A 72089-nucleotide genomic window follows, 5' to 3' on the forward strand; every position below is an offset into this window, starting at 1 on the left:
TTATTAATATTTAAAGAAGAAGGAAAAGTGATGGTGATTTGGACTGGGATAAGATAGTATATATCTTATTTGATGTGTACTATTTGCTTTGATTTATACCAAGACATCTTTGATATAATATTCAAGCATCTTTATTATTAATAGGAATAGATAATCTATCATTTAGATACTTGGTTTAAAGAGTACTAAATATTCAGATATTTAGTAGCACGTAAATCAAATACTGTATAAAAATATTTTAATTAACTTGCCATCCTGATATTTTAGCATTATACTAACACAACATCTGGAAAGTTTTTAATGTTTTAATGTGAATTAAAGGTATATGCACCTAATCTCTTATTGTTCTACTAATCTGTAGTATGCATAAATTTGAAACAATAGTGTGAGGTGTGTGCCTGTGGGGGTGTGTGTGAGAGAGAGAGAGAATGTATTATGTCTTTTGAAATATAGATCAGGAAAGAAATCATGAATTCAAAATAAACTTCCTAGAATAATTGCATGCAGTGGTTTGTCCACACAATTATGTTAAATTTTGACTCATTCCTTTTTTTGTCCTATGTATAAATCAGAGCAAATAATTACAGTGTATTCCTTCATAAGCGGGATCATGCTTTATAAGATATTTAAATAACTGAGCATTATAAATATAGTCAACTTGTTGGGGGCAAAAAAAAATTGAAGATGTGTTAATATTTTATTTTCAAACACCACTATACAAATCTATGGCTAAATGCAAGATTTCAGAGCTTGTGAAATCTCATAGTAACTCCTTTTATTTCAGCCTAGATCTGTATTTTATACAATGCAGTATTAGAAACCTATAAGGCCATTCATATAAGGCACCAAAGAAAAAAAAGAAAAGAAAAGAAAGAAACGTAAGGGTGATAATGGGAATAAAAGATATATAAAAATCTATCTAAGTCTTCCATTTTGAAGACTGATAATTGATGAAAACATGTACATTTGATGAATAGCAAGTGACTTTTAAGACTATAGGACTATATAAGGGTGTGACTAATTTTTTCTGTGTTACATAGACTGTGTTTACATGAATCTAGCTCAACCACCTGTGCTAAGTATTCAAATTGCTAGATTGATCTTTGTTTAAAAAAACTGAATTGATCCATTCTTTTGCCTTTGCATAAATACACAATATTCTGTGGATTCATTCATTCCATAAACATATATTTATTGTGCATGTATTATGGGCTACACGTTATGCTAAACATTGAATATTCACTGTAGAAGAAAAAAAGATATAATCACTGTATTTACATAGCTTCATTTCATTCTAATATGGACAAAAGAAATAATAACATTGTTCATTTAGAAGAGATAATAGTGGGCATCCAACTCTCCAACTCTTTTATTTTGCACACTGGAAAACAAAGACCACCTCCCCCCAGTAAAGTGTCTTGACAGCAGTTACACTTACGGTTAGCTGTCAGTTCAGACATAGAATGGAATTTCCTAATGTTTTCTCTAGTGATGTTGCCCCTATACTTGGCTATTTCTACTTAATCAATGCCAATCAAGAATGTTCTTCTCATTAAGAATCTTGAGAATAATTCCTCCCACATACTCAGATAATGAAAACTCATAACTCTTTTTGCTTCCTTATTTCTCTCCTATTGTTTAGTTTTATCACCTGCTAAATACTGTAAGGACATTTTGTACCATTTTCTTCTCCCCAGTTCTGCTTCTACCCACTGACTTCAACACTCATTGTTAACTTATTCCTTCTAACTGACTCCTCACTTTTTACCCCTCCTCCTTAAACTTACTGCCTTTTGATCAAATTTGTGCCTCAAGTGGGCCAGAATCACCTTTAGGAAAAAGTCTACTTCAGCCTTTAGTTACTTATGTGGAATTTAACATGTTACAGTAGACATCCTCTGAGATAAATTATTTCATTTGAAATGCCATCAACTGATATAAACACTTTTCAGGCATCTTTGTATAAGCCACTAACTTTAAGAAGCTATAATGTCATCACCTTTTAAAATCATTTGTTAAAATATTGACTAAATGTACTCATTTTCTCCTTTCATAAGACAATAGTCTTATGAAAATGCTCAACTGGATTGCTCCTCTGAAAAACAAATTCAGGTTGATCCTTTTTTTCCTTTATCCTCTGCTTCTTATCATATAGATTTTGGAGGGTTCGGAGCATAGTAAAATACAAAGAGCTCTTAGTAATTAAACAAGAAAAAAAAAAGGAAGGAATGAAGGAAGGGTGGGAGGGAGAGAAGGAGTTGGGGAAGGCAGGTAGGCAGGCCCGCCAAAAGAGACTTATTGTAGGAATCAAAGTTGTGGCTCTTGTTACAATACGAGACGTTTTGATTTGTGGTTTGATGGACTAGCTGTGTGAACTTTATCTTTACAAAAGGAAAAAGCCGGTTTGCATAAGCAAAGGCATCACATTTCAGTTATGGTCCCTTTGGAGATTCAAAAGTTCTCAAGTTCTCCCTCCTCCAAATACAAACATAAGCTCAGTCAGGTTTCTCGTCAGCACGGGAGAAGTTAAAGAACACGTGACTCCGGTAGACAAAACAAGAAGATATACAGACTCACTGGAAATGTCTAGATTTTGAAAAGTACCTGATGTGGGGAAAAATTAAAAGAGACAGGAATGGAAAATTCCTTTGCTGGCTTCCTGTTCTCCTTCCTGCTAAGGTGGGATTAGTTACCAGCTGTCAAAAGAAATATCACTTTTAATTCCTATTTTTTGGGGAAGGAAAGCATTAGAAAAATATCCTGGAAGGGAGAGAGGCAACAAGGATCTTCATTTTTACAATTCATTCCTGAGGTATGAAAGAGTGCAAGAAGGTCATAAGTTGGGAAAGAAGGGATTATGCCCTGTATAAAAAGTGAAAAAGAATTGAGAAAGTGATGCAGGGAGATTAATTTCCCTCAATTATTTCCCAGTGAAATAATCAATGTGGTAATGAAGTCAGTTAGAGGCTTGGGGCTTGAAGTAGTTACCTGAAATCCTTTGAATAGACAAAGGGCAGAGTTAATCAAAACAAAATAGTTTTTAAAACAAGAGCACCTTTTGAAATTATATCAGCCACATTTGATACAATTCCCATTCCCATAGAAAGCATGCTTCCTTGGGGAAGGTGACGACTTCTCAACTTATACACACTTCTTGTAGAGGAATAGGATTTACCTAATGTTTGGGGATGCCCTTCAAATGTTGGGTCAAATATGGTGCATGCATGATAGTTCAAACAGCCCTCTCAAGGCATGGTTTCAGTTAATCCCTGCAGAGTGCAAATCATATCAGTAAATGCAGGGATGATTGGAGAGTACTAGGAAGGCAATACACATGCTCCAAAGATTTGCTTGGCTCCCATCTCCTGGATGTTGGAAATTCAATGGTTAGAAATGCATTCCTTTGTATGAAGACCAGAGCTCCTTGACAAAGCTTAGAAAGCAAGATTCAAAATTGTAAATATAATTGAATCTCAATTTTATCTTAAAGCAATAGGGGAAAAGGCTAAAAATAATTTTGCCAAAGGAAATTGAGGTTTGTGATTAATTTTTATTGACATATCTGTACTCTTACTCATGTTGTCTACAATAAATGTATAACATTAAAATCCAAGAGAGATTTTTAAAGGTATTTTTCCCATTTTCCTCCATGAAAGATACTTCAATTTTTAACTATTAGTGTGATTCAATATAATGCTCTTTCACAGGATACAGCCAATTTCATCAATTGTATTTAAATAACTCTTAAAATATTGCGCATCACCTCATGACAATGGTGAGCTGGATTCCTCCTCGAGGAAGAAAATTCAAGTTGGCTCCTTTTTTCTGTATTTTCTCTCTGCCTCTTATCCTATGTATTCTGGAAGTCTTGGAACACAGTGAAACACACAGAGCTCTTCACGTGGGAAAAAGACCCTCTGAAGGAAAATTTTGAGAGCTGGGTCGTGAAGAGAGAGGACAACCTAGGTACAACCTAGTAATTATGATGTTGGTTGGGGTGTCTGGGCAGCAAAAGGACCTTGGGGTTCAGGAGAGATGGGAGATGAACAAGGATAGGTACATTCATTAAGACAGTAAACTTCAGAAAAGGATCAGAAAAGTATTTTTTAAAGTTTTATTCCCAAACTATGGTATCCTTGCTTAATTAAGAAAAAGCATTCATTCTTTTGTACCTGCTGTGTTCTAACTTTCTTCTAGACACTTTGGTGGACTCAAAGATAAGTCAGATCTTTGAGAGAGTCAGTCAGTTCCTATTTACTAGTATTTAAATTTTGGCAAAGGAAATACGATGTGCAACAAAAAGCTAAAATATATAGATTGAAGGAATAGTGCCTTTAAAAATTTTGCTCTTTTTTATTATTATTTTAAAATAAAGCTATTAATTGATGCTTCCAGAAGGCAAGAGAGTAAAAGAACATTGAAGGAAAGATAGGATTTGAAGTTACAGAAATGCATTTGACTTGAACTTACCCATGAGAGGGAAATCATTGATCAGAAAAGAGGAACATTGCCTTTGGAGAATAGGGACTTACATGGTTTAGCTAGATTGGGAGTTGACAAATGTTTTTCTGTAAAAAGCCAGATACTAAATATTTTAGGCTTTGAGGCCACAGTCTCTGTTGAGGCCTGGAAGGCAACTGAACTTTGCTGCTGTAGCACGAAAACAGTCACTGACAACATGTAAATGGAGTGTGGCCATGTTCCAATAAACTTATTTATGGACACTGAAATGTGAATTTCATGTAATTTTCACATGTCACAACATATTACTCTTCTTTTAACTTGTACCCTTGCTATTTAAAAATGTAAAAAGCATCCTTAGCTCGCAGTCCTTACAAAAACTGGAAGCAGGCCACCACCTGCCAATGCCAAAGCTAGAGTAGTAATACTTCAATTCAACACAATATGTAGCCCCTTTGTACAATATAACCTCCTCCTTAGGCCACAGCTAAAATCATGGAACAGCCATAAAGTACAAATTATTGAAAGAGAGAATTATTTATCTCTTAAAAGCTTTTATAGTCAAGAAACGAATTCTTTCATCATCTTGTAAGTTGACATATCTTAAATGTGCCCCTTCAATTTCCCTCAGTTTCTCTCTCGAGTTTCAGGATCAGAGTTCACAAAAGCTGAACTTCAGTAAGTTACTTTTCAGTTAAGGTAGATTGATGAGGCATAGACATGCAACAGAATAGCCAATCCAGATATCATTTCTATTTGGCTTTAGAAAGTGTTTTTCTACTTAGATGTGAGTATGGGTGTGTCTGATGTTCTGGGAATTTACTTCAAACAAAGGAATGAAGCCATGCTGTGATGATCTGACTCAGTGGGAGTTGGGAAGCCATCCAATTTCTCCATCTTGCCTCCTGTCTTGCTGTTCTCCAGGGTCTTTTTTACACTATGTTTAGATGCCTCATCTTCCCAGATCAATCCACTCACTCATCCAAACAAAGCTACCTTTCCTGAAATTGTGCTTGCAGAACAGAGGGAGTCCCGTGGCTTCCCAAGCTCTTTTTAAAGTCCTTTGAGATGGAACACTAACAAAGGGAGCTCTGCTTTCAAGCAAGATGGTAATTAAGCAGGGTAAGTGATAACACTCAGTAAACAATCAAGCCATAAACCACAGTGAATGTTGCTGCGATTGGTATGGAAATGTAGGCATTAACATAGTCTTCAAATTTCTTTGCAGAAAAGGCAACCTCTGTACCCACTGCTTCCCTGACATTTATGGGTGAATAAAAAGATATGTCCCTTAGAGGGTTCAGACTTTTCTACAGATATCCTGAAGCAGGTTGCAAAACAGATGCTCCCACTGGAATGTCAAAACCTTAAGGATGGTTAACAGTTTAGAATCCCTAATTTTCTCTATCTGAGGGAGGTGTTGTCATTGTTGTTGTTTATCATCCTTATTTTACAGCTGAAGACACTGGGATGCAGAAAGGTTAAGCAGCTTCCCAAAGTCATGCAGCTAGTAAGCGACAGTGTCAACATTGAAATCCAATCTAATGTCCTCAATTATTCATGCTTTCAAAACTGGAAACAAAAACCAAACAACCCCCAAACAGCAACTATCATCAGAACCTAGAAAAGGCCCCTTCAATTTGGAGGGTTAACCAAGCCTAATGTGGTCTCCTAGACCCCCTGGCTACCAGTGCCCCATGGAGCAAAGGAAAACACTAATCCCTTGCCCCCATAATAGCTCCTATTGAGCTCTCCTGGATACAACCCTCCAGGTTCTGAAGAGCTTAGGGTTGTTATTTCTTTAGTTTCTCATGGCTGCCTTTCACATTTTTTGGACCTTTCTCTTGGCTCTAGCATTTTTAAATTTTCCTCTTCCCTTATCACTCAATTTCCTGCCTTCCGGTGAGCCAGCTTGACCACATGACCACCTGAACACTTTATTTAACCCACTAGGACCTATTGCTGGGCAAAGAAAATATCAGACTGTACATTCGAGACCTAGAACGCAGCCTGCATTTTATTTACCTTCTCAGTCTGGAGCTCTGATTCCTGGGGTTGGGGAAGGAGGACTCTCCTAGTGACAATCTCTGTCTTCCACTTGATGAGGGCTCATCAGCTGTGCATGCCAGCTTTTTGGAACTGTGCTGCACAGGATGAATAAGGGCATGTTGAATAAAGAAATGAATGGATGCTTAGCTATTGCTGGTTGCCCGTCAGTTTTCATTGGCATGCAATCCCAACCCTCACCTGCTATGATGTAGACAAAGAGTTCTGGTGAAAAGTTCAGACAAAGTCTGAAAGCTGGCATGAGAATTTTCATAGGTTTAGCTCTCGACAACCCTGTTTGTAAATATTTGAGTCACTTACTGGCATTGTTGAACATATTTCCGGCCCAGGAAATCTTCTACCTTTGTATCCCTGACCAAATGAAAACTTAGTCAGGTTATACTTGAATGACCTTCACACTGTACCTCCTCCAGGGCTACAGAAGTGGTGAAGTAATCACTGTCTCAGCTGACCGGCTATGGCTTGCTTTGTGAGATGCCAAGGGCTACCTATGTAGATTCCCAGGGTGGAACTGTAGGAACAAACCAATGTCAATGGTTAACTCAGGTTCTTGGTATCTGAACCTGTTCTTTCCTTTATTATTAACTAAAGAACATTCTTACCATTGCCCAGCTGAGAGCACCCAGCTCACAGATTCCCTATGGAGAGAGTGAATAAAGGTAAGCCTTGCTCTATTTTCGCTATTATACAAAGTCTTTCAGCCTATGTTTTGCTCTTACGGTCTCTTTGTTTGCAGAGCAGCAGTGCTCCATGTCTAGCAATGTAAATGTCAGTGTTGAATTAAATGCAATTAAGATAATTTAATTTCCTATCCAAGTGCTTTAAGTAGGAGTCAAACTGCGTCATTCATATTCCTTAACTTCTTTTGAAGCTTTGGTCAAAAGTGGTCTCACATTGGTGTTGACAGAATCTATTAAACAGCCCTTACCCACTATTATATATGTAGGTATCTAAAAGTGACTTCATCATTTTCATACCATATGGAGTATTCTGCAATTTTTTTCAAAACCAGATTATTGCATTCTGTATGCATTTGTGAACGTACAACTGTGAGGTCTGGAAAAGATACATCTTATACCCCCCCTAAAAAAACTTGAAGAAAAATAGGTTAACTTTTTCTTAGAGTTGAATGTAATGATACAAGAGGAAATAAAACATCCATTTTACTAAATTTATTTTAACATAAATTGGAAGTAAAGCATTTAATCCTGTTGTGTTCACCTTAATCCCTCTAAATCCCTTTTTTATTGCCTATTAAAATCTTAGAACTTTTGTTCTTGAGTATTTATTCAGAGAAGTGTAGACTTGTAAGATTTTGCTCTCTGGATGCTATGAATTCTCTAACATAGAAAATTGAACTGTTTTCCTTGTTGGTAGATTTAGGTGGTAAAGATGAACGTTTCCATAAACTAGATGAATTTGGATCATGTTCATTATACTCTTAGACAGTTCTATGGGCTGAAAGGTCTTTAGAAAAATAGGAGGGAAGTATTTCTGAGGAATAGTACCCACAGCTAGGCAAGAGCCGGAACCTTAAGAAGAAAAGAATATATTAATGTATCTTTGTCCTTTTATTATGAGAAATATAGATCAGGCATTCCCTATGTCAGACTTTAACCAATAAAGTAACATGAAGTACCTAAACCACAGCTATTTTGTAGAACACTTTTAAGGAATTCCTGAAATTAAGCCAAAAAGAAGTTTAAAAGTGAACAGGGTCCAGAGTTCAATACAAATCAGAAGAGAGCGAGACGGAGAGGACTTGGGTGACTGATAGATGTAGTCTTGCTTAAGTTTATTTTTAGAATATGGGAATTGTGATCGATCCAAGACATTAGTGTCATACAAAACAGGGCATGACATTTGAAACTGGAAGAAGAGACTGGCAAAGGAAGGGCACTCAATACATTATGTTAAGGCATTTTTCTAAGTAAGAATTTTGCCTTGAGAGAGAACAAGAGTTTTCAGGGAAATTGAAAAACCCATGTTTCTGCCATTATGTTGGTTAGTGGTGAGTACAAGTTATGATGTAGATATAAATTAGTTGTAAATTAGGAATTGGCGAAAGTATACCTTGGAGCAAAATGATAGATATATAAAGGGCATTAAAAGCAAATATTTGGCACGAAAAAAGTCCATGTGTTTTCTTTGTTAAATTTGTAAAACCCGCCACTTGAACAAACTGTTCTGCTTTTGTCCCGTATGAAATTTATACTCATGTATTTTATGTTACTTTCTAGTTCTAGGAAAAATGACCGCAAATCTAACAATAGAAATAGTGAGTGGAAGTTTTCATTATTTCAGGCATCACATGGACTATAAATATTTCTAGGTGGGGAGAGAAAATAAATAGTTAAGTGCTCACTGTGTTCTGGATGCTTAAATACTATATTCATTGGATCTTCACAGCAACCGTGGTAAAGGAGCTATTATATTCATTTTAAAGATGAAGCTTAGATTTTCCACTTTCTGTCTGGGGAATCCTGGAAAAGTTGCATAACTTCTCTGAGTCTAAGATTCAAAGTCAGGCTTGTCTGAATTCCATTTGCTTCCTGCTACAACACAATGCCCTCCCTTTTCTAATACATGGATGCTGAGAGGTCTTACGCTTGATACAAAGGACAAAGAAGAGCTCCACGAAGATCTTCCATATGATCTTTTGTGCATGGGCGTGGCTGGGAATACAGGTGGGCCACCAATATCCCCTCCCTATAAACCTGTTAGTGACTTTTTCTCCAAGGACATCAGTTTCATTAAACTGGGTGCCAGTGACTTAGGCTCAAGAATCCACTCTGATTCATTTTATTATGCTAAGGTCACTACTGGCACTGTTCTTTTCTGAGCATATACAATTGTGTCATTGATAAATGACAAACAGTCATTGATAAAACCATTTCTTCCAGAATGGAGGAAATGTTACTTGTTTTTCCCACTATTACCATTTTTTTGAATAATGAGAAAGACATGTTAATGTTGTAGGAGGGCAATATCTACATTTTGTTTGTGGAAAAAAAAAAAAAACCTCTAGAATTCTGATTTTTTTTTTTTTTTTTTACCACCATCGTTTCAAATCTTTGAGCACTGTAAGACAATGAAATTGAGAGAATGGGTTATCTGGTCAGTTCCCTGATTTCGCTGGTACCGTACTTAGCAAGAGATATTTTTCACTATTTATGGATTGAGCCTCTCAGCAAATATTTATTAAATGACCAAAATATTTCTACAGTCTGAGGTTTGGATGGGAGATTGTTTATTTATGATGAAAACACTTTCTGAGGAACTTAAGACTAGTGGAGGAGGAAAAACAGATTGTCAAAGAGTAATTTAATTTTTCATGAATTCAACAAATATTTGTTGATTGCCTATTCTGTGCCAGGTATTGATTAGACATTACGGACATATCAATGAAAAGAAAAAAAAAATCCTGCTTTCAGGAATCTTACATCTTGGCAGAAGTTGAGAGAGGCTGTCAATAAGTAAAATAAACTGTATGTCACACAGTGATAAGTGGAGGAAAACAAAATCGGAGAAGGGATTGTGGGGTGACAGAGAGGGAGGGTATCATATTAGTTACTTATTGCCTTGTAACCAATTACCCCCAAATTAGTGGCTTAGAACAATAATAATTTGCTATATATCGTTTGGCAGGGAGCAAAAATTCAGGCTTCCTTGGGTGCTCTAGTTCAGGGTCTCTTACATGCTGCAGCTAAAGTGCCCATGGGGACTATAAGCCTCTCCAGCCTCACCTGGGGAAGGGTTCTCACAACATCTGGATTTTGGCAGGATTTGGTTCCGTCATGGACAGTGGGATGAAAGGACTCAGTTCTCCACTAGGTGTTGGCTAGAGACCTCCCTCAGGTCCTTGCCACTTGGGTCCCTCCATAGCTGGTTTTCATAGCAGCAAGCAAGCAAGTAAGCACAGCAGGGTCCAGAGTCCTTTTCTAACGTAGTCTTAAAAGTGCTCTCTGCTCACTGGCCATATTCTGTTAATTAGAAATGAGTCACTTGGTTCAGTTCACACTCAAGGGGAGGGGATTAAGAACATGAGTACCAGGAGATGGGGATTATTAGGAACCATCTTCAAAGCTGCCTACCAGAGGTTTACATTTATAAATAGCATTGTCAAAGAAGGCTTCACTTGGGAGTGATATTTGATCAATACCTGGATGTGGTGAGGGAGTGAGCGATGTGGATGTCTTGGAGAAGAGCAGTAGGGTAGATGGGATAGACCTGAGGCGGGAGTGTGTCTGACATGTTCAAGAAATAGGATGGAGGCCAGGAGGGCTGAAGCAAAGTTGCAAGAGTGAGAGCGTGATGGTACCTGAGGTCACCTGGATGTGCCATCATATTTTTTTCCAAGACAGAGAGAATTCTGCAAGCTACACATGTCAGAAGTTTTGGGGGATATTAAGAAAGACCAGGAGAAGTGAGATTTAAATAGGTAGAGAGACAGTGAGGAAGCATATCGTGGATGACAGGCAGGTGATGCGAGTGAACAGAATTCAGATGTGAGAATGAGAAGTATTAGCATACGCATGAGAGTAAGTGAAGACAGGGCTCCTCTAGGTTGCCCAGTGGAGTGAGTGATAAGGTATCTGAACGCCAAGATGGTGCTGAGGCTAATGGCCTGCTTGCCATCAAGAGAATTGTAAGGGACACACAAAGCCCATCAACACAGAGACCAAGACCTCTCTGGCTTATCCCAGATGTTGCAAACAGACCAGCAGCTACAAAGTAAAAGTAGATTTCTTCAGCAATAAACAGAATTAGAAAGCTTTTTCCACATGCCTCTCTTCTGATTAGGATGTGCTCTTTTATTTTAGCAAATCCATTCTTCAGCTGTGACATCTCCAAATGGTCCCTTTGTTGGAGACCATGGTGATAAGGGTTCATCTCCTGAGATATCTACTGAAGTTAAAATAAACTCAAATGGGTGGTTTTTGGTTCAAGTTTCTAGGCCTAAGAGCCTAGCTTCTGGGGAAAAAAATGGCTTGTCTATACTCCAAAATATATTGCATGAAGGATTCCTATGCAAGAACAGCTCCATCTTGCTTTCTTACCTGGTCAGCCTCTGCAGATTTGGAGGACAATTCTTTTTATCATCATTCTTTAGGTCATATGTACCCTGGGCTTTGTCATTATTTCACTCTGCTAAACATAAGGGGTGGATGACTTTATTTTTTTTATAGCTGCTTTTAAATGAAAAAGATGAGATCTAATATTTTCCCTCTTTTTGCTCCAGGGTTTTTCACTCTAAAATCAAGGATTCAGATGTGAAACATATATGTCATTTTAATAGAGGCTTTTCACTATTAAATGCAACTTTTCCAGTTACTTTGGCTCCACATTCACCCCTTCCGAAAACTAGATCTGAAACTTCCACAGGTATAAAGGAAAATTAAGAAAAGTCAATGATCTAGGTAAAAAAAAAAATAAATAAAAAAAAATCCCCAAATTAGATTTACCTAATATCACCTCAATTCCTAATTTTATTTTACTTATATAAGTATGGTTTTAAAGACTTCAAATGGTTGCATGGCTTTAGATTATATTTCATAAGATTTTTTCTTTCAACTGAAAAACATATATTCAGTTATTTTTCTTTTTCAAAAGAAAAAAGTATGGCCTAGCAAACATGACAAAAAATACTTCATTTTAGCAAATTTTAATTTTTCATTATATTCTATTTTAAAGCAGAACAATGTGTTCATGCAGTCAATAATCATTTGTTGAGTACCATTGTACTTAGAAGGTCTGAGGACAAAGATAGCAAAGACCTGGTCCCTGCCCCGAGTCTGGCAGAAAAAGACAGATCTGTAAATAATTAAGAGCAATGCAATGATCCAGTATCATGATAGCATAAAGTATGATTAGCATACCAACCAATTGGACTTTTTTCCAGGAAGGGGATGAAGGCCAGGTTTGTGGCATGTTGGTGTTGTTCTGGGTGTGTTTGTGGAAGTAAAAACTTCTAGACACGGAAATATTGTTTTTACTCTGACCTCTATCACAAGATTTTCTGCTGCCAGAAGTTTACTCTGACAATTCTCTTATGATTGTTTTTTTTCTCCCCTATAGTTAGATTATTAGTCAGGGATCTCCAGAGAAACATAAGAAATAGGATATAGAAGGAGACAGAGAGGTGGTGGGGAGAGAGGGAGAAAGAGAGAAAGAAAGGGAGGGAGGGAGAGATTTTAAGGAACTGTTTTAAATGATTATGGGAGCTGGCTGAAATCTGTAAGGAAGGCTGAAAATTCTAGTAAGAGTTGATGTTGCAGTGTTCAGTTCAAATCTGCTGAGTAGACCAGCAGACAGGAAACTCAGCCAGAATTTCTATGTCACAGCCTTGAAGCATAACTCCATACCGAGGAAACTTTGGTTTTTGCTCTTAAGACCTTCAACTGATTGGAGGAGGCTCCTCCAAATATGGTGGGTAATCTGCTTTACTCAAAGTCTACCGAGTATAAATGTTCATCACATCTACCATATATCTTCATGGCATTATCCAGACTGCTGTTTGATCAAACAGTGGGGCACCATAGCCTAGCTCAGGTGCCACATAAAATTAACCATCATAGAAACATAGGCCATTTTCACCCTGCTTATATTTTTCCATCTAGTCATTAGACATTATAAGTTTCAAGCTTCCATTTCTGTAAAAGAAATTAAGAACCATATTTCAGTAATTATACAAATTTTAAGTTCCATAAGATGGATCTGCCTAAAAATACCATCATTTGCATATGGAGTCATCCACTAGTTTAACATGGCATTAAGATGGATCTGCCTAAAAATACCATCATTTGCATATGGAGTCATCCACTAGTTTAACATGGCATTATCAGTGTTACAGCTTTTTAATAATGCAACTTGTGCAAAGAGAAAATTATTTCTTTTAATTGAAGAACAAGTTATTTTAAAGATACCCACAGTTCAGCCTTCTAGTGGCATTGTCTTCTCTTCCATTAAACTCACTATATACATCATATATTTTGGCTATCATATACTTTCTCCTATATTTTCATGTAGTTTATTTTTCACATGTATAAGTTCTACCTTTGACTAGAGAAGTGACAGGATCAACATGGTGCACCTTTTAGATGCACTTGTTTACTGCAATGATTTAAATGGGGAACAAAGAAAAGTAATTTAACTGATAAGCAGTTTAAATAAATATATTTTTAATGCATGTATGAATATATGTACAGCAAAATTTAAAACTAAAATTCATTTTAAAGAGAAAATCATAAGGCTGTGGAATATTTTAAGCTTGGGTGCAGCCCTTTGTGTTATACTCTCAGATCCCCAGGATTTGGGGTAGGGATAAGGGTAATGTACTCATTTCTCTTCTGCCTTATGAGGTTCTTTTTAATGGAAAATTTTGAGAAGCACTAGTGAAAGGAATTTTGGAGGCAAAATTCTTTGGTTTGGTTACTACTTGATTAGTTAGTTGGCTCTGCCCCAGAAACATATCTACTCACCCACAAACTTGGCCAGTCTTTTCACAACTATGTGCTCTTCTCATCTCGTGTGAAACTGATCCAAACAATGGGTAATTCAGGACATTCTGTCTCTACTTTGGGAAAATAATCCAAAGCAAGCTCACAAAACAAGGCACCTGGCTTAATGGCTGGACCACAGAAACTGTTCAGTAGATCTCTGACTGAAGGATCTCCTGTATGTAAAAGAGCATTTTGGGGATGCTGGAAAGCTGAACAAGAGCTTAATGGCTCTCACCAGTTAGCATCTACAAGACACACTTTGTGGCTCCTGATGAATTAATTAGGTTATTGGCTGACCTTTTAGTGCTCTTGGCTTTTTTTTTTTTTTTTTTTTTTGAGGCAGAGTCTTGCTCTGTTGTCCAGGCTAGAGTGCCATGGCCTCATAATCACTCACAGCAACCTCAAACTCCTGGGCTCAAGCAATCCTCCTGCCTCAGCCTCCCGAGTAGCTGCGACTACAGGCATGTGCCTTTTTCTATTTTTAGTTGCCCAGCTAATTTCTTTCTATTTTTAGTAGAGATGGGGTCTTGCTCTTGCTGAGGCTGGTCTTGAACTCCTGACCTCAAGGGATCCTTCTGCCTTGGCTTCCCAGAGTACTAGGATTACAGGCATGTGCCATAGTGACTGGCCAATGCTCTTGTAATATATTATTGAGTTTACTGAGAAGGTAAATCCCTCCTGGAGTTGCAACTAAAATTTTGGAAGGTGCCAGGATATTAGAGACTATGAGCTATACACCAGGGTTGCCACCTCAAGAAGCCTGCTTCTTTTGTAACTTGCCTTTTCTTGGGGCCAGAATTGAGCCAACTTGTGAGTGGTTAGTCCTCACACCCAAGGTGAATGTGGTGTGGCCAATCTGAACAAATTATCTAAGACTTATTAGTTACACATATTCATATTTAGCCTTTATGGGAATAGGAGGCAGTTTCATTTCCTCATGACTAAAATTTTATTTAACTGTGTTAGATAACAATATTGAGCTGAAGATAAGATTATGCCATTTGCGCTTGGAATTTAAAAGCTAAAGAAACATTCTTTCTGTCTGAAGCCACGCAGGCATCTTTTATTTTTTGACTTGTTAATAATGGCCATTCTGACACAGGTAAGGGAATATCTCATTGTGGTTTTAATGTGCATTTCCTTGATGATTAGTGATGTTGAGTAGTTCTTCACATGCTTGTTGGCCACTTGTATATCTTCTTTTGAAAAACTTCTGATCGTGCTTTTTGTCCACTTTTTAATATGGCTATTTGTTTTTTTCTTGCTGAATTGTTTGAATTCTTTGTAGATTCTGGATATTAGCCTTTTATTGTATGTATAGGCTTGCAAATGTGTTCTCTCATTCTGTAGGTTGTCTAGTTACTCTTGATTATTTCCTTTGCTGCACAGAAGCTTTTTCATGTAATCAAGTTTATTTATTTCTTCTTCTTGTTGCTGAATTTGCCTTTGGGGTCTTAGTCCTAAATTCTTTTCCTAGGCCAATGTCTAGAAGAGTACACTGTTTGTGAGACTGTAAATTAGTACAACCTCTATGGACAACAGTGTGGAGATTCCTCAAATAAATAAAAGTAGACTTGCCATTTGACCCAGCAACCCCACTGCTGTATCTACCCAAAGGAAAAGAAATCATTTTATCAAAAAGACACCTGCACTCGAATGTTTTTTGCAGCACAATTCACAATTACAAAGATGTGGAATCAACCTAAATGCCCACCAATTCATGGGTGGATTAAGAAAATCTGGTGTGTGTGTGATATATATATACACACACACTCACATACACATACCATAGAGTACTACTTAGACATGAAAAGGAATGAAATAATGTCTTTTGCAGTAACTTACATGGAACTGGAGACCATTATCCTAAGTGAAGTATCTCAGGAATGGAAAAACAAACACCACATGTACTCCTTAATAACTGGGAGCTAACTGATGGGCACACACAGGCACAAAGAGATGTAAAGGTCATTGGAAATCAAGAAGGGAGAAGGGGTATGGGATAAAAACTTATCTATTACGTACAATGAACACTATTCAGGTGATGAGCACACTAAAGGTCCTGACTTAAGCATTATAAAAGGTAGCCATGTAACAAAAACATTTGTACCTTCCTAACATTTTGAAATAAAAAAAAGAAAGCTAAAGAAACATTCAGAGAAACAAAACTGAACAAAGCAAATCACAAACAAGCAGACCTAAACAAAACAAAACCAAACAGAAGCAAAATATACTGTGATTTACACTCACAGGAATCAACTACCGTAGAAATCAGAGCAAGGTTTTCATGCATTATATTGCTGTAGGCAGAATATTTTTCATGTGCTTCTGCACAACTGTGTTAGCTCATCCCTGTTTTTGCTGGTGTAAACAGGGGGCACCGTTTTCCCAGTTGTATGTGGAATTTGCTTTTGATGTGTGGGAGCAGCTTGTGCAATAGAAGCAGAGGGGTATGGTATTAGCTGAACTAGCTGGTAAGAAGAGAAGACATCCAAAATTGTGTCCCTGAGACGTTAGTTGTTCAGAGTTACCATGCCTTGTGTGTGTATGTGAAAAAGTGTATGTATGACTCATGCACAAAGTAATACCATGATAAGTGCTATATCATTAGTATAGTATTGTGGACCTGGTTATTTTAAACATCAAAATAATAGCATTAAGTAGCCATGTTGCCATTCAGTAGACAGAATGTTGTTTTCTTTTACATTTTGGTTTCATGAATTGAACAAATGGCATCTCCTTTCTTCTAAGTAGATGTACAGTGACACATCCTATTGGACACCAGGCCTATAAAGATTAATCTATCAATTCCTTGCCATAGGAAAGTCAAAGCCTAGCAAAGGAGGACACTAAAAGAAAAATCGACTGTGCCTGGAAAATCAAGGGACACTTTACAATGGAAGTAATACAGTACTTGTGTTTTAGCTTCAAGGAAGAAGAGTTGTCTGCCTGATTATAAAGAACTTCACAGGTGTGGGATAATGTGAGAAGTTCAGTATTCAGAGTGTAGGGTTCTTGGTGTTAGGATAAAAGCAGAGTGGTAAAAAAAAAAATGGAATACAGCAGTGGGTATGACCTAGGTAATATCTTACATGGGAGAATGTTTTTAGTGTCCACTTCTCTGCCCCCAAAGCACTTGAGACTACAGTTCTAAGACAGAACTATTTCCCATTACTTGGGACTGATGCTGGGAAAGGAGGATAATTTAATGGGAAATGAGAACAGAGAAGAGATAGAAGCTAATTAGTAATGTTTCCCTACTTATAGAAGACCCTTTGGTTCAGATGCAAGATGGGTTTTTCCAAGAAATAAAACCATCTCTAATGCAAAGAACATGATAACTGCTTATTAGGGCTCTTTTTCTTCTGAGTTTGCCCATTCCCTGTGCTATGTTATCCTAAACTACATTTATGTTAACTTGGTGCCACTCTGTTTATGGAGCAGGTGGTCAGAACATATTTTCACTCATGGATGGTGTGCTTAGGGTAGTATTAGGAATTTACCTACAAAGACTCAATCCCTCTGTATAATGGGAGATGAGTAAGATAGACTAACAGAGGCATTGTGGATCAGTGAAAGAACTCTAGGCTCATGGTCAGAAAACTTGTCTTTTAATCATTATATATCCACTATTATTTGACAGTAAGTAATTCTCCCTCATTAGTTTCCTCATCAATAAAATGAAAACATTTTCCTTATTCATTTATACATTTCCTCAACAAATAGTTAATAGGCTTGACTAGTCATGGTTTGATTAGAGAAGGAGAACTAATAGGAGAATACACACGCACGTGCACGCACACACAGTCATGCACCACATAATGACAACGGATTTCATATATGCCAGTGGTCCCATAAGATTAGAATACCACATTTTTACTATATCTTTTCTATGTTTAGATATATTTAGATATACAAATACTAATCATCATGTTACAGTTGTTTGCATTACTCAGTATATTAATAGTAGCATGCCATACAAGTTTGTAGCCTAGGCATTTAGTAGGCCGTACCACATAGGTTTATGTAAGTGCACTCTATGGTGTGTACTTACAAATCACAGAGTGTACTTCAGAACAAAAACAAAGGATTGCAATATAGTCCCTGCCATCAAATAGCTCACAGAATGGTAGGAGACAGTCTTAATTTGCCTGGCTGTGTGGTATAATACAACTGATTTGCCTCTTTTACCAACAAAAAGTGAGATTAACGCACACAAACAAGCTTTGGAAATGTTAACATTTTAATGTATTTTTAGAGTCTCATTTTGGCTATCTGATGTTAGATTACCTCTATTTTTAAAAGCAAAACACTGGGAAATCAATTCATTCTAGATATATTGATAAATTTGTCTTATTCATTCGGTATAGTGGTGGTGCTGAACGGATAGCAACCAAGTCCCTGTACTAACCCAGATTCTTCTGTTCATGTAATTATGACTACTTTTCTAATCCACCAACCACTATTCTGTAGACAATGTTTGTCCAGAATTCACATCTTATCCCTCTTTCAAGCTGAGAAAAATAACAGACATACATTAAGAAATAGTAGCAAAATTTCTTGACCATTAATAATAATAATAATAAACAGCAAGACAGAAAATAGACCCTCAAAATGTTATGCTTTATGCCAAACCTCTATGGTGAAAACTATTTGCTTATCAGCACCATCTATAGATTTTTTTTCTATTTCTTTATTAGATTATGTTTGGTTAACTTTTTTTATTTTACCCTAATCTTTCACCTCAGTTTCTCTTCCCATAGTGCTATCTAGTTGGATAGATTTTGTGTATTTCAAAGACCCCCACATTTTCTCAGCATCGTGAAGATAATGTCACAATGGTAGGTGATTTTGTCGTTTCATTGAAGGGTTTATTTCCACATCCTAAGTGTTCTGTCACCAACATCATGAAAAGAAAATATTTCTGACACTTTCATGAACAATATGAGACTACATGGAGATATTTATGACACACTGAACTACCAGTAACAAAGGAACATATACCATTTCACAGCAGAAATTATATTTTCAATTTATTTTTATTTCACAAACACAGGGTGCTAAACACATGCTATGTACCATTCTAAGTGTTTAAAAAATATTAATCCTTCTATCCTCATGACAAACTTCATTTTTATAGAGAAGGAAAGGGGCACAGAGAGGTCATGTGGTGTTTCAAAGGTCACACAGCTAATAAGTAATTTAGCTGGATTTGGACCAGGCAGTCTTACTCTATAGTACAGGCATGTGTTTTTATCACTAGTGTATGCCCTTTAAAGAACCTCTATTCCCCATAAATTTATATCTGTGTGATTATTAGGGATGATGAATTTCATTAACACATAATTTGCATTATATACTCACCAGTCAAGAAGCCTCTGTACATAACTTGAAGTGAAATCCTGAGAAATGCTCAAATAGTGAGATAAAAAAAATAGAATCAAATCCTACCATCTCCACCCTGCTCTGCTTCTGATTATTGATTTTATTGACATTTTCTGTTTTGCACACCAGCCACTAATTATTCTTTCTCTATCAAGGCATTTAAAGAATAAAAACAAGCAAATGAGAAAGAGAGATGATTATATATTGGGCAGAACCCTAGATATTCCAGCACAAGAATTTGTCATTTTCATCAAAAGCAATAAACACAAATAACTTTAACAGCACAAGTCAATAAGATGTCACTTCACTGAGCAAGTATAATACCAAATCTAAGGAAAGTAGTACTTTGTGGATGGGAGAAATGCAATCATTCTTTAACGGTTCTAATGACATATGGAAGTTTGTTGGCTTTAAAACCAAATATTATACCATGACATCATTTATTTGAAGGGGGAAATATAGATAAAAGTAGAACACAATGGGCCTTGAGAGGTTTCTTATTTTACAATAAAAAGTCACTCCTTAATTAATCTAGGATAATATGAATTTTATAAGAATATTGATTTATTAGTTAAAAAATATTGCTCTTGATGTAGAAATATTTACAATGAGAATTTTTATGAGAAAATAGAAGCCATCTTAATTTTTACTTCTTAGTTAATGAAGACTAACAGTGATATGAAGTCACCTGCTAAAATATTGTTCGCTATGTCTTGCATAGCAAATTCTGTATTTTATTGGTTCAGAACATATATTACTAATGAAGTGAAATTTATGTTTCCAGAGATAGCAAAAGATAAAAGCCAGCAATCAGCATAAGAAAATTGTATTTTTAGAAGTAAAATATTTTCAGAGTTCTATGAATAAAACTAAACTGCCTAAGGAAAAAAGCTGTTAGCATTAATTTTTTACTGTTCAAAAAATAATTACATGAAAATGATTTATTTTAGTAATCGTTTTTCAAGATTCATCAAAAGAATGCCTCTTGAAGAAGGAAATAGGATGTTTACTTTTTAAGTTAAAAAATACTATTGGTAAAAATTTGGAAGTTTTCCTACCCTAAAACCTATTAGTGCATTCATCTTAAAGATGACTAAGCTTCTGAAGAGCCTAATAAACTTCTTTGTTGCGTTTGGCATTCCCTTTTACATAGTCTCAGCTAAAGATCAGATCATTCCCTGGCATACTTTGTTTTTTCTTGTTTTCTTCATCTTTACCCCTTTTCTGATTGGATTCCAAATGAGAATAACAAATACCATTCGTGGTAGCACTTTGGAGTTAGACAGTTCTTTTAGGTCAATTGTCACATTTTATCTTCAAAACAACTCTGTGCGAGTAATGAGAGGAAGTGGTAGTAAAATTCTTATTCTAGTGATGGAAATATTAAGGACCAGGCAAATTAAGTGGGGATGCTAGTATATGACACAGGCAAACTCAAACTCCAAGGTTTCAACTCTGGCATTCGTTCCTCTTTCATCTGCATCCAGCTACTACAGTGCTTTCTTTCCTCTTCTCCCTCTGTAGCAGAGAAATCTTAAGGGTTAACGGATGCCTTCTCAGCGTGACAAAAGCATGCATTTTAGAATCAGACCTTGTGTTTAATCTTACCTGTGCCAGTTATGAGCTATATGTTTTAAGCTAGTGGTTCTCAAAGTGGTCCACAGCTAACAGCATCAGCTCCACCTGGGATCTTGTAAGAAACGCAAATTCTCAGGCTCCACCTCTGACTCAGTGCATCAGCAACTTTGAGGATGGTGTCCAGCACATCTGTTTCTGACAAACCCTCCAGGTGATGATGGTACACATGAAAAGTTTGGGAAGCAGTGGTCTAGGACAAGTCACTGTAGAACTTACAGTTGCTCTGTACAGTGGTGAATGACAGCTGTGATACAGGCTCTTGGAGGGACTTGGACAGTGAATGTGAAGCAGCTGACACACAGCATGCGCTTGAGAATGGCATCATTCCCAGTGGATTGAAGCTTATTACAAAATTAATTCCAAATCATTCATTAAATTTTGTCCTCTGTGGAAAAGAAGTGAGGTGCTCACCTTTCTTAGGCACAGTGCTATTTCTAAGCCTGAAAGAGACAGCTCATTCTAACTTACGGATAACTTATGGATACACTTTGGCTATACTCAAACCAGTCAGTGGCTGCCATTGAAAAGAATTCAAATGCAGCCAAATGACTGTTTTTCTATCTAGAAACTTTAGAAAAAAGGAGGGGGCATGACTTATTTCTTTGCCTCCATCGTTTTATTTGCTGTTTGTTTATATGATTCTGGTTGTTGTATCACAATAGCTTTGCCCAATGGCCAATTTTAGTCGTATAGTTTGAATTACATAAATTTTTATATGGAATATGGCTCAGTAATTGACAAGTCCTTAGTTTAATAAGTCTATAAATTCAATTAAAAAACTCATGAAAACAATGTTTTTAGTTTTGTTTACACTAAAACACATGGAAGTTTTTTTTTTCTCTCTCTCTCTTTTTTTCTTTTCTCATTTTGTCACCAGCTGCTTTGGTTTCACATTGCTCTATGGAGTATAGAGGTATAAACACGCAAGTCAAGGCAATTTCTCCTTCTGATTGCCTTTTCTGTCTTCTTTCCTGGACCTACAAAAGGCTTCAGTTCGGAGAAGAGCTGTTATGTACCTACTGTGTGCTGGGTGCTATGCAGCATGCATAGGGCCATTATATCCCCATTTAGTTGGCTCTTTTTAGGGGGACTGTTCTACAAACAGCCACATCAGTTGGCCACCCAAATTTTTGGTTTTAGACTGAATTAGGAGTATTATATAATTTGCTCATGAGTTTTAATTACCAGGAAAGAGAGAAGCTGTAAACCTGCTTTTATTTAACTCTCAGCATGCCCAGGTTCTTGAAGTTGGAAAAGAAACACCACTCAAAGCATTTTTTTTGTTTGTTTGTTTATATTTTATTTTCAACTAAAAGTGGGGGATTTCTGACTTGGGAGAGAGAGCGAGAAAGAACATCATACCTTTAGTTAATAAAGTGTAAAACTACAGGGTTTCCATAGTGATGGTAGTCTATAACCCAAGGGCACATGATTAAATAAGGTTTAAGGGCACATGATTAAATAAGGTTAACTGACTAGGAGGGAGGGAATGTATTTAGCTATAAACTAGACTTACAACTAAGTGTAACATTTTTTCAAAAGGTTACCACATCTCTGTTTATCCAATTTATATGTAGATTAAAAGATTAAAAGCTAGTTACTCTAGTATTTACAGAAAACACACCGCTCTGACTAACTATGTTTAGAATCTCCATTTATATCACACTCAAGATAAAGGCGGAATGTGATCCTGCTAACACTTCATAGCCCTTCAAGACAGTCATTGCTGTAACTGCTGGTAACTGCTTCCAGCAACCTGCGTCTCCTAGCCCTAAATTATGCACTGGTGCTTTAAAGGAGGAGACCTTGACGGGGAACTGATAGCATCCACTTCTGCCCAGCCTCAGCTGTCTCACTGCACCTCAAGAACACTGTTAAATCATTTGCCCAAGCATTTATTTTTCTAGGCTCCACCTTGGATTTAATCACTTACTGATCTTCCTGCCAAAGTCTTTGTGCTGGTGCAACAGGGCAACTCGGGTCCAGGCAGAACCTGCTGTTTCTTGCTTCTGTCCAAAGGGTCAGTGATTTTATAATTGAATGGGGTAATTGTTCTGGGTTTTTTGTTTTTACCTTTAAAGAAAATTCTAAGGGCTTGAAAACTCTAAGATAAGGAGAAAAGTCGACCTAAAAACAATGCCATCTCACAAACCTTTAGCCAGTGGAAAACAGATCATCTTTGTTACGCTTTGGCTGGATAATATTGCACACATTATTTGGGTAATCGAGGTCAGTGGAGATACTTGGACTTTATTTTCCCAGGTACTTTTGTTTTCTAGCCTAAATTATGGACCTCAGTCAGGTACATAGCCCTCTTACAGAGTGAGTTGCAGATTCATCGGGTGCATTTAGTATGTTCATATGATAGACATTTAAAAGTTCAAGGCTATCATTTTGAATTCTCAGGCTCTGTAGTTCTCTTTAGTATTTTATGCCATGTATACCTGGGTGATCATGAATGTATTAAATACTGCATAATTTTGCTAAACCCGTTAGACAGATCACCTGAAAAGTGAAAGTGTCATCCATTTTTTTTTTTTTTAGCTCAATTGCCAGAACTGTAACCAAAACATTGCTCAGAAATATTCTTCAGGAAATGTGTGGCTATTAAAGATTCAACATCCTTAGCCTGGCAGGTAAGAGCTTTGCCATTTGAGGCCCAACTTTATATTTTGGTCTTCTCTCCTTCTCCTCTCTTCCAGGACTCCAGCTTCCCTACTTTACAAAAATGCCTTATTTTTTCTCCCATCTGGAGAATGTAAGTCCTCTCCCACTTGACTCTTACCCATCGAAGCATGTCTTTCAAAGTGATAGCCACACTCACCTTTGACATGACACCCTTCCAGTGGAATGAAACTGACAAAGAGTATGTCCTTCTTGGACCTGATTCCTATGTCCCTTTCCTCTCCTCCTCACGTGAGCATCACCTGTGATCATTTGCCACTCATTTGACTGTTCACTGACATAAAAATGAAGTAAAAAAATGCCATTTAAGTGATAAGATAATTTCCTGTTTGTTATATCTTGTCTTCTAAATAGCTTACTAACTTCCTGTGGACTAGGATCATGTCTTATAAATCATAAATGTACTAACATCTTATTACCCTCCTTGAATATAATAGGCAGGGTAATAGCATTCATTTTGGGGGTGGCAAAGAATAAAAAATTAGGCTTAGGAATGATGTATAGTAAGATTTTCTTCTTGATAGGATTTGCCGCAAACAAATTGAAGATATGCAGTATTTATTTTAGACCCCTACCCTGTCCCCACTACACACAGACACACACACATAGACACACACTTGCTTCTGATGTACCTATTTCATCTGTTCTACTGGTTGCAAGATGTGGTTCCCTGCTTTTGCCCTAGATAGACCTTCAGTTTCCTGCTATTACCTGGGCAGGGCTTTATTAGAGGAGCTGCTTTGCCTGATTTTAGCCCATACCCCCCAATCATCTTGATACTCTAATCCATTGAGAGTCACCTCATGCTGACTGACCCTCCTATTTCATATTCACACTAAATTTGGGCATTTAGGGTACATTAGTCCATATACAATAGAATGTTAACATGTCTAGTAGTATGACATCCTGGGTGAGAGTTGTAGTTTAGGATGGACAGGAGCGGTGGTTACTTGCATTGTTTAAGCTGAGCTTCATTTATAGGCTGGGAAAACGAATGTTACACAATACCAGAAAGTTTAAAATTTGTTCTGCACTAGAAATAAGAGAATCCTAAAGTATCTGTCTAAAAGCACATTGGGATGAACCACAGAAAGCTCTCTCTCTTTATTTATCTATTTATTTTTTATTGTTTTATGAGTCTTTGTTTCTATACAGGATTGAAATAACTTGGAGAATATACTTCAAATGTTTGCTTGCTGCTTTTGGCCTGTATATTTAGACTTATGGAACAGACCACATAGGCAGATTTACTCCCCTCCCTCAAGAAGATATACATCCAGTGATCTGCAGATACCATGTACAGTTAAAGAGCAGCATTTTAAGATTTCTATTACCTCGTGATAATGGGATATGTTGCAACCTAAGAGTAAGCTTAATATCTAGAATGGCATTTCTGGAAAACCAACTCAGCATGAGTTATATCATCGGGCAGCTGGTTTTACAACTGGAAATAATTGAAATACTTACTAGACCATTGTGTTTGCCAAGATTCTCTAGAGAAACAGGACGAATAAGGTAGATAAATAGATAGATAGACAGCTATTGATAAAACAAAAGGAGATTTATTATGGGAATTGGTTCATATAATTACAGAGGCTAAGAAGTCCCACAATATGCTACCTGGTAGCTGGAGAACCAGGAAAGTTGGAGGTATAATTCAGTCCAATTCTAAAGCTCTAAGAACCAGGAGAGCCAATGGTATAACTTTTAGTTTAAGTGGAAAGGCCGGAGAACCTGGACCTCTGATGTCTGAGGGCAAGAGAACATGGATGTCCCATCTCCAGAACAAAAAATGAGTTTTCCCTTTCTCCACCTTTCCTTCAGTGGATTGGATGATGCCCCAACACTGGTGAGGGAAATCTCTTTTACTCAGTCCACTAATCTCACTGCTAATATTTTTTCCAGAAACACCCTCACAGATGCACCCAGAAATAATGTTTTACTGGCTATCTGGGCAACCCTTGGCCCAGTTAGGCTGACACATCAAATTAACCATCACATCCATTAATTTTCAAAGGTTAAAAGTTGGTAAAAGATTCCTCAGAGAGGAATAAACAGAAGAAAACCTAAAAGATATAAAATAACCTTTCAAATGTAAGTATGGATGCTATACCATATTAGTTGACTAAGGCTGCTGTAACAAGGTACCACAAACTGGGTGGTTTAAAACAAAAGAAATTTATCCCCTTAGAGTTCAAGAGGCTAGAATTCTCTTCTCTAGGGGAGAATAGTCCCTTGCCACTTTTTTTTTTTTTTTTTTTTTTGAGACAGAGTGTCACTTTGTTGCCCTGGGTAGAGTGAGTGCCATGGCGTCAGCCTAGCTCACAGCAACCTCAAACTCCTGGGCTTAAGCGATCCTACTGCCTCAGCCTCCCGAGTAGCTGGGACTACAGGCATGCGCCACCATGCCCGGCTAATTTTTTCTATATATATTTTAGTTGGCCAGCTAATTTGTTTCTATTTTTAGTAGAGACGGGGTCTCGCTCTTGCTCAGGCTGGTCTCGAACTCCTGACCTTAAGCAATCCACCCCCCCTCGGCCTCCCAGAGTGCTAGGATTCCAGGCGTGAGCCACCGCGCCCGGCCCCTTGCCACTTTTAGCTTCTGCTAGCCCCCAGCATTCCTTGGCTTGTGGCTGCATAACTCCGATCTCTGCCTCTATCTTTGTATGGACTTCTTCTCTGTGTGTGTCTGTGTCTAGATTTCCCTTTCCTATAAGCACATCAGTCATATTGAATTGGGACCCACTCTCAATGACTTCTGCTTAACTTGATTACATCTGCAAAGACCCTTTTACCAAATAAGGTCACATTCAGAGGTATGACAAATTAGGACTTTAAAAATTTTTTGGAGGGGACACAATTCAACCCATAATAGATGGTGATGCCAAAGAAATCAGCGACTCCATGCTTTCCCTAGAGTAGAGGAACACAGTGAAATTAAGGATGACTTTGCTTTCATTTTCTCACTAGTAATTCCATGTATTATGGACTTTTAGTTTATATTGGCCATTATGGGATGATAAGATAATACTGTATGGGAGCACTTATTTTTCTACTTATTATTTGAATTTCTCATCTCTTTGAAGAGGCATGGCTGACTGTTCTTTTGTAATCTGTAATTTTGTAATTCTTCTGTAACAATTTGAATTTGATTAGATCAATAAGCAGGCAATCTTAGTACGGATAGTAAACAAAATGGAAAAACACATTTCATAAAGAGGAAGTGAAAAATTTAAAAAAATGGGCCAATAAAGGGCAAAAAATTAACCATAGATTGGGGAAAGGTGAAATATAGGAAGCACTTTCATGAATAGTTATCCCATAAACATGGGGAAAACTGGGATTTGAGTACTAATGCAACAGCTCATGACTCAGATTTTCTTCCATAACTTCTCTTGAGTCCCAAACAGTCTTGTGTTCTGAAGCTTCCTCTATATTTTCCAGACTTCCTAGCCTAAAGAGAAATAACAATACTAACATTTGCATTTACTTAAGGCTTTGGAAAAAGTCAAAGTGAAAATAAAAGTAACCTTCAAGAAGTGTCTGCATGGAATAACTGACTCAACTATTTTGGCCAAGAGTATCTTTTGGTCCTTATTTTCATGGCAGCAAGAGCAATATTTTTAAGCAGTAGAGGGTGGGGCAGGTTGGAAAGGTGGGAATCTCAACTAAATCATTCTATGAGAGAAAACATCTACATGCTGAAAAGAAGTTGATTAGTCAGCGTTAGAATTGAAAATTTGAGAAGTGATGGCACTTGAACTGCTAACAGTTAGTAAAATTATATATTGTATATATAGATATCATCCAGATTTAAAGGATGGGCTTGCCAAATATCTCAATTATTATCTGTCCATTATACTTACTTATTAGTTAATGTGGTGAAAATGGTAAAATTCATTTACTTGATTTTTTTGATTCATTTACTTGATTAATACAAATTTGAAAAGGTAGATTTGACAAGGCTGAAATTTATCCTACCACTATCCCCCATAGGTTTAAAACAATTTTGGGCTGTTACATAGAGTCACACTTGAAGGTAAATGCAAAGTAGGCAAGCCATGTTTCCAAGACCATGATGCATCTTACTTGCCTGTAGTTAACCAGTCCTGAGAAATGGCAGGAATTGTTTTTCTCCAGATCCTATATTGCAAGGCCATAAAATTTGTCCACAGAAAACCCTCATCACTGAGCATTTGTTGCAATAGTTTTCATTAAGATTAGAAAGATTGAATTACAATTAAATCAATCAAGCTCTAATGTATTGGCTAATAAATAATTAGATTTCTAAGAGAGGGAAGCTGCCCTGGGTGGTGGTGGTGGTTGGGGGGGTGTTAAAAAAAGATCAGATGTATTTTTTTGACTCATCTTATTATGGAAGCTTCTGAATAATTTTTTATTTTATTCACAAATAATTCAACTAATAAGTATTGGTGTGGAGGCTATCGGTTCAAAAAGCATATCTGTGTAAATTTGTTGTCCCACATTTTTCATTTACCACCATAGTGTGTTGTTTATCTTGAGAGGCTGAATATACAAGTGAATAACGGCCAGTCCATATATGACAAAACAACTGTGACAATAATCTCTGCAGCCACCATGACTTTTGTAGCATTTAGTCCAAAATAGTCAGAACTTGGTCAACGACTGCCAGCTTCCCTAATGTTTGTTCTCACTTCCCACTCAGAACCAACCAGACAAACAAAATATGCTTCCTCAACTGATCACATAGGATGCTCTGCTTCTACTTAGCCTGCCCTCAGTTTCCCTAGGCCAACAGCTTTTGATCAGGGCACACCTAAAGCTGTCTTTCTGTTCCACTGTAAAGCTTTCCCACTGCCTGTCTTTGAGTCTCTGCCAAACAAAAGTGGTGGTACCTGACTCCCTCGCTAGAGCAAGCTCTGCATAAATAACCTCTGCTTGTTCTGGTTTGGATGGTTTTTGTTTATTTCCACAGTCTTTATTATGATCTCTATACAGAATCCTTTTAGTAGCAAGATTATCCATTCCCAAAAATCATTTAGGGCCCCTGGATATCAAATGTGGAGCCATTAATTTTGAAAGCCAGAAAAATTTTTGGGACTGGTTCAGATTTGGGTCAAGATTCCTCTGACCTAACTCAGATCTGTGATGATTTGGCATTTGTATTACACAGTCCTTTTTCCAGTTCATCTCAGCAAAACTCTCACTGCTTGTGCATGTCTTGTTTGACTAGTTGCTTCTTTGTAAAACTACTCAGAGGTAATATGACAATTACCTGTGGATAGTTCAAATTGGCTCTATGTCTTTGAAAAGGTCTATTTTGCCTTCACTGACTGTGAAGTATGTGATCTCGGATATTATATAGTCTCAGTTCAAATTCTGCCAATAACTTTTATTCATTGGGTGAATTTAATAGAGTATATTAACATAATTAAATCTCAATTTTTTATTTAGAAATTACTATAGTGACAATAGCACCTATCTTACAGGGTTAAGAATTAAGAGAGATAATTTCTGTAAAATAGTTACCAAAGTCCTAATATGTAATATTTATTCAATAGTAATAGCGATTATTATTATTACATCAAAATATGTATTTATATTTCCAAATTAACAATCTTTTGTACATTTGATGTGACAACATAGCACTCAGAGCCAAGATTTGGAAAGTTCTGGTAACTCGATGATTTTTTGGATGTTGTTAGGCATTGGATAAGCAATGCTAAAAGAAAATAGATGCATTAAGTGACACAGAGAATTAAGGAACTGTCTTCATAATTCAGGTGATAGCAACCTTCTACTATACTAAAAATCAAGCCTCTCAAAACTAACATGGTTTGGTATTAGGCAATTTCACCTCAGTATTCTCAATGGCTTCTCCTTATAGAGAAGCTTAAAGCTAGTAATTTGATCAAGGTTTTCAGATACAAATTTTACTTTTTAAGAGTATAAACAAATATACATTGAAAATATGATACTCCAGAGGCACAGATGTATATGTACATGATGTAGCCAACCAAAAAGGTAACATGCCCTAACATAGTATATATTCTCCATTCTCTTTTAAACTCTGTTACAATCAAAGAAACCTCCTGACATGGAGAAATGCTCATTTTGCAGACATGACGTGGGCAAGTTTGATTTCTGAATAAAACAAAGGAAAAATTCCCGGACATTTTATGTGCATTTTTGTTAATGCAATCACAGATACAAAGTTAGCCATCCAGTCCCAAGCGAGACATGACCTCACTGGAGGGGAGTGGGTGTTCCTTGACTAAATTACGGAGTTCCACATAAAGGACGTGTTGATTGCACCGCCTGTGTACTCCCATCTCCTTGCTGATGTCAGGGATTTATTCCAGGAAGTCTTTAGCAAATATTTTTGGAACAAATATTTTGTGGGAATTTCACTGTTTTTGTCACAAAGGTTATTTAGTGGTCCAACTGGAAACCAAGAATGGAATGAGTTACCTTATTAAAATTCTTAAATCAAGAAATGTTTATTTTATTTGGTGAGTTTCAGTAGAAATTAGAGGAGCAGTTCATGATGGGGAGTTGAAGGGGATCTGTCAGGAGTGCCAAGAATACTTTTTCAAATTATGCATATTCTAATAGTTGCTTGAGGAAATATTACTAAGAACAAGCCTTCAATGTAGCCCCATATAACATATTTTCAACTTTCCTATGGTGACAATTTCAAATATTTTCCATTCTCTTTAAATCCCTATTTCTATCTCCTTTACCCATGACCCCTTTCTATTTGACAGGAAAATAATATCACAAACTTGTAGACTTGAAGTCAAGACCTATAGACTTGATTGCATCTGTGCCCATGCATTCCTTGGGATCACCCTTGACTTTTTCCTGGCCCTCTACTCTGCCATTTCATCTCCTTTTACTTCTCCCCTTGCTCCCTAATTGATTTCTGATTTTTGTGGATTCTGACTTCCATGTATCTCTTGAATCCATTCCCTTTGCTTTACTCCCCTAGATTATGCAATATCCTCCTTACTGACCTTCCTATCTCTTGTCTGGCCAATCTATTCTCACCACCAGAGCCATAATCTTAAATATGAACCTTACATACTTTATTTTTATGCTAATTAGATTGTATTCATCTCCTGATCTCTTTAATGCTCCCCTAGAATTACCCAAATTCTTTAATGTGATCTGCCAGATGCTGTTCATCACTCCAGCTCTATCTCCTATTTCTTCACATCTTAGATCCCATGATGAAGCATTTTCATTTTTCCTGCTAGCTCCTATTCAGTGCTAACACAGTTTGTCTCAATCAGTTTCATTCAGCATGAATAGAGTCAGGGTGTAAATTGCACCCTTGGGGAAATGTGACTCAACAAGTAACTACTGCAGAATAGATTCACTGAAGAACAAAAACAAACATATTCATGGCTTTTCAGAAATTAGGAGCCAACCAAGAGTGGAAAATGCTAAAACATAAAAAGAAGTTTATTCATAACTAGAGTTTTAAGTTGAGTATTTATAGAGTTTCTTTAATTCATAATAGGGACTTAAATTCTTACCGAATTATATGAAAATATTCTTAAACTTTAAGACAGATCACTTCTGCAGTATCACTTTTAACAAGACAGAAGTTTAAATTCACTTTCTCTTCTCTTCCATTAAACATTTTTTAAATTATGGCTTAGTGGTATATGATAACTGCTTAGAGTATATATGATATAATGAGAATGTACACTGATATATGGACTTTGCCCAATTTTATTTCCAGCACTGACATCGAAGACCATTTTTTTTCTGACCCAAATATTAGAAGCTAGAGGCTTTATATATGATTTTGTATACTTTATGTGTGACTTATATACTTCACTCACTCATAGTAGCTTTGAAGTTGAATTTTGAGTGTAATTGAACCTTTGAAGGGGAATTTTGAGTGGAATCTGGACTGATTCAGGACTGGTCAAACAACACCTCAAAAATTATGAATTAAAATGCATTACATTTTAAAAGGGCCATTCAGAGAACAGCTAGGACATTGAGCAAATTCTAAGATGTGACTTATAATTCAGTGCAGTGCTAAAGCCAGCTCCTACCAGCTCACAAAAGCCAGTTGTGCACACCGCTTACCAACTCCATGTTATGAGACCTCACGTCAGTAACCTGAAATTAGCCATGATTGGAGTATTTACACCACAGACATTGGAAGCTATACAAGTCAGAGTCAGTCCTTTTGTTTCCCCCAGAAAGGCAGTTGTTAACATTTTCCAGCACACCACTGCTTATAAACAAGTTGACCATATGTCCCAGCACTCTTGGTTGTCCTGGTATCCCATGACTTTAGCATTTCTCCCCACCCTTTTCACTATCAAAAATAACAGATGTAATAATCACTAGGGATATTGGGACTAATAGGAAGCTTTGGAAATTTTTCACTGGAAGAAATAAAGACTGAATTGAAAGGTAAGAAGCAGTTACAAGTTTCTTATCTTTATTTATCTGAAGAACTGGCTGCAGGAAGTAGTACAAGACTTGTTTTGCAGAGCTTCAGAGGACAGCATGAAGACAGGAAAGTCTTGTGAAAAACACAGGGAGATGCATTTTTATCTGAGTTTTAGGAAGGACTCGCTGTTTGGTAATTTTGAGTCATCAAAAATAAAAACAGAGAGGTGGAGGGTTGAGTGTGGTTCCAGTGCATGAAACTGGTCAGGCAGAGAGTGAGAAGCACTTTGAGGGGGTTCATAGCCATTCTTGCTGTGTTAGTGATCTTCTGATGGCTCCCATTATAAGTTGAACCTTCTCATGACATTACCTGACTCAATCATTTCGGTGGTCATCTCAGAGGATCTTTGCCTGACGATGTGTATGTTTGGGAGAAGGTGCAACAAACCAACAGGAAAAATAATTCATTCAAATTCAGAAACAAGTGACCCAAACAGAAACTCCTATTAAGCTTCACTGTTCTACTTTAAAATTAAATAAGTATCATTAATTAGAGAGAAACAACATGCTAACCATGTTGCTACTGATTTATTTATGATTTCAGATTTTAAAATCTATTAGTATAGCCTGTTCCGTATCAGCACAGTTCGGCCAAAGAAAGGAAAATACATCAGAGAGGTTCAAATAACTTTAGAATCATGAGTAGCGGGGGAGACCTTGAGAAGGAAAGTCTGTTTAACAGCGAGAACTTGAGACACTTCCTCTGTATCCTACGGTAGCCAGGCAGTTAGAATAACAGGAAGCCTTCAGGTTGGCAAAAATGAAACCTGTGAAGTTTGTTTGGGTCTGTCTGAAGGCATGGTTTCAGCAAGGGCTGAGCCTGTACCTGTACGGAACAACTTAAAATTTTTTATTGGGTATGCAAAATCGGGTTAAAATTAAAAATTTTCTCCATTACCTAGTGTCTATGTGGTATCATATAAAAGTCAGATTTTTTTCCCTCTATTTCAAATTACTTTACTGAATTAGACAATTTGATTATCATACGGATTATCAGAATAGTTGATACAGTATTTCTCTACGATCAATGCCTTTCATTTGCACACCTTTAACCTTACCTAATACTTCTCTGCCCGTTCCTATGGCCACGTAAGGTCTTTTAGTACTTTTCATTTTCTGTCTCTTCACCACTCAGACAACTTCACTCTTTCTTGTCCACCAACCTACACGCATCTCACTTTATATTCTCCCAGTCGGATTTCCATAACAAACACTTAGATGGCATTCACTTTTGCCTGCTACTGTTTTAAGTACTTTACAAATATTAATTCATTTACTTCTGCTAAGAGCTGTATGCAATTGATAATTTTATTATCTGTCTTTTGCAGATTAGGGGACTGAGGCATAGAGTGGTTAAATAAAGTAGCTGGAGACAGGATTCTAATTGACAGAGTGGTTCTCTGTCTCAACTCTTAACCACTAGGTTGCCACTCAATTTAAACAGAAAAAAATTAAACTAATCTTAACATAATACTCTGAAAAGCCAGTGTTTGCACTCTTCTCACATGAAAATGTGCTTAATCTCTACCCATTTTTCCTGAAGTCCAGCTTTCTACTTTTCTACTTATGAATATTTATTTTCATAAGTCTTGCCACAGAGCCATATGAAATTCAATGTTACAAACATTGCTTCCTTTTTTTTACACATTTTACGCATGTGCCCTCTCCTTAAAGACTTCACCTTTATTGTGTTTTATGAAAAAAAAATTTATGTATTTCACGAATCCATATTCTATTATATATTGCGCTAAACAAGAGTAAAACTCATGTACTTGGTTCTTTTTGTCTAGGACAGTGATTCTCAACCTGGGGTGATTGTGCTCACCAAGGGGTGTTTGGCATATTTTTGGATGTCATGGTTGGGTTTGGGGGCATACTGGCATCTAGTGGAAAGAGTTTAGGGATGCTGCTAAACATCCTATAAGTCACAGGACATCTTCCCATAACAGAGAATTATCTGGTATAAAATATCAAGGTTGAGAAACCCAAGTCTAGGATAGTCTATGTATTTAAAATTATTCTTTTCAATACAATTTAGGTCCCTTCTCAATAGCACTACAACAGCTATAGGAAAACTATATATATATATATATATATATAAACTATATCTATCATTAATATATCAACCTGTTAGATAAAGTAGACCCCATTGTGTCTTATGTTTCATTTTCTCTTTTGGTTTATAAAGGACTCAGACTTACAACCCAGTCTTAATACTAATGTCACTCTTAAAGTAATAAATGGTTATAATTGCAGATCTCTTCAGTGTTATGTTATTCATAAACTCATTCATATTTTAAAGAAATAAATATTAAGCATTAACTGCACACCAAGCAATATTCTAGGTGAACAAGTAGTTTAGAATTAAGTTATGATTAATTTGTGGATGGACAGGATTATTTTAGTTAATGTTTACTGAAAAGTTATTATTATGGAATTTATATTTTCTATGGTTTACATCGTTTTACACAATTACAAAAACAGCCAATGTTTTAAGAAGAAATTAAGCAAAGTATTTCACATAATGTAGAAAAAATAAGATAGAAAATAATGATTGAATTATTCATTTTTTACCCAATTTGTTGAAACTGGTGGTTAGCAACAGATGTGCAAAGAGGACCCAGTGGTTGATCCAATAACAGTATTCCATTCTCTCCCCATGATTTTGCAATGAAATCATGAGAACAAACAGGATACTTTCTTCATGTTGACCAAAAGTACTTATTTTTGATAGAAATGACACACAAGATTAATTGCAGGACATTTGCTTAATTGAAACATTAGTCAGTTGGGAACATCTTATGTAATAAATTGTAACATCTCCCACATTAAAATAAAACAAAACCCTTTCCCTGAAAAATAAACCTCTTGATCCCCACATCTCTTCCCATTCATCACCACATTTTTCTACTCCGTTTCATAGCAGAAACTCCCTGTAGGTTTGATGCACGCTTTCTCAACTTCCTCTCATCCTGTTCTCAATTGTTCTTAGTCTAATCAGGCATTTGTCTCCAAAACCTCTATTGTGACATTTTATCAAGGCCACAAGTGACATAACATTGCCAGATCCAGGGCCAATTCTTAGTCCTCCTCTTAACATATCATTAGTATTTGACACTGTTCATCACTGCCTTTTTCTGGTAATACTTTCTTCACTTCATACCACATTTCACAATTTTCCTTCTACTTCAAGCCATTCTCCTTCTCAACTACCTTTGTTGGATCGTCCTCATGTTCCCAACCTCAAACTGGGTTTTCCTAGGTCTTAGTCACTGGAATCTCTCTTTTCTAACTACTCTGACTCTTGTGTGGTTTCATCCATGTTCATGGTTTTAAATACCCTATATATACATGGATAACTGCCAATCTTGTACCTTAATTCTGGACCTCAACCCTGACCTCCAGACTAATATATTATCTACTTGAAATCTTTGATTGTCAGAGAACATATCACATTTTACCACAATAAAAACATTCATTTCCCCCACTTCAAATCTCCTTCTCTCCCAGTTCCATCATCCCCAATAAATAGCACCAGCATTTACCCAATTTCTCACAAATGTCAGCTTCTATGACTAGCTCATTCCAAATTATAATACTTACTGATAGGTAAAAAATGAACATTAACAAGAAAATCACTCCTTCTCCTATCTCAAACTTAAGAGGAAGCAAACAAACAAGCTGCAAAACAAAACCAAAACTTCTTGGGAGAACATCTAAACTTTATCCCTGGAATCAAGACTGACCTCGCCAATAGTCTTTCTGGGGTCACATGCTTCCTCAGAGCTCATATGAAATGATGTTGGGCAAGATGCTGTTTGCCTTAGGTGTAGGATTACATGGTCAGACAGGGTGTGTGTTTGCATAGAAAAAGCTTTACTGTGACAATAACAGAGCACCTGCACCTAGAAGAACACACTTGGAAGAAGTTGTAGAAATCTTAAAAATGACAGTAAGAGAAAACTGAGCCTTCTTGGACGATAAGAAGTTTAGAGGCAATGTGTGGCCACTTTGTGATTTGAGGAGATTCTTATTATTCAATAAGCTCACCGAAGTTTGATCCAAAGACAAAGATATAAATGGGAATGCAGGAAGGATCTTTCTCTTGATTGTTGCTTTCCGTCAGCCACCAATGGCAAGACCATCTACTACGTGTAGGCATGGGAACCAGTTAAAGAAAGTGTCGATTCACTAGAGTGAAGCTGAGAACTCAGTAGCCTTTGTCTGCGGTGAATGTGTCCGGAAAGGCAAAGAAGAGCGAGATTCTCCGGTGGGGTTTCTCATCTCCATGGCGGTAGGTGCTGACAGCGTCAGAGAGAGCACTAACAGGGCAAAGAGGAAGGAGCCCTGAGATGCCTAGCGCAGTGCTCTCACAGGATGAAAAGTACATGGGGTTTGGATCTGAACTTCATTGTCTGCAGCTAAGGTAAGATCATGTAGTAGTGGATTACAAAGTGATCCAAGCCTGGGCTAATTGCTCGCCTGCTATCTTAAGCTCCTTTTTGTGTGTATCTCTGCTAACAGGCACCTTTATGCTGCTTTCTTTGGCTCAGTAGTCATGCTTGGTTGATGCGTGGTCTATGGCTGGGAATAATTTTTCTTCCTCTTATATAATCCCTGGGGAATGCTGAACCAAACAGATTAAAAATGCCAGTGCCATTTACAGATCTGTTAGGGGAAGTAACATTCAGAGATGCAGAGAGACTAAAAGGATGATGACTTAGCCAGCTGACATTACTTATTGATGTGGGACAATGTGGAAGAGGTGAATCTTTAATTTCCTGTGGAAATAGTCATTCATAAACCGTCTCTTTGTATGCCTTTGTCACTCTTCCACTGTTGCAAAGTGACAACAAACTGGCATCAAGAATTTGAAACGGTGAGAAAATATGCTGTCATCTATTTCAAATTAATTACATCTTCTCAGCTAAAAGTACAGACAGAACTGCTATAAAGATCCTGGAAAAACAACTGCTAAAAGGTACTTCAAAAAATAATAAGATCTTCAGGCACTGAAATCTGATTAGGTATAAAAGCACTGGGCTTTCTAACTTTTAATGTTTTTCATCTACTCATTATTTTCTTTCAATTCGTAATCTGGACCGTTGCTATGCAGTAAGTAACACCTACTATATTCCATGTCTTCTGGTTTCGATTTTACTAGTAGAAATGACACAGGTTGAAAGAATGAAGTTCATCTACATGAAAATTCTAAGACAATATAGATGCATGGCCATGTGTTTAACCATAAATGTCTTATGAAACACTTTAAGCTTTTCTTTTTAAAACCCCCCTTGCCCCCTCCCCTCCTTCTTTTATTTCCTATGAGTCTTGAAATAATCCTGAGAATTCAGAGGGAGCGAGAGGCAATATTCCCAGAAGTTATGAAAGCCCATAGTCTGGAAGGCAGAGACCAAATTCGCTACTCATTAGTGGTGTGACCTCTCCAAATTACTCAGCTTCTCTCTGCCTCCTTTCCAAAGCCTTTAATAGTATCTATATCTTAGATATTATCTAGTTTCGTCTGATATGGTACCTGGCACATAGAGAGCACAAACTAAATGGAGACAGTTATTATTAGCTCTATTTTAGGGAGGAGGGAGACTCCGATATAAAGGGTGATAGTGGGTTAATAGCTAAGCACAGAGCAATATCCCCAGTGGCTCAACTCCAAGGAATACATGTTTTGTTCTCAGGTTTGAGAAGATCTGAGCCAACTGCAATATTGTAATGAGAAAGGTGGAATACAGTTGAAATGTCAAAAGTGGTTCTGGCAATTTGTACCAGCCCTGATCTGCTTCTGCCATTGTTTTCTGACCAGCCATATTCACCTTTCAGCTTTCAGACACCCACATTCCAGCCCTGGGCCCTGCCCCTGTGAGGAGCTGGATCTCTGCAGGTCAGTGATGCAGCGAGGTCAGGGAAGGTGTCTTGGGATGGGCTGGAATGAGAGGTGATGAGGGTCAAGAAGAGAGTTAGGGCCAGGAACATTCTTTTGTGGACACATACTTTAATAAAGACAAATCAATCATTTCACAGTTTGATCTTTATATGTGGCCACATCAAGATATCTGCTTTAAAGTTGCTATGTCCCAATGGCTTCTTCTCCTGTTGTCACAGTGGCTGCTTCAAAGCAGCCAAGGTAGAAGTTCCTGTTTTGTCTGACTGCCTAAACTTCAGGTGAAAACTACTAACATTTATGGAACACCTACTGTTTTCCAATAGCTATCTAATTTAATTCTTATAATTGTCCTTGGTAAAGGGACAGGGATCACAGAAGTAAAATAACTGGTCTGAGTTTACATAGGTAAACTGTGGAGCTGAGAGGCAAACAGAAATCAGTCTAACTCCAAAAATCAAATTTGAGTAATGGAGGTAAAGGCGCTGTTTTATTTCCATTATATAAATCTGCAATCCCCAACCCCCAGGCCACGGACTGGGTCTATGGCCTGTCAGGAACAGGGCAGCACAGCAGGAGGTGAGCACTGGGCCAGCGAAGCTTCATCTGTATTTACAGCTGCTCCCCATTGCTCACATCACCACTTAAGCTCCGCCTCCTGTCAGATCAGATTCTCATAGGAGCACGGACCCTACTGTCAACTGTGCATGCAAGGGATCTACGTTTGCACTCCTTATGAGAATCTGATGCCTGATGATCTGAGGTGGAGCTGAGACAGTGATGCTAGCCTGGGGAGTGGCTGCAAATATAGATTATCATTAGCAGAAAGGTTTGATTGCACAATAAATTTAATTTGCTTGAATCATCCTGAAACCATCTCCCTCTTGCCCCCAGTCCGTGGAAAAACTGTCTTCCATAAAACCTGTCCCTGGTGCCAAAAAGGTTGGGGACTGCTGATATAAATAATAGATCTGGAATCACAAGTTGTGATGGGATCCAGACCACCAAAACCTGAATTTGTTTCACATCAAGAGACAGCACATCTAACATCTGGTGGGATTCAGGGGCACCCTGTAACACCAGAGTAACTGATTCAGAAACAGCTCCTGTCCTTGGAAATTTCCCTTGTAGCCACTGTGCTGGGTTTTCCTTAATTGTTGCTCAGAAAGTTCTTGATGCAGTCTGCAGTATGGGTTTTTTTTTCAGTTTGAGCTATATGTAGAATTACAAAACGAAAATGAAAACATGTCAGCTAAAATTATATAAAAAGTCAAGGCAATGAGCAAAGGCACAAATAGTACCAAAATGGGTTGAGATGATTTTTCCTGTTGTCATGACAAATACGGTTCATAATTATTTTTAAAAATTAGAAGATACACTTATTTTGACTTTATTGAGAAGGTGAAGTCTGACATTGTTTATCTTTAATCCTGTTGGGCAGACTTTCACCACTGTTCATCTCATAAAATTGGAGTGAGTGTAATTTACTAGTTAATAAAAAATAGCATAACATACAACTTTAAAATATGAGTGTCCAAAGAGAACTTCAGAGTTATCTAGTTCAACTTCATAAAAAATGCAGGAAACTCTTCTATAAATTCTTCAAGTAATCTCATTGTTAGAGATACTAACAATAAAAACATTCTTCTTGATTCAAATATTAAATCTACATCCCTTTAAATCCCATAAGCAGATCCGAGTCCCACCCTCTGTGCCATCGTAGAGAAGGGCCCTGTCTCTGCTGCACACGAGCACAGGCTGCCCCAGCTCTGCACTGAAGGGTGTGAGTTACTTGGAGTACAGCTATGTTTTCATTATCTCGACACGTCTAGATCACAGAACAGGGAACACAGTTGGTACTCAGTAAAGGTTTTGAGTATGTGAGTATATATCTTCTTTAAGAGTTTCTCGCTTTTATTACTCTCACTGGGAATTCTGCAAGGCTGAAAAACTATTTTTGTTGAATCTTTGCCTTGATTTTTCTGGGAAAGATGTATTTCTAAGCCCATGGGCCACTCCTCCCTCCCTGTCTCCCTGCTCATCGTTGCTAGCCTTCCGGGCTTGACACTGATCAGTGTTTGGTGTAATCCGTTGCCTAAATTTCCTTGCCTGTGACTTTCCCCAATCCCTTGAGCTGAGGGCATCTGATTCCACCTGGCCCCTCTGGTCCAGGTTCTGGGACGGGTCATTCCTTAGGACACCTAAGTGAGTAGCTCTAAAACCCATCTCAGGGGACGCAGGCAGCACTTTTTTGCAGTTAGTTCTGCTCTGAACTTATATCCCAGTCCTGGTGATGGGACTTTCTCCTTTTTCCTTAGTTCAGGTCCACAGACCCACCTTCACCCTGATTTTGTTTCCAACAGCTCCTTTATGCTTTAAGGCTCAAAACTTTAGTGCTAGAATGAGATAAATTTCTCATAGTCCTCTTTTCCCCAACATTTATTACCTTGTGACCCTGGATAACTATACCAAACTAGGTAAGTTTCAATTTTTTAGCCTTAAAATAGGAATGATATCAATTCCTGGTTCTCAAGGGTTATTGGGGCAATTAAACAGATTCATGAATATAAAGTACCTGGCACTTAAGGAGTGTTTTTCTTTGGCTGAGAATTGTTATTTCACCCTTATCTTCTCTCAGTCTGGAGATACCAAACCCCAACTTTATACCTGGGACCCGATCACTTTTTTGCCATAGCTCTTTGATATGGAATGTGTGCCTACGTAAATGTCTACACACTGCCTGTTCTCACTTGTCCTAACTTCCCCAACACTGTATTTTCCCTTCCTTCTCTCCCCTTGTTCTCTCACTGGGTGTCTGTTAAGCCAATTATTTATAGTCCTGCCACCGTTTTCTCCCTGTACTGTCCTTGCACAGTCATGGCTGGACCTGCCCAAGCACAGCCAGTGCCCCACTCCAGCAGGCAATTCTAAATTTTTGGCTTTAGACCTTAGAAGTCTGGCCATTACATTGCCTATAATCCACACGTCAGATTTGATACTTAGAAAGTCATCACTGCCTTCTCCCTAAATAAGTCCTCCCAGACCCTGGGACGATGCTTGCAGCTCCCCAGGCCCTCATGCAGCTGAGCGAGGAGCTGTGAGAGCTGTGGACCATTAGCAATGGTCTCCCCAGGACTGAAAGACTCAGAATCCTGGCTGTCCCCCTTCTACAAGGTTAGGAAATACAGCTCTCCAAAGTGGAAGGCACTACTTCCACCTACAAAAGTCTTGACTGCAATGATAATATGTGGTTTACCCTTTAGAATTTCTTTGCAAATAAAGGTGGAAATGTGCTTTTTCCCCTTTAACCCTTCCCAGCTTCAGGTGTTCTTTCATCTCTGATTTGTCCTGACAAACAGACTCTCTCTAATCACCTGTTATAGACAGTGTGAATTTCTCTTTATTGTATTAATGCTGGACTGCAGCCAGTGACTTAAAGGACTTCTTTCTGTGTCACTTTTCTCTATCCTCGTCCTTCCATGTCTAATAATCACTATTGTTATGTTGGAAAGCAAATTTCTGATCACAGTTTGAGAGCATCCTTGAAGAAAGCAAGACGATTTTCTGTCCACTTCAGTGAAAATGGCTTTTGGCTATTCACAATGATTGCACAAACAACCTAGAGCCAGCATGGAGGAGAGATTGGAATGCTGATCCTCTAACTCACAGGTCTGGCAGCAGACCTACACACCAACACACTACGCCTATGCACACACGCACGCACATGCACACACACACTTTTCCAGCTTTAAGTCTTTATGCTTAGGGCTAAATCTTCCATACGAGTCAAGCTTCTGGCTGCAGAAGGCATCACTGCCAAGATAATTCTGTGTATTTTGGATCCATCCAGTAGGAAGCTTTATCCTTGCTGCTTTCCTCAGGATGCTCTGTGACATCACCCGCCCTGGATAGTTCTTCCTTTTGTGTTAAAACACCTTGGCTTAATTTCAAAGGGTGTCCAAAGACAACAAACCTTCCCTCCAGTCTACCCGCTGGCTGCGTCATCTCAGTATTGGAAACATTCTTGTCCATGAAAAGGCATCGCCCAATTAGCCCTCATTGATAGCATCCCTCCCAGGTCTGGACTTCCTTTGGCCTCTTTCCCTGCTGATACTTCAGATTCTTAATGGTCTGATCTGGTAGGAGTTTGTTATAGTGATGTGTTCACTTGTGTACACTGGTGTCTACATCAAGGGCTGATATGATAAGTAGAGTGAGTAGATGCATCTAAGGAAAACTTGAAAATCACCTCAGATGCTGAAATATCTCCTTAAAACTTTGGTGTCTGGAGTTACAGGAATAACACATGATTTCTATAATTCTGGAATACCTGGTTCAAGCTTTATAAACAAAAAATACACACACATGTCAAAGGGCATGGCATTAGCCTCTCTGCACCACCTACAATTTAATTATAAGGACCTGGGTTGCAATTCTTCTTTTTTTTTCCAAATCTATGGCATATAATAAACTATGTTATTTATCAAAGACTTAGTTTGTTAATCTTCAAAACATAAAAGATATAATAGAACTTGCCTTTCAGGATTGCTATTAGGATTAGGGGAGAGTGACAGACATAGCACTAAGCCCCTGAAAGAATAGATTGAGCTGGCCTGAAGGGAAGATGTCATGACAAGCAGAAGCTGGAAGCGCACAGAGAAACCTTGATTAGCATCACAACTGCCTGTGGGCTGGACGTTCAAGGTAGAACCACGCTGAATACTTGGTTGTACCTTTCAACTTCTTCGACATTACTGTTTAAATAGTTGAGGTTTTGATTAGTGCTGCTCTATTGAACTAATTGGCAAAATCTGCTTGGCAAAAAGGACTGGGGAAATATGCCCTTGGATAGGCATGGTCACCAATCCCCAGGTGTTGCTTCCATACAAGGAACATTCTTTGATTCAAATGAGAAGAACAGAGGGTCAGAATGTTCCTGCTTAGGAGAGGAAGTGGAGATCTATTTCGCTTGATGGTACAGGATAGACAGTGCGCTGCCATGCCCAGGTGACCCCACACCCAGGGGACCCTATGCCCAGAGGACCCTATGCCCAGGGGACCCAAGAACCAAGTGGGAGCCCTGGAAAGCTAGGGGGGATGATGGGCAAGGCCTTTGGTTTTCACAAGATTTTAGTGACATTTAGCCAAATATGAATAAATTAACAAGACAAATATTCCACTCAGTCTATTGTGTCTTCTCTCCTAAATGTTTGTGGATATGGGAGCTGGCATGCATACATTCACAAATTGTTCAAAATCAGTCTTTGAAGATTGGTTTATATATATATATATGTATATATATATATATGCATATATTTTAATGAGGGCATGCAGTCTATCTTTCTACAGGAAAAGTTACATGAGATTTGGGAGTTCAAGTGCCAATGATGTTTATACTTCCCAGCTAAAGAGCCAATATTTCTTCCTCTGGTCCTAAACTCTGTGAATGGAGAAAAAACAATTTTAGTTCATAGTATAATCTTTTCCATTTGTATTTTGACTTCTGCAGTACTCCTAAGGCCTATCAGTTGAATTAATTTTTCATAAATATTGTCTGCCACACATGGATGCACAGTGGCATTTTGATTAAGTTAAAGCAAAAGACAATTTTAGTACTGGAGAAAACTTTTGTCCATATCTCCAATAAACCTGAAATAAAGGGAGGCCATGTGAGCTACAGCTGAAATTTTATGAATAATCTTTAATATAATCAGTAGCTAAAAATTATTGAATTTTCAAAATATATTGGAAATTTTTCCCCATATAGCTCCACTGCGTACATTGCTGGCTAAAAAGAATTTTGAATTGGAAGTGGGAAATCTGTTTGTCCACGCCAGGCCCCATTCAAATTTCTATAGCCACATCATCTGCTAGATGAATTAGCCCAAGGAATTAAAATTAAAATTTCTAAACTGCCTTTTGCTCAACTACCCAGAATGTTCCCCTCAATTACATCTTTCTCATCTGATAGCTCGATTTCAAGGGAGCAGAAAATCGTTTGTAATGTGGCATTCTTTTCAAAGCATATGATTTATTCCAATTCAAATCCAAATTGATTTCTCACTACTTTCCTTTTATGGGTTATCAACGATACTGACTTCCTTCATTAGCCTAGAAAATTAAGAATTAGCCACAAAAGCAGAATCCTGAGGAAGCAGCTTTGTTTCCTAAATGCTGGGGAAGTTCTCAAACCTGGCCACCTTTCTTTTAGATCTAACAGCATCATGCTCCCTTTGATGTTATTCTAACATAGACATCTCCATACTCAGAGGGCCGTCTTGATGGAATGCCTGTGGTTTACTTGGAAAGAAGGAGCTTCCTAAGGCCGGTAATGTGCCTCATCATCCTCAACCATAGTCTTCACAATACCTCAGGTATAGTTAAATGTTGATTGAATTAAAGAATACACAAAGGCTGTTTCCATAATTTTTCCCAGACCATTACAGGCACTGGTATATTTCGCTAAATGATATAAATACTCTTAGACGGAAGGTTTAAACCTCTTATCATCAAGACTTAAGGGAAAAGTACCCTCATTTCCCCAAACTCAATTCTTCATTGCCCATTAAAATGAATATCCCAGCCTGAGAAATGTTGAGAACTACCACTTCTCTTTTTAAGGAAACTATTACTAACTTGGGTTGCCACTGTTTGTGTAGGCATTCATAGATAATGAAATCCAAAACCTTCCAAATCAGGACAGGATCATTAATTCTGTAACATTGTAGTAGAAACAAAAGTGTAACTGTAGAGAAAGTATAAAATATCAGATACATGGAAATTCAAGAGTCTATTAAATACACTAACTCCTGGCAGGTACCTAAATCTTCTGTTATCTACAGTAAGTGGCAGTGCTGCCTAGCCCAGGGCCTTGAGAAGGCACGTACTAACAGAAAGCTAATCTCATGAGCCAGACAACACATAGCTTAATGTATTGTCTCCAGAGGCTATTTATCTGGATCTTCCTGGAAAGATCTTTTGTCTTGTATTTTAAGTCCTTCTTGATTTATCTGTATCCACAGGGAAAATGGGAATTGAACCATCAGCCAATAACACTTGCTTTATTTTCCTCCCCTATAAAGATGTCCTGAGTTTTCATTCTGACAGCTTAAAACAGAAACTCAATCATTTAAAGGTCAAAGAAGTTGTAGACACTATCCAGGGAGTTCCTGGTCTACGAGCAAATGACATCTGTGAGTTTAAAGATTCCCAGCAGCTTGAATAGACTAATAAATAGACTCTCTGTAAATTGCCAAAGAGGACAATTTGCAGGCAGTTCTCGCAAGTTGGAAAAAAAGCAACAGAGAGATAGGACTTGGATTTCTGTTGGAATACCATAAATACCAAACTTTGAGAAGGTCAAAAGTCATGACACATATGCTTTCCATAAATTACATTTGTTTTGAAATGAACAGTTCGGTTCAACCAAAGCAGCTCCCCCCAAAATTATATGGGAGCTATTAAAGGTCAGTCATAGGTAACGTGGCATTTAGAACCACAATGAAGAGTGTTGTCACTCTGTTGAAAAAAGCGAAGTGGGTGACTGGTACAACATGACTTCTATTCTTAGTGCTATTTGTAGTTCTTCTGGGCGGCTCTGTCATGTCTCTCTGAGGGTAATGAAGGTCAAAGCAATTAGATGGTAAAAGGGAACTCTTAAACAAGTCTGAGAAATTGCCAATCTTATAATTCACGGTGGAAGAAAAAAGGCAGTGAACTCTCTCTTCCTCTCTCTCTCTCTCTCCTTATTTGGATCTGCACTTGAATGATGACATTGATCTGCATAAGATGATTCAAGTTGCCATTAGTTCTTTGATTCAGTTGAGATTACAGTTATGACTAGGAAGCACTGTGATTAAAAACTATCACGTACTGTGAAAGGAGGTTTGAGAGCACAGCTTTATTTTATCCTCATAACAATTCATTGCTCTGCATTTTCAGATGAGCAGAGTTTCAAAGAGGTTGATTAACTTGTGGAAAAGTGCACAGTTGGTCTTACTTAGTGATCAAGCAGGCATTTGAACTCAAACTCATGTCTACCAGGACCTAAAAACTTTAAGGTAATAGATCTTCATCTCCAGGAACTGGGGACCAATTGAATCAGAATGATTGGGGTGGAACCCAGGATCTGCAAGGGTAACATGCCCCCCTAGAATTTTGGAAGCAAATTGTTAGTAGACTACACTTTAAAAAACACAACTTTCCTATACTGCTTGTAGCGGTACCTACATGTGGTAGTGGAGTTCATGAATATGTATTAAGAACCAAATAGTTAGGGTTAGTTATTTAGGCAAATCTGCATCAGAAATATATAATTGCTCTCCTCAGGGTTCATCCATTTAAAGGACCATTTCTTTGGGTTTTAAAAGTCTATCAACACAGACCTTAGTCAAGTTGCAAAATAGCAAAATTTTGAACATTTTCTTTCCAAAGTTATTGAAAATATTAAGATAAAAGATTCCTAAAACAGACTTTGTTATACCAAGCCAAGAAATGAAGGTAATAGCAGTTTAATATGGTCTGGAATAGGGAAGGGGCAAAAGGGGGCACTGGAAAGTGGACCCGAGTTTTGATGCCTGTTTAATTCTAATTCTGCTTTAAAGACTCCTGATTTGTTACCAACTGCTTTCTCGATTTCTCTAATCAGTCTCCAGTGGCCAAATCTGACCTGATTCCCTCTTCCTCCCACCTCCTTGTTTTAAATGAGATCTGGTTTTACTTAGATGAATTAAATGTCACTATATTTGTTTCTGTGAATTGTTCCAGCAAAAATTACAGCATCAATGTCTGACTTTAAATGTCTGTAAGACTGTCTGCCTCTCTAGACTATTTATAGCTGTCTTTTAAAAGGTCTAATAAATGCTTTTAGATTGCTATTGGTTTGTTTTCCCTTTATGAAACCTCAGAGTTGGTACGCTTCAAAGTATCAACTGAAAATACCTACTTTTATTTCTGCAAAATTGTGCCTGTTTATTGTAAAATTTTATAAAATATAAATGCAAGACTAGAAGAAAAAGGAGGAGAAAAAAATAATGGAACCAAACAGAGAGGGCCACAATTCACATTTTGTTGTATATCATTCTGGCATTTCTCCCTGTTTAAGTATATCTAAACTTAAAAATACGTTTTATAGTCCTGTTTTTATTTTCATTAAACAATATGTTAAAACATGCTTTTCCTGTTATTCTTCTATTCCATCACTTTTAGTGGCTACAGAGTAATTACATGATTGTACCATTACCTATGAAACCAATTCCACATTTATAATATGTCTCGGTCACAGCCGAATTTTATCACTACAAATATCCCTCCAAAGTAGTCATCTTTGTGGTCATCCATGATAATTTCCTTAGAATACATTTTTACAAATGGAATTGCTGGATTAGAGGGTGTACCAAATTTATAGGCTATTGTCACATATAGCTCACCTCCAGAAATAGTTCAAATTCAATATACATATTTGAATATATCTTTAAAATGAAAATATAATAACTTGCATTAATATTAGAGGAGTCACAGTTCTAGTGATTCAATTAGACATTTAAACAAATTTAATTAAACACTCTTTAATGCAAGGCACAGTTTAAAAAAAATAATCTAGATTTCCGGAGAGTTCTGTACCATAGTCACATGCAATTGCCATGTTGACATCTACAGGCAGTTCTAAGGAAGCTGCTAAGCAAACACAAATAGTATGACTTTTTTGTTTTCTAACTGTCTATAAACTGGCAGCTGTGAGAGGGGAGAGGTAAGATAAATGGAAGGAACGGAGAACTAGTGTTTGGAGAACTGTCAGTACTGATGTTTTTACAGTTCTAGGAATGTGATTCTCTTACTAGGGCTGAAATTTCCTTGAGGATAAATATCATCTTTGTATTGTTCAATTATTTATTCTTTCTGTCTTTCCAAGTATAATTAGCAAGTGCCTATGTGCCACATAGTGCTCTAACTGCTGGGGATATAGAGGTGGATAAGCCAAGTGGGACCCTTTTTGCAGGGAGCTCACAATCTACTCCATGAGCAATCCAGTCAGCCAAAACAAACAGTCAGTGGCAGGCACATCTTTGGGTGTTATAGCTGGGTTTGGCAAACTTTTCTGTAAACAGCAAAAGAAGGTAATATTCAGGATGGTAAATATTTTAGGCTGTGTGGGTCACATGGTCTCTCTTGCAACTACTCAACTCTGCAAGTTTGCATGATATAGGGAAGACTTTCCCTCTACCCTCCAAGGGTTCAATAATTGAGTCTACGAAATAAGCTGACAACACACAGGCTGGTTGACAGGAGAAGAGGTATATACATATATTATGTGCACGAGGGCATCATAGGAAAGACAAGCGAATATTCAAGAAACCAATGAGATTTAAAAGCTTATTATACCTCCCTCATAAGGGAGAAGGGAGGGGGTATGCAGGAAACTTAGGGGGTATAAACGATTTTGGGAAAAGACAAATGGGCCCTTAGGAGAATAGGTGACGGTCTGTGACAAAGTGTGTCTGCATATGACTTGGACTTCCAGTCACCTCTACTGTGATACCAGTTAATCTTCCCCAGCTGATGAAACCTCTGGGGAGAGGATCAATGACAACTGAGTTCTCTTCAGAGATCTGTCTCTAGGCTGGCAAGAGGAGCCCAGAGGAAGTCTCTGCCTGGATCCACTGTCCCCAAAGTGCCCTCAGTTCAAAGTAATCAAGTGGTATATTTGGGGGTGGCATTTCCTGAATTCCTTCACTGACAGTAAACAATGGTTTGGCTGCATTCCAATAAAACTTTATTTACAAAAACAACCAGTTGGATTTGGCCATCAGGCTGCAGTTTTCTGACCCTTGTGTTAGTAGAAAAGAAAGGCACAGTGAAGATCTCTACCTGTCATGGAACGGTGAGAAAGAGCTTAGTAGAAGACACTTTAGAGAGACGGACAGAGGTCAGATGTATACAATCTGTACACAATATAGATTATGCAAATTACTCTAATTGCAATGGGAAGACACTGCAGAGTTTAATGCAATGAGTGACCTGTTTCGATTTTGTTTTTAAAGGAGAACAAATTGAAGTACAGAAAGGGCAAGATAGGAGACCTCTTAGGAAGCTGTTGCTATGGTCCACTGAAGAAGACATGGCCCACTGAAGACATGGTTTTGACAACAGTGAGAAGTGATTAGATTTAAGATCTACTTTAATGCAAACTAAAGGTCTTGCATGATGGAAGTAAGGGAGAGTGATTATACCCTATTCTTGTATACGGGAGATATTTTTAAAACGTATGGTAAACTGAATTTTAACTGAATCGTTTTGTTGTTGTTCAAGCAACAAAAATTGTCCCTGGTTAACACAAGCAGAAGAAAATATTATTGAAAAGGTATCAGGTAGCTTATAGTATCAAATATAGGGAGAAAGAACATGATTTGAGCAGATGCAAGAGGCAAGGCAGAATGAAAATTTTGTCTCACAGACTGCCTCCTAAGGAGCTATGACTGTGTCTTCCTCCTGGGACAGTTAGATACACCCCACCTCACCACTGGCCTCTTGACTCGTGTTCTTTGCCTTAAATAACAGGATTCAGCACCTTTGTGTCATTTCCTCAAGATTCAGTCTTGTTTGTGAAATTCTGATTGGCCACTCCTAGGTCATGTGACCCTCGTCCAGCTTCAAGGTAAAAAAACACTAGAGCCACAGGTGGCTTCTGCCATCTCCACTGACATCATCCTAATCCCAGCCATGATCATCTCATACCTGGGTATTGAAATAGCTTCCTGGTTAACCTCCCCTCATCTACTCTTAAATTTCTCCAACCAATTTTCCACTGGACAGCCAGTGTGATCTTTTAAAAATGAAAAACGTTATTACATAATGCCCTTAGTTAAGATACTTCAATATCTTTTACTGTTCTTGGGAGAAAGACTGAAATCTTTAAATCTACCTATGCAATAGTTTATGCTGTGGCTCTCTCTCTCTTTCTACCCTCAGCTCTCTGACCCCTGCCCCCATTCAGGTCTTTGGAAAGAATGTCATACACAGCTTTGAGTCATGCAGCCTTTGCAAATACTTTTTCCTCTGCCTGGACAACAGTTTCTCTCGCTCTCCTTATTTAGTTAACTCCTGTTTATCTTTCAGTTTATAGCTTGGACATCATCTCTCCCTGCCTAGATAAGACCCAGTGTGATAAGCTATGGGAGGAGAGATATTTATTCAAGTTAAGGGTTAAGGGAAGACTATCGGTAAAAAGAGTTTCCCAGGTGCTAGCTATTGTGCCCTTTCATATCATGTCATTTATTCCTCACAAAAACATCTTGAGATAAATCAACTATTGTCCCCATGTTTGAAATACACACAGGAAGTTTAAAGATGCTGATCTCATGTAGCTAAGATGTGGTAGAACCATAACTAGAATCCAAGTCTTTGGTCTCCATATCCCTAACCTTTGTCCATTCTGCTGTAGGACCACGTTGTGAAGCTTGGACTGTTCACCTATGGGAGCAGGAGGAGAGATACTTACAGTTCAGGTTTAGAATGCTCATTCTGGATGAAAGAGGCAAGAGATGAGTTCAAAGACTGTTATGTAAACCAGGTAGAACCAGGTGAGAGAGAGAGAGAGATCAGGAAAGTGTGAATTCAATGATAAGATGCAGATGAGTTCCTCTAATGATAACTTCTGATGAGAATTAGGTCTTAAAATTAGCTTAGAGCTGGGGTGCAGCAGCTAAACCACACCTATAAATAGTGAGAGCCTTAACAACCAGATAGTGACTGTGTCTCAAACAAAATGAAGAGCAAGGTCTGAGTTGAGAGGTAAACCTAAGGCTAGGAGTGAAGAGAATGCTTTCAATCTAAATGTCAGGTCCTGGCTCAAACTTTCTCTGACCACCTTTGTTAAATAGCAACCACCCTCCTCGCCCCGGGCCCTTCTCCATACTAGCACTTTATCTTGCTTCCTCCATAATAGTTATTACTGTTACAGATTGTCTATTTTTATTGTTTTCACATTTACCCCTAAAAGTATGTGGGTCTAGTACCTAGTAGGTACTCAGTTTACAAAAATGAATTAAAAAAACAAGAATGAAAATAATCAGTAACAGTAAAATTTTCAACATAGTTGGATGTATGGGTATGTGCATATATGAGTGTGTGTGGTAGTGTGTGTGTGTGTGTAAGTGTGTGTGTGTTGAGAGCAAGGAGGAGGTGATTTCCCATGTGGTGACAGTTGTGAATAAGAAAGGAAAGACCACACTTGGTCCCTAGTGGAGGGAGAGAGAAGTGGCCCTGGTATTTTAGTGGTAGGAACCAGTGAGATCTTTGTGGCATTCAGATTTAAGCAATAATTATTGAATAACTACTATGTGCCTGGCACAGTAAAAAGTGGCTTCCCATTCATTATCTCATCCAAACCTCATAGTAACTCAGTGACATAGGTATCATAACCCCATTTCAAGAATGAATACACTGAAGTTCAGAGAAAAGTTATTTACACAAGATGCTCAAGAAGTTGACAGACCTGGAATTGGAGTCTACCTCCTATTACAATTTGGGTTTCTCTATGATGCCAAAAAAAGCCCCTTTATTTTAGACTGTTTCTTATTAAGATAATTTGATTTTTAAGCCAGATAACCTGGAATTATAATTTATATTATTTTGATACAATCTTGACATCCAAAAACACAAAGAAACATAATCACAATCTCCAAATTTCTTCTATATTTTATAAAACGCAGCCACATTTTGGGTGAGATAGGATTTATAATTAGGATGTAGTTATTACTTAAGGAAAAACTGGGCTAGAAACAGGATCTTCAGACCATGTTACTAGCAAGGCTGTCACTGGATTTCTTCCCAGCTTTAGTTGTCTGCTCATAACATATTATAACCCATTTTCTATAACAAATTGGTACAAAACTTTCTTAAATTTATTCAGGAGGAGAAATTGTAAAGTTCTATCAGGAAAGGGGTAAAATCCTCGGTCACCAACACATTGGGTTAGGATGAGAGGGAGAAGAGAACAGAAAGAGGAGAGGTGTAGGTCAACCAGAGGCCTGCTCTAGGGATGAGAAGAAAACATGAGAATGCCATTGGCTTGTCAACAAAGGAGAAACTGTGTGAAGTTAGCGAGTCAGGGAGTATTCAGAGAAGTACTGGCAGTCATCTAAAAGGTTTTGGGTGAAGCAGGAGTTCAATGGCTGAATGAAGAGCTCCACTTACATGGGTATAAATGTCTTAGGAGGATTCCAGGCTAGATAAGGTTCCCGCATAATTTCAAGGCAAGAAGTTGTGGAACAGGTTTTGAGCAAGATAGCAAAATAGCCCAAGTTTTGGTGGAGTGAGGGGGTATCCTAACTCACTTATACCCCTCTCTCTCTCTCTCCTCCTTAGCACCCAAAGCCCACCCACAGGTACCATCCTATTGCACCTTCATCTACTGAGCTACTCCTCACCTACCACGCTGCCTGTGCCTCCTTCTTCCCCTGAGAACTCCACCCCAGCCTGTCTTCAAGGGTATTGACCTACCTGAGGAATTAGGACATCTTTTCTACTCCCTATCCCGTTCGTTCTCACATTTCCACCAAAACTTATCTCATCTAATAGTTGTCAGGAAAGTAACTTGATAACTGATGACTTCATGGATTAAGTACCTCAGGTCTTTATGGTTTATATGATTAAAAAAAAAAGTACTTATTAACCTCAAAGGCTACAGACATTAATAACTGGATTTTACCATAGAAACTTTAGCCCATTTTTTTTGTGGTGCATATCAAGGTATACAAGGTAGGCAATTCATATTACTATATTATGCTAGAGATAAGATCAGATTTTATCATGAAAGGGACACAGGAGGGTAAAGTCTTAACCATTGTGTTGTCCCCTCAACATGCAATGAAAAACCTACCTTTGAAGAATTATCTACAAGAGTAGTTTACCTGGTAAATAGCTAAATTTGGCAAAGGAATTTGGCAACATGGAAAAGGAATTGCTTCAAAATTTATGAGTCTGATGAGGCACAGGAAGAAACAGGGACAAATATGCAGAATGTTCAGTTGCTTTGTTGCAAATGTCCCCTGCTGTGTTTATGGCCCATTTGATATGTGCTAAATTAGTACAGGTTTCTCCTTGAATCCATATAAAGACCTAGAAAGCTGAGGCCTAAAAGCGGATCCTACTAGTCAAAGTAGATTCATAATTTTTTTTAAATGTCTTTACTTAATCCAATGAGCAAGATATGAGAAAAGTGACAATCAGGATTGGGTTTACTGACTCCTCTAACTTCCTCTCTCTCAGCTCTTTCCACGGGATGAAGTAAATCAAGGAGTTTCTCAGTACTTTCCTAAGAGTCTTTGGACATTCTAATGAACTTTGATGGCATCCTGAGGAAATGCCACCATCCCAACTGTGCATTGCCTCTTACTCTAGCCCCATCTATAAAAGAATTCTACATCATGGCAACACCATCCCTGTGCTCTCCCTCCCTTTGTCATTCATTACCTGACAAAACAGACCTTACCTGATTCAGCATTTACCTTTGAACTTTATATTTCGCAATTTTATAATTACAGTTGATCTAATTTTCACACTCAATTTTTAAAAAAAGGAATTTTGAGACCATTGAAATAGCCACTATCAGTTTATAGACAGCAACATACAAAAAGAAAACAGAAGTGGGAACAATTGCAAATGCTTTCTCATGGTAGACTTGTTGGTGACAAGATGATTATGAAACCATTAAGATACTTTTAAGGCCAAGTTTCAATCCTAAGAGGTACAAATGATAAATATCAGCAAGTGCTATCCTCTATTATTTAATGGCAAAGAAATGGAAAAGTGCTCAAATTAACACAATATACTAAGCAAGAGAGTAATACATATTTATTTTGTCTAGCCATTTTGGCAAGAGGACCTGCCTCTATAAAGTTCTTTGCTCGGCCGGGCGCGGTGGCTCACGCCTGTAATCCTAGCACTCTGGGAAGCCGAGGCAGGTGGATTGTTTGAGCTCAGGAGTTCGAGACCAGCCTGAGCGAGAGCGAGACCCCGTCTCTACTAAAAAATAGAAAGAAATTATCTGGCCAACTAAAATATATATATGTACACAAAAAATTAGCCGGGCATGGTGGCACATGCCTGTAGTCCCAACTACTCGGGAGGCTGAGGCAGGAGGATCGCTTAAGCCCAGGAGTTTGAGGTTGCTGTGAGCTAGGCTGACGCCACGGCACTCACTCTAGCCTGGGCAACAAAGCGAGACTCTGTCTCAAAAAAAAAGAAAAAAAAAAGTTCTTTGCTTATCTTATATAGACTGAGAAATGAATCAGACCAAATATGATTCATTTGATTATAATCTGTCATTTAGCTTAAAGACAACTGTCTTTTTAAAAGTGTACCATTTATGTGGTTGGAGTTTCAACAAATTGTGAATGAAGTGTGTAAACTTAAGATCTGTATGCTGGTCTCTGGACAAGTTGAAATCAGTATTCACAATAACGAACCACATCAGAGGACATGGTGAGTTCAGGGCAGAATTCTCACAGTTGTAACTTGTACCTCTGAAGTTGTTACATTATTCAGCAACAAATCTTCCACAGACTCAAATTTGCTCACTTGTAACTTGTATTAACTAAGAATTCATTCCCTAATTAGCACATTTTGGAAGGTGTTTTAAAAGAGGCTTGTTTATAACAGTTGCTGGTATCACTGGAATTCAAAGTGATGCCAACTGAATGCCACTTCAAATAAAAAACTTCTTTTATTCTGGCAGCAGGAAAGAGCAGAGGCACACAGTAGCTCTTGATTTATGAACTGTGTTTTCTAACTCTCAGACTCTCACAATGTGCATAGTTCCCTTGAAGGAACTGAGTGTAGGGCATTTAACAAGAAAACGATTCCGTCTCCAAATCTGCTTTTTAATTTGAAATCATACGGGCCTTTCATTATCATTGGCCCCAATCTCCTGTCTCATATGATCAGGTGGGGGAGTGGAGACTGAGACCCCTATAGCAGCTGCTTCTGTTTGTGAAGTAGCATTCACTGACGAATCGGACAGGAACCTCCAAGGAGGGGTGGATGTTATGGACAAAATTTGTGGAAATATTTTACGGTCAACATTCCAGTGAGCAATTTGGCAGCCGAGGGTCACATCCTAAAATTATACCATTATGTTCCCCAAAATACAGTTTTGTGCTGATGGAGGAAAGGACATTAATGACTCAAAACAGATCTGGAGAACGCCTGGATAAAGGGGCTGATAGGCAAGAGAGGGGCAGAGAGGAATCAACACATGCCTTGCAAGACTTTTCTGCAGTACGCAGATTCCATCCTCGTAAGTGATCCACTAAACAAAGAGTTTATTGTAAAGTGGGCCCCGATCCCTGGAGGAAAAGAGAAATGATTCTTTCTCACTGCAGGGAAATTAACTCTTTCTGCCTTTTTATAGCAGGGAAGATGCTATGCATGTATTTAGTGATTAATTTCTCTGGTTGGCTCCAACGGTCTCAATGTCAGGAACAGTGCTTACTCACACTGCAGTTTCTATGCAGTGTAGTGGCAGGTCCCCTAAAGTTTCCAAATTATACTCCGTTGATCCCATCTCACAGAGGCTGACTATGTAGAACACATATTCTAATAATTACTAAACCATCCAAATTAGGCTGCAGTTACTTCTTCTTTTGCACAGAAGTAACTAAGGACAATTTTAACATTGCATTTTTTAACTTTACTTTCAGATTTGAGCTAGGAAAACCATTGGCCTGTATCATGGATGCTAAACATGATAAGAACTAAGAACTATATGTTCTGTCTTGATCTTTTCAAGACTAAATTTGAAGGGAGAAAAATTGTTTTGCTTAGGATGGTTGTGAAAGCATCAGGAAAACACTGAAGAGCTGGAGAGAAGGGTCCAATTGTAGCATGCTCCCTTTAAGAGGGAAGCAAGATTAGCAACTTTGGCAAATTTTCGGCTTCTATTCAGCAGGGAAGAGAAGAGCTGCCAGTGTCCAAAAAAAAAAAAAAAAAAAAGATGGATGTTATGAGACAAAGACAGAAGCAATTTTACACCTTGCTGAGAGCTTACCTGGGGGTGGTTTTAACTCCTCTGGGATAAAGAAACATTTTTTTTTTTTCTTTCAAGACTAAAAGGTGGAGCTAGGGGGAAAGGAGTTTAATGTGAAGTAGGTGCTTCTGTCAGTTCTGTTCTGTCGTGGGAAGTACACAGGGAAGAAAGGTCTCCGTGGAAATGAGAGAAAGTAGAGCGACAGGTCCTGAAGGTGAGGGGTTGCCTATTATAGCCAGCAGTATGTAAGTAGCGTTATCATATGAAAGTAGAAACTCCTTGTTGCATCCTTCTTTTAAGGAAAACCATTTGACTCAGAAAGCTTATAAGACTGCTGGACACTTATCTGAATTACATTTTATCTTTTTATATTATACATTATGTTGTTTTCTAAATGCCATCATGCAAGAAGAGTCTATACAAATAAAGCAAAAAAAAAAATTTTTTTTATGTCAGGTCAGAAAAGGTAGGGAGGCATCATCTGGGATAATAACAGTGTTTACTCAAGCCTTATGCATACATAAAAATGTTGTGTTCTCTAATTGCATATTTTGTTCCTGTAATGACTGAGTTTGGATTCTAAACTGAAATGAGTAATCAATATTGAGTGTCTCTAACGTTCAAAAGAAGTCTTCACTATTTCAGGTGGTATAACACTACTCCAAATGTGGTGAATTGCTATAAAGTTGTAAAGATGGAAATTGAAAGCTAAAGCTAAAGTGTGTTTAATTAATTTTTTTTTTTTTTTTAGATTTTAACTGAAAACTCAAACCAACAAATAGCGACACACCTAGAATTATTATTACTACAAAGCACACCTGGATGCTCTAAGGACACAGGAAAGAATGAGCTATTACGGCAGCAGCTATAGGATTGTAAACGTGGACTCCAAATACCCCGGCTACCCCCCAGAGCATGTGATAGCTGAGAAGAGAAGAGCAAGAAGACGTCTGCTCCACAAAGATGGCAGCTGTAACGTGTACTTCAAGCACATTTTCGGAGAATGGGGGAGCTATGTGGTCGACATCTTCACCACTCTTGTGGACACCAAGTGGCGCCATATGTTTGTGATATTTTCTTTGTCTTATATTCTCTCATGGTTGATATTTGGCTCCATCTTTTGGCTCATAGCGTTTCATCACGGAGATCTGTTGAATGATCCGGACATCACACCTTGTGTCGACAATGTCCATTCCTTCACAGCGGCGTTTTTATTCTCCCTTGAGACCCAAACCACCATAGGGTATGGTTACCGTTGTGTCACTGAAGAATGCTCTGTGGCAGTGCTCATGGTAATCCTTCAGTCCATCCTAAGTTGCATCATAAATACCTTCATCATTGGAGCTGCCTTGGCCAAAATGGCAACTGCTCGGAAGAGAGCCCAAACCATTCGTTTTAGCTATTTTGCGCTCATAGGCATGAGAGATGGGAAGCTTTGCCTCATGTGGCGCATTGGTGATTTCCGACCAAACCACGTGGTAGAGGGAACAGTTAGAGCCCAACTTCTCCGCTACACAGAAGACAGCGAAGGGAGGATGACAATGGCATTTAAAGACCTCAAATTAGTCAATGACCAGATCATCCTTGTCACACCAGTAACTATTGTTCATGAAATTGACCACGAGAGCCCTCTGTATGCCCTTGACCGCAAAGCAGTAGCCAAAGATAACTTCGAGATTTTGGTGACATTTATTTATACTGGTGATTCCACTGGGACATCTCATCAATCTAGAAGCTCCTACATTCCCCGAGAAATTCTCTGGGGCCATAGGTTTCATGATGTCTTGGAAGTGAAGAGAAAGTATTACAAAGTGAACTGCCTGCAGTTTGAGGGAAGTGTTGAAGTATATGCCCCCTTTTGCAGTGCCAAACAGTTGGACTGGAAAGACCAGCAGCTGCACAACATGGAAAAAGCACCACCAGTTCGAGACTCCTGCACATCAGACACCAAGGTCAGACGAAGATCATTTAGTGCAGTTGCCATTGTCAGTAGCTGTGAAAACCCGGAGGAGAACACCACTTCTGCCACGGATGAGTGTAAGGAAGCACCTTATCAGAAAGCTTTCCTGACTTTAAATAGAATCTCTGTAGAATCCCAAATGTAGTCCTAAATTGTAATTACGAGGGCTACCCCTCCATCATTTCACTCTCCAGCCAATCACCTTAAGTCAAATAGTAGTAAACACGGCTTGTAAAAAATGTTCTAGCTATGTTTTGTGGTGATGATGAGTAAGTTGAGTAGGTTAAACTTGGTAAAAGATAACTTACAATGCCATAGTTCTGAAATATTAAGTTTTTTTCTTGCTAGCCAGTCTTGAATTAAGAATGCTATTAATTGATTAGAATTCATTTCCTTTTATTATCTCATATATTTATATCTTCAATTGGAGACATAGTATTTAGTAATGGGGAACAAGGGCAGAAATAAATGCTGGAATAAATAAAACAGGAAGACAAGCCAGCATGAATAATATGTTTTTAAATATATAAAAAATTATAATATACTGTGTGATTTCCTATAAAAAATCATATCATCTAACCAAGATATGTACAACATGCATTCAAAAAACTGTAATGTTGAGCTATGTGACTGTGAAATCCATTCACCAGTTTGAGTCACTTTGTTTGCCTGTCATAGTATCTTAGTGTCTGCAGCAGAGGTAATGACTGCAAGAAACTGATAATGCCACTAATTCCACTGCCACTTGCCCAGGTAGTGATCAATGCGTGCTTGAAGCTATTTTTTCTCTAACTGATGAGGCAGAAGAAAAATCGACATCATTATTCAGAGCAGCATCTCTCTTAAATGCTCTGGTTGACGCCAACACATCAAGAGCAGAAATAAGGCAACTGTGACTTTTTAGGTTCTCTGACAAGGAGACTTCCTAGGCCCACCTCCTACCTTCCCCAAGGACACGATGAAGGGACAGGATCTTACCCATAGGGTGAAGAGATGGTTAGCAACTATAAACATTCTCAGAGTCTTTGAGATAAAACGTTGCTTGCCTGTGACTGGAAAGACTGCAGCCTTGGCTGCTATGTAAGAGAGAGAACATTTTGTGGAGAGGGTGGGGAGGGAGGTATTTGTTTGTGCCCAGCATGCGTCCCTCTCTTGGTCACTTTACAAGACATAAATGACTCTAGTCATGGGTTTTAAGAAACTCTTTCACTGAACTTGGAATAATCATTTAAATGAATGCTTTTGTGAAATAGAATACAATCAAGATGATTCTAATGCACATCAAATGGATAATCTGAGTGGTATGAAGTTGCTTAAATTTTAGGAGATGAGATAAATGTGTATACTCTATTTCCACATTAAAAGATGTTAATCATGATTACATTAAACATATATCTAATTACCTAGGAGCAGAGAGTCACTTTAAGCTTTATAAATTGAAGCATTATTAGCGACATTCAGAATTATTTGCGTTGTGTTTTTGCTTTTACATTGTTGATGAGCTGGCAATAAGTGTGTGCCACAGTTTTTACTTGTTTATTTTATTTAAATATATATACACATGCACATCATTTTTGCTTTTTCTGGACAATCTCTTTCTCTCTCTCTCTCTCTGTCTCTCTCATTTAAATTAAACCACATGAATAAATCAAAATAAATCATACGGTCCAAAATTATCAATAAAGTAAAATATATAGGTATGTAAAGTGGTTTTTCTCCTTTCTTTCCATTTTCTTCATTTTTCTCCTTCCTTCTCTCCTTCCTTCTTCTCTCTCTCTCTTTTTTTTTTTGCCAAGGAGCAATAAGGTTACTTTTCAAATGCACACGTGCAAATCTTTCATTCCTGCTGTTTTATGGATAAGAGATTTGTTCAGGTCACAAGTCACAATTCCTTCCCTGCTTCAGGAATGCAACCCCATTTTTAAAATTACATACATACCGTAGATATGGATTTTATAGCAGCAGTTCCTTGGCTAAATTAGGGCACTACAATCTCCTAAGTAGAAAACAACCACCACCACAACAAACATAATGATTTAAAAAAAAATTTTTTAGCTTGTTTCACCCACGTCTAGTTTCATTTCACTTCCCTTTGCTTTCAGGACTCTGCCTATCCCTGAAGCTTGCCTTGTCAGTATCAGGATAGGGGCATCAGTGTCCAATTAAATATATGAATGTGCTATGTGCCTCTATAATCAAACCCTCTTACCCAAAATAGAATGTAAAATCAGAATTTCCATAATATTTATCTCTAATTTCTGCGTAGATTTATAACATATTTTGACACCCCCAATGAGTTACTTAATAATAAAGATCTTAAAATGATGCAAAAAGTGTGTGCATGTACCTCTTTTCCCAGTGGTGTAAACTCTGTTTGCTGATGTAGTCAGCATGGGGTACAGTGTATCAAAAAATGAGAATGCTCCTCATATAATTAGAACACAAGCAGCATTGTAAACCATTTTCATGGGTTTTTAACAGCTTGTAAAACAGGTATACCTGACCTAACCATTAGTTGCTTCTGTAAGCATTGCAAGAAGGCTTTATGTAAAATGGCATTTCACGTTTCAAATGCTCTGTCAATGATGAGAAAGAGGTTGAATATTATTTTTTCTTTTGCCATCTGTCTCCTCTCTAAAAATGAAATTATTGAATGAAGTTAATTAGATGGAAAACAAATTGTGGCATCAAGGTATTGCTCCACCGTCTGTGAACAGGACCCTCGAGGAATGAATAATCCCAGGAAGAGAGGAGAAAATATTATTTTCGTGTGCCGCCAGTTCATCAATCAGGTGCATTATTTTACTCATATATATTTAATCCTCACAACAAAACAGTAAGGTGGATATTTTAAATTTTCATTTCATCAACCAATTCTCTGCTTCTTTCTAAAAAAATTCCTAATTGGGATAACAATGTGCTCAAGTTTAAAAGAAATTGCAAATATACTTCCCAGTCTCCCATGCAGCTGGGGGTGGGGTGGGAGGGGTCGTTAATCGGCAGTGTTCTGGCCCATGAGATGTCAACAGGAATCTCTGGGTGTGGCCTTTATGAAAGCTCTTTTATAGGGCCTGACTTAGCTGGCACATGCCCTGTCACTCTGCCTGCTCACCCTCTTCCCATCTGGCCAGTCTTGATAGCTCAAGTTCTCGCAGCCACCTTGTGAGAACACAAATCAAACACAACCCCTGCAAGGGAAAATAGAAAGGAAAGACAGTGGCCCAAGATTGCATATCTCCAGACTTCTTTTTCATAAGCAAAAGTAAGTACGCTTTCTGACGTAGTGAGCAATATCTAAGGGAATTATCTAGGAAACAAAGCTGGTAGGAAAAAAATGATGTACAATTTAGGTCCAACTTGTACTTGTCCATGACATTTGTCGTTGCTGTGGAAACGACACATTTTCTGGGGAGTTGAGGAAATGCCACTATTATTGTAAAACAAACACAAAAGAATTGCTTTTGGCCTGGAAATCCCTCTGAGACACTGGTGGCTGAGTGACCTTGATAAAAGGATTGACCAGGCCTGCTGTCGGCTGCCCTTTTTCTTCTTACTTCCCTCCAACAGAATATGTTCTGTGTTTTATTGGGACTTTCACTAGGGCAAATGGTTTAAAATCCACAGAGATTTGGGTAAAGCCAGCACTGTACGACTTGGACAAAAAAAAAAAAACTCCGCTAATATTGTCTCAGAACCCCCCTCCCCACCGTGAAGACCAAACGGCATCAATTTAGAACATTTGAGGGGACTTTAAACACACACCAAGGGACCTGGATCCTTACTTTAAATATTTGTATTTCATTATGTCTGAGTTGGCCAGGACATATGCAAAGGAGATTCTCTGGTCCACTTCTATTTAAGTGATTAGGCATCAGATTCAACTCAGTTAAAAATATTCTACTAGTCCCATCCATGACAAGCCTTGATTTTTCTGTTCTGAAAGTTCTGCAAGGCGTGCACAAAGTCCTGGGGTTTTTAAGGTAAGCTTTGCCTTTGAATTTCTAGAAACCACGCCTATGCCTATAAGGCCTGTGGTGCTCTATAAATCACAAAGCCCTGCCTCAATTCTAAAATTAATGTGGCGCTCTCTCTCTCTCTCTCTTTCATTTTTAAAGAGCAGTATGACCTATACTTTAGAGAAAAAAGATTTTAGCACCATAAGCAAAATGCAAAGGGGCAGGTAACACACAACACACAGGTTAAGCAGCAGGGAAGCACTTCGTAAATTCTCTGCAGAGGTTCCCCTGGATACGAGGTCTTTGAAAACAAAACCTAGTAAGGGGGACTCAGTTCCGATAACTCTGTAGGGAGTGAGCAAACAAGGTTCCCTACAAGGGGCATTTTCCTAAAGACACATGATCATAGTGTTGCCTAGATACCATCATTGGTCTGTATTGCTTCGGAGCTTTGCTTCAGTAAGGAAAATCTTATCTCTGGGTCAATTCCCAAGGGTTTCTCTAACTGCTCTCGGTTTACTAAAGCAACTGAACACACTCCTCTTGTGACTGTGTGGTTGGGTCATGAGATTTGGCTGGGGGCAAGCAGCCTCTTGCCTCATCCTGCCACCCTGTGCTCCTTTCCTTGGAAAGGTCTGTGCCTGTGGTTTGGGATCCTTTGCGCAGAGTTTAGAGACTTAGGTCGACATTCCTAAATGTTTCAAAGTGCAATAGACTCAGTTGCTAGCAGGGAAAATAAAAAAAAAAAAAATGAAACAAAATAAATAAAATAAACTATTGCCTTTTGCTGTTTGGTCTCATTGATTTATTCTATTTTATAAATACTGTAAAGTAAAAGGATACTGTGTCTAGGATCTGTCTCCTGTCCCAAGAAAAAGCAGCTGGACAGAGATTGAGAGTCTTGCAAATAAATAAAGCAATCCATGCTGGGTAATCACTCATGTCAGGCCCTGGATGGAAACTTTGGAGACTCCTCAGGCTGCAGTGAAACAGGTTAATTATTTAAAGCATTTCAGCAAGCCTGATGGATGAAAACCCAAACAAATAGATTAAGTCTTGCTAAATTACATAGCCAACGAATGCTTTTTTCTCTACGCTATCATTTACCACAGGGGCCTATAAAATGACCTTAATCGCTATCTAAGCAACTTGAACTTGAGATAGAAAGAGCCCCAAGAGGTTTTGTGAAACCTCTGTGAAAACTTCTTTACAGAAAGTTATCAGAAACCTTCCAATTTTCACATAACATACTTCAGTCACATGCAGTACTCGCTGTGGTTAAATGCCCTTTATTAGAATTAGAAGCACATGTTGGAGATCAATTATTTATTGTGCTGCTGGTTGATTCTTTGTGACACTAGTTTGCCTGAGGAAGGCAGGCCAGCCACAGGGGCCGGGTTAAGGACAGAGCTACCCGCTGCCAGCCGCCAATTCCAGAACCAAAGATTTTTAGGACATCAGAGGACATAAACTCATTTAATCAGATCCCAGATTACGTAGAAGGAAACCTCCGACTCAGAGAAGTTATCTGCCCAAAGAGACACAGATGTGGAGGACAGAAGAGGAAGAAAACACAATGGGCAATGACCAACCCAGGGCGATAAGCAGTCCTGACATAGCCCAAGGATGAGATATTGTTATTTCGTAACCATCAAATGGCAGAAAGTGATCATTTCAATATCCTTTGTTGAACAGAAGCCCAACATGTTCTAGAAGTACTACTGAACTGTTAATCGGTCATTATTTGTTTGGAGAGGCTGGAGGCCGTGTAAGGAAAGAAAAAAACGTGAAAGGCAGCTGGTAAGAGCCATGATGAATGAGGATAATCTTCTCCAAAATGTAGACAAATAAAAATGATTGAATTAAAAAAAAAAAAACACCTCACACCTTTTCAGGGAAATGCTAATGCACAAGGAGGCACACCCATGTACATTGATCTATTGCCAACGAGTCTCTCACCTTGGAAGCAGGAACATTCAGTCCTCTGGCAGGGCTAGCCTTAAAGAACAAGGAAACAAAGTGGGCCCTGGTCCCTTCCTGAGTCAGGGGCTGTAAAGAAAGGAGCCCGACTGGAGAGAATCACACAGACCTGGGCTGGCACCTGCTGTTAGTCTTATCAACAGCTGTGCAACATGGAGCAACGTTGCTGGCGTCTCTGATTCTTAGTTCCCTTATCTATAGTTTTCCTTGCTCTGTTAAATTACGATTAAAAGTACAGGCTTAAGAACTAACTGCCTAGGTTTGAATTCTATTCCTACTATTTTCTTACTGTGTGACCTTGGGCAATTTATTTCACCTCTCTGTGCCCAAGTTTCCTCAACCAGGAAATAAAGAAAATAATAGTACCCACCTCTTAATTGTTATAAGAGTTAAGTGAGAACATATTTGTAAAGTGCTTAGAACAAAGCCTGACACATGAGTGCTAATAAAGTGCAAGCTATTCCTATTATTGCCAGCAGCAAACGTTTCATCCCTTTTAGTGTTTTGTCAATTGGCATTCCTTAAATTTCAACATTGACCTAATCTAAGAAAACAAGCAAAATAACTGAAAAGGAGAAATCATGCAACCATTTGTTAGAAGAAAAATAAATTATTTCCAATCCAAGTGTAAATGATTTCTGTGCTATCTCACCAGAACCACTTTGTATTCGCTAAATCAGACATCCTCACCATTGTGTGAAGCATCAGCATTCAGTAAAATCGTGCTTTGAGAGTAAAAATACTACTCCACACATACATATATAAGGCTTAACGAACAGGACCAAACCAAGTAAAAATCAAACTGCATTTAATACAGGATAATCTTCCTGCATTATCTACCTACTGGGTATTAAATTAAAGCCGTTTCCAAAAGTACTTAACAGCTGCAGATCATAATAAACTGTTATTTTCAAACAGCTCAACATGTTCCAGTAAATTGGAGGGGTCCTCGGGGAAGCAGACTCACCATCCAAAAATGACCTGTCGCAACCCAAATAAGCTGCTGCTAATTGAACCTGGACAACCTCGCTGGCCTGTGATGTCCTAGAGGCCCCCCTGAAACTGCAAACCACCAGGAAGACTCAGAGCCACACTTCATGTGCTGGAAAGGAAGAGGTGCTGAACTCATTTTCAGGATCGGGGAAGAACAATTCTTTTTCTCTCACGTCTGACATACTTTAGCAGGAGGATCATGGCTACATCAAACAGGAGTGGATTCAGATTCCAGGTGTGCCCCTTGTCTGCTGTGAACCTAGGGAGTTTTCTAATTGTCACCGAGACTCAGTTTCCTCATGAGGGTAAATGGAGCGAATCGTATTTACCTTGTGGGCCATCTGCATCCTTTATGTGCTGCTATAACAGAATGCCACACACTGGTTAATTTACAATGGACAGAAACGCATTGGCTCACAGCTCTGGAGTCTGGGACGTCCAAAACTGAGGGGCCTGTAGCTGGCGAGGGCCTTCTTGCTGCATCGTCCCATGGCAGAAGGCAGAAGGGCAAGAAAGAGAGAAACGGGGGCAAAGTCTCCGTTTTATAGAACCCACCCCCACAATAATGGCCACAGTAATGGCAGAGCCCTCATGGCCTAATCACTGCTTAAAGGTCCCGCCTCTTAATACTGTTACGTGACAACTAAATTTCAACATGAGTTTTGAAGAAGACAAACATTCAAACCATAGCATGGGCTAATTATGAGGAGAACAGGAGGATATCCTCACATACATACATACACACATATGTGTGTGTACATATATACACATATATATGTATATATGTGTTTGTATATATGGATTTGCATACACACACATATAACCAGGACTTGCTCAATAAATGAATATTCCCTGTTTTCTTTCTTAGACATCAGTAATAGCGGGATGTTTCAAAGGAATTTTAAAGCAAAAGCATTATTAAGCTGTAGAAGTAATATTCTACTAATGATCACTTTTTGTTTTAATATCCATGCTTCCATCTTGATGTGGTTGTTGATGTCTGAGGTCATGTTTCTAAATGTGTTCTCTTCCTGCTCCCAGGAGAAATTGATTTTCGTCTCAGCACTGCCAGTAATGAGCTGTGGGTTTTGGGGGAATTAACTTCTCTGGTCCACTGTTTCTGAACATTTATGCCATGAATGTGCTTTAAATTACTTTCACGGTTCCTTGCAGCCACAAAATGTGATGATTTATCCTCACTCACTTCTAGCCTTGATTTTATTTTCTTGTTGGTTTTTTATACTTTTATTCATTAGCATATTGCTAGGGGCTGAATGTTTGTGACCTCCCAAAATTCGTATGTTGAAATCCTAACTACCCAAGATGACGGTATTAAATGGGGGGGGGCCTTTGGGAGGTGATTAGGTCATGAAGGCAGATCCCTTATGAGTGGAATTAGTATCTTATAGACCAGGACTGAGAGGGATGCTTCACTCTTCCTGACATATGGGGACACAAAGAGAAGGTGTCTTCTATGAACCAGAAAGTGGCCTTTACCAGACACTGAGTCTGCCTTGATCTTAGACTTCCAAGCCTACAGAGCTGTAAGAAATAAATTTCTGTTGTTGATAAGCCACTCAGTTTATGACTTTTTTTTAATAGCAGTTTAAAGAGAAACTATATATAATTTAGTACATCTTTTCTACTCTCATGATTACTGTACTATCTGAATTTAGCTATAAAGTTCCAATTTCATGATATTTTCTGCTTCTTTTTAAATCTATGTTTGATGTATAACTACCTGTGAAGTACATTTTGTACTTTCTGTGATAATTGATAATTCAGTTAAATTAATATTTGTTGAATTCAGTGTTTGCATCTAATATTACTGCCCTTTTCTAAAATCAGGCCTATTTAAAAGAGCAAAATTTAAGGCATTTAAAAATGACACAAAATATGGTTTTTAATAACATGAAATGTCGCTTTCACAACTGCAATGGCAAGAAACAAGTAGCAGTATGAAAAATGTGGTAACTATGGTAAGGCATTAAAATTCTGATGAGGGCAACTTACATTTATGACATAAACTAATAAAGGGCTTCAAACATTCTAGTAAGTTTTATAAAATGCCAGAACTCTTAATCTATGGAAGTTGGGGGAAAAAAAGTTGACTCAAGGGTGCTACTAAGCCTTTGTGTTATTATTAAGAAATGCATTTTCAGGTGAGTGATTTGTTTAGTGAATGACAAACAACTGTACCGGGCCTGCCTGCGTTTCATTTTCATTTGAGAAAGAGGGGTTGTTCTTTTATACCTTCCCAATAAGTGTAAATAACTATCATTGCAATACCTAGATTCCCTAGTCTCAGTGGCCTCCTAGTCCCCTGAACATGAGGAGAGACGGTCTAGTCTCAATACAAAGTAATCATAAAATAAACGGAGAGTACATTGGTATAGTCTGGGTGCTTTTGTCAATATTGTGTCTGGCATGGAACCTACAAAAATAGCAATTTACAAATAACAAATGTGAAGCTTTACTGTAAGCCAAAGTTTCCAGAATGGCATTTTATTCTTATTTTATGAACAAATGTTAGATTAGTCACGACAAGACCAAAACGGAATGGACAGCAATATTAGATCCATTAAACAATATAAAGTTTTATTTATCCTTCTTCAGCAATGCCACTTATTATCTAAATTATTACTTTTTGTTTGAAACCTTTGGACAATAAATAAAATGATGGATCTGAAGACCTACTTTTCCTTTGGGGGGCTGGGGATTAGAAGAAAGTAAAATATTAACGATTTTGCAGGCAGAAGGAAGAAGTAAAAAAGAAAATAAATAAAAGCACTTTATCGTTTCTCCAAAGGCTAGAGTGATATTTAATTATGAAATGTCATAATGATAATAACAACAGTATTAATAATGACAATTATGGAAATGCTTCTGGTAATTGCAACTCTATTAGGAGGTTGAATATTCTTGGTCACCATTGTGCCACCTTGTGGTCACAAGAGAACACATGTTTTTCCATGAAGTAAATCTAACAAGCTTTTTTTTCCTCTCACTGCTATGGGATGATATTTGGAAGAATAACTTGGAAAGCATGTTGCCAATAATACATATAAGCAAAATATAATGGGCACCACTCAAGTCAGAAAATAGCACACGCTGAAAAGCAACAAATAGCATTGGTCTAAGTATAGATTCCATGTACTAGATTCCACCCCCCGCCTGCTACTTCAAAATGGATTATATATTGAGAAGATGAAACTGTAGTTCACTTAGGCTGCCATTCTCGATCTACAAATATAGACATGTAAGTCTGGATGATGTCCAGCTAGTATCTAATAAATACTTCAGCAATCTACTTATTATGAGAGAAAGCAGCCAGAATTTAGTATCAATTACCAATATTGTACTAGAATAATCATGCTAATGCATATATATATAGACATAGCTTATTAAGAATGATTTTAATAACATCACTAAAGATTTGCTTAGTAAGTATGTGAATCATGGTTTCATAATTTTTATGCATTTCAAAGAGCTGTGATATTTATTTAAAAGAATTTTCTGTTTTCTAAACCCACCTATGCCAGTATTTAGATGTGAAGAACAGAGAAATATAGGATTGGCCATTTTCCCATAGAGTACTATCTGCTAGGAACTAAATAATATATTTTGTAACAAATTCAGAAATTTAATGGCCACTGTCTTATACCACCATCAGTGCTTGTTTGATTAAATCTATTTTTTTAAATAAAAGATGAAACCATTAGAAATATTACAAAAAATGAAATTTCAATAATTCTATCTTTATAAGTAGTGTCTCTGTGTGTATACTGGTGTGTGTGTGTGTGTGTGTGTGTGTAGAGAACAGAAGGAAACAGAGACAATATATGAGAGTTTAATACACATTCCCAGATGTCCTGCCATGCTACTCCTGATTTTAAGTCTGTCTGTTTGTCTGTTTCTTGACTTGATATCAATTTCTCTAGCTCTTTTCTTTAGTTCTCTTTTATATCTTCTTCTCACTCTCTACATCTTGGCTTCTCTCTCTCTTCCTGTCTCTCTGTCTAAATCTCTCTCTGTATGTTTCTCTGTTTCATTTTCTCATTCAATTTAGATTGAAATCTGGGAGGTCAACTTATCTCGATTTGAATCCTAGCTCTGCAGATTACTAGTGGTGTGGCCTTAGGAAAACTACTAAAATGTCAACGCCTCAGCTTCCTTATCTATTAAATAGGAGTTAAAGTATTTACCTCATAAAATTGTTATGACAATTAAATGACACATTGTGTGTAAAAGCCCTTAAGACAATAGCACAGAATAAATGGCCAATATATGGTATCTATTTTCATTTTTACTGTCTGAGAAAAGTAGCTTGAAAAGTAGCTTTAATATTCCAATCTCCGGCATCAGAAGATATTCTAACACTGCCTTATTTATAGGCATACTGTCATCATAAATTAGAGATACTATCTCATAGAATATTAAAACAGAAAGAATCTCCCATGTAACTCATCTAACCACTTTATCAGTTAAGCACACAGAATAAGAAAGTGTTTTGCCTACAATCACATAATTATTAAGTAGAAGAACTGATACAGGAATCCATATCTGCTACTTTTACATCCTTACCAACAGTTCATTACAATGAACAATAATTCCCATTCTAAATTGTCGCTTTATTTTCTCACTAGCTAGTCTGTGTGTTTTTCTCTCTCTAAGACTAGAATTAATGCAGCCAGTGAAATAACAGTTTTCAGTAACCAGTCCTCAATTTTTCTAAAATTCATTAATTCATGCATTTATATATTGAGCATATACCATGTGTCAGTTCATTCATAGACATTTTGAAGGGAATCATGAACTAAATAGAAAGGGACCTTGCCCTCATGAGACACAGTACAGTTAGAGATACAGAAAGTAAAGAAACAATATATACAGTCACACTCAGCCTAATGATTTTTCAGTCAATGATAGCTCACGTATACAACAGTGGTCCCGTGAGATTATAATAGTATATTTTTAACATATTTTTTCTATGTTTAGACACATAAATACTTAGCATTGTGTTACAATTGTCTATAGCATTCAGCACGGTGACATGTTATAGAGGTTTGTAGCCTAGGAGCAATAGGCTATACCATAGAGCCTCGGTGTGTAGTAGGCTATATCATTTAGGTCTGTGTAAGTACACTCTACGATGTTTACACAATGATGAAATCATATAATGATGCATTTCTCAGAACACATCCCTATTATTAAGCAATGCATAACTGTAATTTAATGTCAGGTACTGTTAAGGGGTATGAAAAAAAATATAAAGGAACTTACCTATGCAAAGATATCGTGCCATTTTAGGTAGGGTGTTCAGTGGAGGCCTCTGAGTTAAGGTACTGTTTGCTGATCCCTAGAATAGAGAAAGCAAGCCCTGTGGATACCTGCAGAAATAGGGTTCCTAACCAGTGCAAAGGCTGTGAAACAGAATCTAGGGGAACAGCAAAAACTAATAATTCAGTTTTGGCCAGAGTATGTTTAAGATACCTATTTGATACCCAAATGGTGACAAAGAGTAGAAAGTTGTATATGTGAATTTGGAGTTGTGAGACAAGGTCTCACCTAAAGAGAAAATTTGGAAACCGTCTGCACATATATGGATTTAAAGATCTAGGCCTTCATGAGTTCTCCTAGAGATTGAATGGAGTTAGATAATCACGGTACAACATAGAGCCAGAGGCACTGCAATGCTGTGAGGTTGAGACATGCTTTAGTTCATTTAGTGTTCCTATAAAGGAACACCTGAGGCTGGGTAATTTATAAAGAAAAGAGGTCTACTTAGTTCATGGTTCTGCAGGCTGTACAAGAAGCATGATGCCAGAATCTGCTTCTAGTGAGGGCCTTAGGCTGCTTCCATTCATGGTGGAAGGTGAAGCAGAACTGGCATGTGCAGAGATCATATGGCGAGAGAGGGAGAGAGGGAGAGAGAGAGAGAGAGAGGGAGATGGTGCCACGCTTTATTTAGCAACCAGCTCCCATGGGAACTAATACAGTTAGAACTCACTCACCTCCAGCCAGAGAGTGCATTATTCTATTCATGAGGGATCTGGTCCCATGACCCAAACACCTCCCAATAGGCCTCAACATGGGGGATCAAATTTCAACATAAGATTTGGAAGAGACAAATATCCACCCTATAGCAAGACATAAGGAAACTTATTAGAGGAGAATGGGAAGGAGCAATCCATGAGGAATGAGAAAAGACACAGAAGGATGGTTGCTTAAAAGCCAGATGAAGAATGTGATTTGAGGAAGAAAGCCTGGTAAATTATCTGTGCTGGAGTTAAGCATCAAAGACCTTAGAAAGAATGTCTGGTGTAAATGCCTGACTGAAGGAAGTTCAATAGAGAACAAGAAGTGAGAAAATAGAGAGAAATTTTGAAAAGTTTTGATATAAACGGGAGAAGACAAATGAAGTAATAGCTGGAGGGAGATATAGGGTCAAGGGAAGCTTTCCTTTCTGTGTGTGTGTGTATTTTGCTTTCTTTTGTTAGTGGGAGGTAGTGCAGTATGTTTGTGAACAGATGGGAATGATCCTTCTCTAAGGAAAAAATAGATAATGTAGGAGAGAGAGGATAATTAAAGAAGTAGAGCCCTTGAATACTTGAGAAGGGATAGCATCTAGTCTACAAGTCGAGGCAGCAGGGACATCTCATCTTAGCTGCAGACACAGAAGGGAAAACAGCATGGATAGGCGGAGATGTAGAGGCAGATTTCACGCTGGGGTAGGGAGGATTGAAGGTTGAAGTTGCTTTCTGTGCTTCCCTTTTTTCAGTGTAATGAGAAGCAAGGTAATCAGGGGAGAGCGAAGGGTATTATTAGAGGGTTGAGTGGAGGCAAAAAAAAGGTTCAAATACTCATCTCAGAGACGTGAAGACTAAACGAGTTAGGGAAATAGAATAGGATTGTCAGGCAGTCCCACAGTCCCCTTTGAGGTTTGAGGTCATACTTTTAAAGTGACACCAGCCAATGTGGCTGTGTGTTTTACTTCATCTATAGCATTTGCTATAGTTTAGTTTCCGAGAACTGATCAGTTGAAAAAAAAAAATCCAGCTTTTCAAAACGACATGTT

At 38.0% G+C, this 72089-nt stretch overlaps 1 protein-coding gene across 9 annotated transcripts; it reads left to right on the plus strand.

Moving 5' to 3' along the window:
* Positions 1–7093: 7093 nt before the first annotated feature.
* KCNJ16 (potassium inwardly rectifying channel subfamily J member 16) lies at positions 7094–59682 on the plus strand. 9 transcript variants are annotated; one of them, XM_045525224.1, is made up of 5 exons: positions 7094–7187; positions 23598–23689; positions 44351–44471; positions 55248–55393; positions 56874–59682. In XM_045525224.1, the coding sequence occupies exon 5, from the start codon at positions 56968–56970 to the stop codon at positions 58225–58227; it is 1260 nt and encodes a 419-aa protein (XP_045381180.1). In that variant the 5' UTR covers positions 7094–7187; positions 23598–23689; positions 44351–44471; positions 55248–55393; positions 56874–56967; the 3' UTR covers positions 58228–59682. The 9 variants fall into 9 exon arrangements, with proteins under 9 accessions (XP_045381180.1, XP_045381184.1, XP_045381181.1 ...); XM_045525228.1 differs by lacking the exon at positions 55248–55393; XM_045525225.1 differs by lacking the exon at positions 44351–44471.
* Positions 59683–72089: the final 12407 nt, after the last annotated feature.

Source organism: Lemur catta, chromosome 15 (genome assembly GCF_020740605.2).
Source record: "Lemur catta isolate mLemCat1 chromosome 15, mLemCat1.pri, whole genome shotgun sequence".
NCBI classification, from domain to species: domain Eukaryota; kingdom Metazoa; phylum Chordata; class Mammalia; order Primates; family Lemuridae; genus Lemur; species Lemur catta.

What these genes read in the sequence shown, in the direction of transcription:
- KCNJ16 (XM_045525224.1), top strand. Translation starts at nt 56,968, where the DNA reads ATGAGCTATTACGGCAGCAGCTATAGGATTGTAAACGTGGACTCCAAA.